Source organism: Pyrus communis, chromosome 8 (genome assembly GCF_041283825.1).
Source record: "Pyrus communis isolate YQ-2024b chromosome 8, ASM4128382v1, whole genome shotgun sequence".
In the NCBI taxonomy this organism is placed as follows: domain Eukaryota; kingdom Viridiplantae; phylum Streptophyta; class Magnoliopsida; order Rosales; family Rosaceae; genus Pyrus; species Pyrus communis.
The window spans coordinates 11030163-11102251 of NC_142572.1; the positions used below are offsets into that span (position 1 = coordinate 11030163).

Sequence of the window (72089 nt, forward strand, 5' to 3'; positions counted from 1 at the left end):
GGGTTCGAAGGTTGATGTGCTTCTGTTGCTCTGCTGCTGCCTTTAAATGTGATTAATAGATGCTTTGTGTCCCTCTCTTTGCCTCGTTGTTGTGCCGTGGGACTTGGACTGCATCCTTGTCCTCCTCGACGCTATGCACTACCTCGAGCTCGTCACTCTGCGACACCGTTTTCTCCGTCATCCTCAAACAACCATAACCTAGCCTCCCGCTACTCCAGTTTCTGTGCATCCTTCCTCCTCTGCAAGACCTCTCCTTCTGCCCATTAGCTTCGGCAGCACTTACTACCACTCCTCTTCACCCAAGTTTCCTTGGCACTCCTCCTCGCCCAAGATGCCATGCCTTCTGCAAGCTTCTGATGTGAAAATTAACTTGACACACAAATTAAACCCTATTTGTGACAATTCTAGTAGATATGTAAGTAGGGATCGTTCTAGACCGGGGATTAACTAGGGATGCTAATCTATGTAAATAAGACTCAAAAACACTAAATTAGACTCTATGGACTCAAAACTAACTTTAGACACTTAAAACAACAATCAATACTCAAAAAGACTCACTTTTAGACTCAATAAAGGTTTTGGACGAAAATAGGACTTAACTAGACTCAAAAGACTCAAGGAAAACAAGTTTTGACTCAAATACGAAGACTAAATAACATGGGGATTGTTTTTGACGAAAATAAAACTTAAAACAAAACTTTTGTAGAAAACACTTTATAAAAACGAATTTAGATAAAACAAATGGGTAAAAGGCTAGTTAGAGGGTCCTTCTCCACACATGATATATGCATACGAACCAATGTCCAGTTATTACTCCTTTAGACTATGAATGACAATGCCCCAAATTAGTTGCATCGCACAACTAACTCTCAAGTTTTCCTTATGTCATTGAATTGAATGAAAACGCATTACAACCAAATTATCTTTTTCAAGTTCTTTATATGAGATGCATAACAAAGATACATATCAAAAGTCATTAAGCTTTGTGAAAACTATAAGCGTTGACAAGGCACTCATCACTATGAAATGCATGAGACTTATGCCAAGGAATTACTTAACGCGATTGTGACTAGCAACCTCCACTACTTGTGAATATAAGTGAATAACAATTACGTGAAACCCTCCTATATTCTAGCATCAAGTTTATGCATGCAAATTAAGTGTTAACCCCCAACCCACATACATAAACCAGTTTTAATAACTTAGATAAGCAAATCACATTCATGCCTTAAGTAATAATAACCGAACGTAATTAATTCATATAAAACATATAATCATGGCTTCAAGTTCTCCTCTAACTAAAGAGAAGTTAGTTCTTCATGTTCACAAAACAAAGATAATTAAATTTAAACATTGAACTAAGACTAAGGATAGAAAGAACCAAGAAAAATGCTCCACACTCCAATGGCATGCACGACACTCCCTTGGATGGCAGATTGCACAAGTCCTCCTCTCCTTGCTTCCTTGCTTGCGGCACTAAGGGGTTGTAGAATGGATTGTGGTGTTTGATGGATGAAAGTATGAATGAATGAATGTGTGAGTGGATGAATGAATGGTGCGGCATAGGGCTGTTTATATAGGCTTAATTAGGCACACTTAGTGAAGGAAAAGGATTGCACAATCCCATTGAAAAAGGGTTAATTCAAGGCAGAAATCAAATGGGAATTGGAATAGGGAGTTCGGCTAGGATTTAGGGATTCTAGAAGGTTTTGGTGCGGCATGTGTATAGGGCTGAGATAAGGTTTCTAGAAGGGATGGTTTAGGGCAGATTCCTAAACCTAAAGGGTCAAGGATACATGATATTTGTGTAGGTGAAGGATTGCAATTCCTAAACCTACAAGGAATGGAGTTCTTGCAGCAATTGAGTGGATAAGGCTTCTAGAAACTGACTTAGGTGTTTAAATGTATAATTAGTTCCCTCTAATTAGCTAGGTTTAAGTCCTAACCTGATTTGGATAGGATAGAATAGGATAATGTTAGAGATAGGATAGGATAAGGTTTCTAGGATAGGATAAGATAAGGTTGGATAAGATTGGATAAGATTCCTTGTTTCTTGCTTCTTCCTTATCCTCTTTGCATTTGGACTTCCTCCACCAGATTTCTAGCCTTTCCTAGCCCTTCTTGTCTTCAATTTCGTCCATCCTCTTTGCTCCATGGTTAAGCTATCCAATCCATGCCCAAAAATGCTCCAAATAGCCTCAAAATGCACTTTCTTGCTCCTTTTGTCATTAGGACCTAAAAACACACGAAAATAACTTAAAAGACTGAAATAAATAGTAATTAACTCACTAAATGCAAGGAAACAACATAACTAAGTAGCATAAATATGCTCCTATCAAATTCCCCCACACTTAGCTTTTGCTAGTCCTCGAGCAAAACGAAATAAACAAAACAAACAAAACACATTCTAGACCTTCCAACATGTACCTCAAGGATTTCCAATGAACGTGACACATTTAAAGAATACCACATTCATAGATTTTAGTTATCCCTACCCTCGAGCATATACTTAACCATAGTTACCACACACTAGCTTGCATTTAATCAATTAAAACATGATTTTGAATGTAGTAACATGCCTTAGAGAATTCCCTCAATTCCTCATTGGATATACTCTCTATTTTCACACAGATTTTCTGACTACACTCCCTACACTAGGTATATGTGAGAAGATTGATTTAAATATGAAAACTAATACTCACATATGTCATAACAAAGAAGGCATTTTCCAAAATTATTAACATGTATATGATCTCATGAATGGAATGCTACTACTTAGATGCGAGAACCAGGGATACCATATGCTCAAACCAATTTTAAACTCCACATATTGAAACACATAACAACCAAGATTGAAGTCAAAGGGTTTGTAACGGGGCTAAGGTATTTGGCTAGCAAAGAAAGGTAAGGATAACCAAAAGTTCTTAAAGCAATAGTAAGCAAAGTAATAAACACTTTAGAATTCACTTTTGAATGCAAAAACCAACTTTGAACACCAAGGGAAGAATCACACAAAACTTAGGGTCAAATTCAAACTTTTGGACCCTTTCTTCAACAATCAACACTTGTGAGTTCATTCTCACTTATTTTCAACTCTTTTTCTTTCTTTTTTCTTTCTTTTTCTTCTTTTTCACTTTTTTTTTTTTTTTTTAGGTGCCCTATTCGTTCTTTGGCACACAAACATACTACTCCATGAATTCCTACGAAAATCCCTTCCCCCACACTTGTTTTTCTGCAACTTTTAGATCGAAAGGAATTCCCTCTACGTCATGCTTTACTATCCTTTAAGAATAAGGGTTTGGATAATCCTAATCTAGGCTAGGTAAGGATTATGTGGTTAACAAAGAAAATAGGCTAAATAATGCTCAAAGGGGTTTAAACCTACAATATATATGTAAAGGGGTAAGGCTTTTTGGCTCTGGGTTTAAACTAACCAACTTCATCTTATTATTTGTTATGCTAATCAATTTTATGCTTTGAATGAAATGGGCATGAGTTCTAGTATTTGGAACTATGGTGATGAAACGCATTCTAAGTAGCAACCAAGCAAAGAATGATGAGATCATGCAACGACTTTAGAAAACAAGGTATCAAGATTAATAACTCTCCAAAGAATGTTTAGGCTCAAATCTCTCAGGGTTGTAGCGTTAGTTTGAGTTTCTTCCTTCAAGCATGTTACAAAAACTGATTTTTTTATTTGTGATTCCATGTGAATTCGTGCATGTCAACTATAACCAAGCATAAACCAAAAAGCATATCAAACTTCCATCCATGTTTGTAACTTTCTTTAATAATCATGCAATTAAAAACCAAATCCTCATCATTGTGTTGGAAGGTACCCTAAGACACAAACACAAAAACGACTCGAAAAACAACTCTTTTTGGGTTTTTTTAAAACACTATTTTTCGATTTTTTTTCAAATTTTCGGCTTTTCTGTTTAAGACACATAAAAACACTTCAAAACACATTAAAAACACTTAAAAACAGTGAAAAACAACTTTAGAAATGATGGGTGATAAAATCCCACGAATTTGCATGAAAAACACTTTGTTTACCCCCCCCCCCCCACACTTAAACCAAACATTGTCCTCAATGTTTTAAGTATAGACTCACAAACAAACAAACAATTACCACAACTAACAAACACGACAAACATGGCAAAATAAAAAGCAATAAAGAGTAGGGTTTAGGAACGCAAATCTGGTTATGGAGTGCTGGAGCTTCCTCGTTCTTTTTTATTTGCATGGGTTGCCTCCCAAGAAGCGCTTGCTTTAACGTCTTCCAGCCGGACGATCCTTCCTCTTAAGCTTCAATTGGGCCCACGGCATGGAAGCTTTCTCCATCCATGACATGCTCTTCAAAGTTCTCATAGTATGACTTCAAACAATGTCCGTTGACTTTGAACTCTTGGCCGGTCTTTAAGCTTTGAATTTGGACTGCACCATAAGGAAATACATTAATAACAACAAACGGGCCAATCCACTTAGAACGTAACTTACCTGGAAACAAGCGAAGGCGGGAATTGAAGAGTAGCACTTTCTGCCCTAGAACAAATGTCTTGCTACGAATCATCTTGTCATGGAATGCTTTTGACTTCTCCTTGTAAATCAATGCGTTCTCGTATGCTTCATGCCTTATCTCCTCAAGCTCGTTTAGTTGAAGCTTCCTATGGATTCCAGCAGCATCAATGTCCATGTTGAATGTTCTGACGGCCCAATGTGCTTTGTGCTCCAACTCAACGGGAAGATGACATGGTTTCCCATAGATGAGTCGAAATGGGGACATTCCAATTGGTGTTTTGTAGGCCGTACGATATGCCCACAATGCATCATTCAAACGCAAGCTCCAATCCTTCCGGTTTGGCCCAACGGTCTTCTCCAAAATTTGCTTGATTTCCCGATTAGAAACCTCGGCTTGCCCACTTGTTTGAGGATGGTAAGGTGTTGCCACCTTATGTGTGACGTTATATCTCTTGAGCAAGGCTTCAATGGTTCGATTGCAAAAATGTGATCCTCCATCACTTATAAGAACTCTTGGCATTCCAAATCTAGCAAATATGTTAGTTTTGACAAAATCTGCAACCACTTTCGAATCATTAGTACGGGTGGCTTTTGCTTCCACCCATTTCGACACATAATCAACCGCGAGTAAAATATAAAGGAAACCATGAGATGAAGGAAAAGGACCCATAAAATCAATACCCCAAACATCAAAAATTTCGACCCCATGGATAGGTGTCTGCGGCATTTGGTCATTTGGACCTATATTTCCGGTTCTTTGGCATCGATCACATGTTATGCAAAAAGTTCTTGCATCTTTAAATATAGTAGGCCAATAAAAACCACATTCAAGTACTTTACGTGCCGTCCTCTGAGTGCCAAAGTGACCTCCACATGCATAAGTGTGACAAAACGTTAAAATTGAATTAAACTCCGATTCATGCACACACCTACGAATGATTTGATCTGCACAATATTTCCACAAATAAGGATCATCCCACACATAAAATCGAGCCTCCCTTTTAAGTTTATCACGTTGGTGTTTATTTAGGTCGCTTGGAATTTGTTTAGACACCAAATAATTCACTAAATCGGCATACCATGGCTCACTTACCTCGACGGACATCAATTGCTCATTTGGGAATGTCTCTGGGATAGGTACGGCTTCTTCTTCATGTACCATGCGGCTCAAGTGGTCAGCCACCACATTTTCACTTCCTTTCTTGTCCCGGATTTCGATATCGAACTCTTGAAGTAGAAGCATCCAAGTGTCACGGGATGACTCTTTAAGCCTTCCGCCCGTGTGGCACTTAGACTTGAATACCTCGATGAACAAGCTAAGTAAGCCTTCGAAGCCTTGCTTCCCCGGATTGAATCACAAAGAAAGCTAAGATAGCTTGGAGAATGCTAAAATCTCTTAGAAGATGGGAGAAAGGAAGCTTTGTATTGAAACTTAGGAGAACTTTACAATTGCTTACAATTCTTGGATGCTTTGGCCAAATGGCCTTGCCTCCTATTTATAGGCCTAAGTAACCTCCTCAATGGAGGGTTCTAGATTTCCCTACTTACATCCAAAAATATCTAGAATAGTTCTAGATACAACTTGCCTAATCTAGATTGTTCTAGGTGAGGCTTGAATTTGTACACTTGTGTGGATTGTTCCGGAATGCCCTAGATTATCTTGAACGCTCCGCCATGTTCTTGATTTTTCCGGGATGTTCCGGAAGCTTCCATGAAGACAAGGCTTTATGGGCTTAGATATATGATGTCTTGGGCGTTTTCTTTGTTTGTAACATATAGCCCGTGACATCCTCCCCCACTTAAGCCGTCGACGTCCTCGTCGACTCTTGCCTCTCGAATGTATTAATCAGGTCCTTATATTGCCATAAGGACGTCTCCTTCTCCCATGTTGCTTCGGAGTATGGTAGCCCTTTCCATTTGACAAAGTACTCCACATGCTTTGGTTGTCTTGGTCGCACTACGACACGTTTGGCTTCGATGCTCTCCACTTCTTTGTCAAATGCCTCCGTCATCAAAGGGGGTGCTCGATGAGACTCACCTCGGCTTGGTTCCTCATTGTCTGCATGATAAGGCTTCAAGTTGCTCACATGGAACACCGGGTGAAACTTGAGACGGGGTGGGAGTTCCACGACATAAGCGGCTTTGCCAACCTTCTTGATGATAGGGAATGGTCCCTCATATTTCCGCAACAAGCTCTTGTGCAAGCCCCGAGTACTCTTGTGCTGAGACGCATTAAGCTTCACAAAGACTTGGTCGCCGGTTTGGAACTCCACATTCCTTCGCTTACGATCCGCCCATTTCTTCATCTTCTTTGAAGCCTTCTCCAAATGACCTCGAGCAAGTTCGTGGGCTAATTGCCACTCCTTAGCAGTTTTGAAAGCGGCTGGACTATTCCCCGTGTAGCCAGTCACGACCGTGTTCGGGGTCAAGGGTTGTTGCCCTATAGCCAACTCGAACGGACTTTTCCCCGTCGACTCCGAACGTTACAAGTTATAAGAGAATTGGGCAACATCAAGTAACTTAGCCCAATCTCGTTGATTGGCACTAACATAGTGCCGCAAATAAGTCTCTTACAATGCATTAACCCGCTCCGTTTGTCCATCAGTTTGGGGATGAAAAGCGGTGGAAAAGTCTAATTTTGAGCCAAGTAGCTTGAAGAGCTCCTTCCAAAATCTACCCGTGAAGCGAGCATCTCGATCACTGACTATGCTCCTCGGAATACCCCAATACTTCACCACATGCTTTAGAAACAAGCGTGCAGCTACTTCGGCTGTGCACTCCACCGGTGCGGGTATGAAAGTGGCATACTTGGTTAATCTATCGACCACGACGAATATAGATCCACATCCATCAGACTTGGGCAGATGTGTGATGAAATCCATGGTTAAACACTCCCATGGTCTTGATGGGGTGGGAAGCGGTTCCAACAGTCCTCCTGGTTGCCTTTGTTCCACTTTGTCTTGTTGGCACACAAGACAAGTCTTCACGTAGGAATCTACATCATCCCGCATTTGTGGCCAATAATAAGCATTGCTCACCAAAGCCAACGTGCGGTGAGTGCCAGGATGTCCTGCCCACATTGAGTCATGGCACTCATTCAGGATTTCTTTCCTTAAGCTTCCCCACTTTGGGACGTAGATCCGCTTGCCCTTGGTGTATAGCAAGCCGTCTTCAAGCCAAAACCTTCTTGTCTTCCCCTCCTTGACAAACTCCACAATGTTCTTGGCTTGGACGTCATGTGATAAACCTTCTCGGACACGGCCCAAGAGATGGCTTTGCGGCTTGAGTACCGTAGCCATTAACTCTACTCGTCTACTTAGAGCATCGGCCACCACGTTCTCCTTCCCTTGCTTATACTCTAGCTTGTAATCAAACTCCGCTAAGAACTCTTGCCACCTTGCTTGCTTAGGTGTGAGCTTTTGTTGGGTTTGAAAGTAGCTAGTGGCAACGTTGTCCGTCTTGATGATGAAGGGAGTACCAAGCAAGTAATGCCTCGAAACTCTAAGGCAATGGACGATGGCGGTCATCTCCTTTTCATGGGTCGTGTACCTCTTCTCGGCATTGTTTAGCTTGCGACTTTCATAGGCTATCGGATGTCCCTCTTGCATCAACACTCCTCCTATGGCAAAGTCGGAAGCATCAGTGTGCAACTCGAATGGCTTACTAAGGTCGGGCAACCTTAGTACAGGCTCCTCCATTAGGGCCTTCTTCAACCTCTCAAAGGCCTCTTGACACCGGTCCGTCCATTCTCATGCCTTGTTCTTCTTAAGAAGGTCTGTTAAGGGTGCCGCTATGGCTGAATACCCTTTAATGAATCTCCGATAGTAGTTGGCTAGCCCCAGAAAGGATCGTAGTGTTGGTACCTTGGTCGGCGGTTCCCACTCTTGAATGGCCTTGATCTTGCCCTTTTCCATCATAAGTTTCCCCTCCTTTATCTTGTGGCCAAGAAATTCTACTTCTTTTGTGGCAAAGGAGCATTTCTCCTTCTTGACATAGAGTTCATGCTCCCGAAGGGTCTTGAACACTATGCGCAAGTGCTTGACGTGCTCCTCCAATGTCTTGCTATAGATAACGATATCATCAATGTAAACCACGACAAACTTGTCAAGATAAGGATGGAATACCTTGTTCATCAATGTGCAGAATGTTGCAGGGGCATTGGTCAGACCAAATGGCATGACTTTATACTCGAACGATCCATATCTGGTCATCATCGCCGTCTTCGATTCGTCTCCAGGGGCTATCCTCACTTGGTAGTATCCCGATCGAAGATCTAACTTTGTGAAGTACCTTGCTTCACCAAGTTGATCGAATAAGTCGGCGATCAACGGAAGTGGGTACTTGTTCTTGATGGTAATCTTGTTCAATGCTCTATAGTCGATGCACAACCTTAGGCTACCTTCTTTCTTGCGTTGGAACAAGACGGGTGCACCATATGGAGGGTTGGATGTAGCCAGCATCAAGTAGCTCGTTGAGTTGCGTCCTCAATTCCTCCAACTCGGGTGGCGACATCCTATAAGGTGATTTGGAGGGAGGCTTAGCACCAGGCTCTAACTCAATCGCATGGTCGACCTCTCTCCTTGGTGGCAACTTCTTTGGCAGTTCCTTAGGCATCACGTCCGCAAACTCCATAAGGACGGCTTCCACTTGTTTCGGCAAAGGCCCATACTTCTCCTCCCCTTTATTCAACATTAGGGTTGCAAGAAATGTGACCTCGCCTTTCTTCCAGGACTTGGCAAATTGAATTGCCGACAAGTGTTGGGTACACTTCTTGGCTTGCCTCTCCAATGGCACCAGGCAAGGTTGTCTTCCGTCGTCCAAGATACAGAAAATATTGTAGAAGGGAATGGGAAAGGCTCGTACCTTGTCCATGAACTCTAACCCAATGACTACGCCATAGTCGTCCATCTTGACTATGGTGAAGTCGATCTTTCCCTTCCATGCGCCAATGTCTACTTGTACATTGCGCACAATTCCGACAATGGGGGTGGCAGCGGAATTTACCGTCTTCACGCTACCGGGCTCCTTCGTGACCCGGAGGCCAAGCCTTGTGGCTTCCTCCGACGTCATGAAGTTGTGGGTTGCTCCCGTGTCCACCAACACACGCGTTGTCTTGTCACCAGTCTTGACGTCGACGAACAATGATCCTCCCTCAACTTGAGCCTTAGGTTGTGGGAGGGTTGTTTGGATGGCATTCAGTAGACGGATGCATCCCATCCTTGCATCGTTACTCTCCTCGGCCTTGTCCTCCTTGAAAGCCATGGCCTTAAGGGCCTTCTTTTGTGGGCAATCTCGCATCATGTGAGGGCCGTCGCATAAGTAACAAGTGGGTTGCCAAGACTTACCCTTGCTTTTGTCATGCTTATCGGCTTTCTTCTCCTTCGGTTTGCTTGTCTCAGCCTTATCCTTCGACTTATGTTCTCCCCCACTTTTCTCATGGTTACCCCTCTTCCCCGTGGACTTGGAATCACCTTGGTGGCTTGATTTAAACTCAATCAAGGATTCGGCGGCGGCAATGGCATCAGACAATGTTTGCACGTGTCTCCTTTGTAGTTCGAGTTTTGCCCAATTTTGCAGTCCACTCATGAAGTACATGAGCTTGTCTTCCTCTAACATGTTGGGCACCTCGAATAACAAACTCACGAAGGTGTTGACATAGTCTTTGACGCTCCCCGTTTGCTTGAGCCATCTTAGTTTCTCCTTGGCTTCGTACTTGGCATTTTGGGGATAGAAGTGCAACATAAGATCTTTCTTAAATTCATCCCAAGTGGTGAGGGAGAACGTACCTTGCTCAATCTCCATGCTCCGACGACGCCACCACATAAGGGCATTGTCAGCTAAGAACATCGTTGCCGTTGAGATTTTGGACTCGTCATCTTCAAGCTTCAGGTACTTGAAGTATCGCTCCACGTTCCACACGAATATGTCGAGCTCCTTTGCTTCCCTTTTCCCATTATAGGATTTGGGTTTAAAGGAGTCGATTACCTTGGAGTCCAACGCCTTGATTTCCCTCGGCCTTTGCACGAATTGCTTCACGACTGCTTCTTTACAAAACGCCACATCTCCCTTAAGTTCCCTTGTGTCTTTTATCTCTTCTTGAAGCGCCACAAACCTTGCCTCTATGTTGTCAAGGTGAACCTGGACTTCCCTCCGCATCTTGTCTGCCATGGTGTTGAGGGCGCCAAGGAGCTCATCTCGTAGCCCTTCCACCATGCCACGCAGTTCATCCTTACCATTGTCCACCATGGTTTGGATTTCCTCCTTGTCGACAACGTCCTCATCAAGTCGAGTATCGAACTCGAGTATGGTTCGTTCCACCTTCTCGAGTCGCTCCTCCATGGTCTCCATCGATGCTTGCAAAACCTTTAACTTTGGCTTGCTTTTGGCAACGTCTTGGACCTCGGCAGTACGCTCCCTTGGATTGGAGACTCCAGACACCATCTCTCCACTTGCCATATCCTACTTTCCTTCAAGTGATTCACGAACTAGGCTCTGATACCAGCTGTCACGGGATGACTCTTTAAGCCTTCCGCCCATGCGGCACTTAGACTTGAATACCTCGATGAACAAGCTAAGTAAGCCTTCGAAGCCTTGCTTCCCCGGATTGAATCACAAAGAAAGCTAAGATAGCTTGGAGAAAGCTAAGATAGCTTGGAGAATGCTAAAATCTCTTAGAAGATGGGAGAAAGGAAGCTTTGTATTGAAACTTAGGAGAACTTTACAATTGCTTACAATTCTTGGATGCTTTGGCCAAATGGCCTTGCCTCCTATTTATAGGCCTAAGTAACCTCCTCAATGGAGGGTTCTAGATTTCCCTACTTACATCCAAAAATATCTAGAATAGTTCTAGATACAACTTGCCTAATCTAGATTGTTCTAGGTGAGGCTTGAATTTGTACACTTATGTGGATTGTTCCGGAATGCCCTAGATTATCTTGAACGCTCCGCCATGTTCTTGATTTTTCCGGGATGTTCCGGAAGCTTCCATGAAGACAAGGCTTTATGGGCTTAGATATATGATGTCTTGGGCGTTTTCTTTGTTTGTAACATATAGCCCGTGACACAAGGAATAAGCCTTGGTTTAGTCTCCTTTTTGGTGAGTAAGTACTTCAACGCTGCATGATCAGTGTAAATGATAACTTTAGTACCTAGTAAATAAGAACGAAATTTATCTAAAGCAAAAACGACAACAAGAAGTTCTTTTTTCCGTTGTGGAGTAGTTCAATTGGGCATCATTCAAGGTCCGGGATGCATAATAGATGACATGTGACTGCTTGTTCTTCCTTTGGCCTAAAACAGCTCCTAATGCATAATCCGAGGCATCGCACATAAGCTCAAAAGGAAGGCTCCAATCTGGTGGAATAATGATGGGGGCCGAAGTGAGCATTTCCTTGAGGTGTTTGAAGGCTTTCTCACACTCCTCATCGAACTTGAATGGCACATCCTTTTGGAGAAGTCGGCAAAGGGGGTTGGAGATTTTTGAAAAGTCCTTGATGAATCGCCTATAGAATCCTGCATGTCCAAGAAAAGAACGAACCTCTCTAACTGAAGTAGGAAAGGGTAAGTAGCGTACAAGATCTATTTTTGATTTGTCAACTTCAATCCCTTTGGCCGAAATTATATGCCCTAAAACTATGCCTTGTTTTACCATGAAATGACATTTTTCCCAATTTAAAACAAGGTTAGTTTCAATGCATCATTCTAGGATTAAAGTGAGATTATGTAAGCAATCGTCAAACGAATCTCCAAATACACTAAAATCATCCATAAAAACTTCAATTATTTTCTCCACAAAATCTGAAAATATACTTACCATGCATCTTTGAAAGGTGGCCGGTGCATTGCATAAACCGAATGGCATGCGACGATAAGCAAAAGTACCAAAAGGGCACGTGAAAGTCGTCTTTTCTTGGTCATCCGGAGCTATGACAATTTGATTGTATCCCGAATATCCATCAAGAAAACAATAAAAAGAATGATCGGCTAACCTTTCAAGCATTTGATCAATGAACGGCAAAGGGAAGTGGTCCTTCCTTGTGGTGGCGTTGAGCTTCCTATAATCGATGCAAACTCTCCAACCCGTTTGAATGCGTGTTAGCACAAGCTCATTCTCAGCATTCTTCACCACCGTCACTCCGGATTTCTTTGGCACTACTTGAATTGGTGAGACCCAACGGCTATCCGAGATAGGATAAATCACTCCGCAATCAAGTAATTTGATAACCTCCTTCTTCACAACTTCCATCATTGGAGGGTTGAGCCGACGTTGAGCCTCTCGAGTTGGTTTAGCCCCCTCCTCTAGAAGTATTGATAGGAGCATATTCATGCGACTTAAATGGCTTGTTCTCGTGCATTTACGTTATGTTTCTCTAGTTATTTTAGTCCTTTATGCTTCTTTTGTGTGTTTTCAGGTTCTAAGGGCAAGGTATGCAAAAGGATGCCTTTTGGAGCCTTTTGGAGCAAATTAGAGATTGGAATGGATATCATATGCTTGGAGCCAAGAGGATGGACGAAATTAAAGACTTGAAGTAGGAAAGTTAAATCCTAAAAGACCTCATGTTTAAGCATCATTGAAGACTCCTACGCATTTTAGAACACAAAAACAACATTCCTTGCAACCTTAGGACATTGTCGTGTGTTTCCTTGTGTCTCCCTTCCTTGCCATGCAAGGAAGGGCTTTGTTCCCTATTTTAAACACTTAAAGCATTCACTTATCATATCATTCACTTATTATAAGCATTCACTTATCATATCATTCACTTATCAAACCATTCACTTATCACTTCCATTCACTTATCACTTATCACTTCCATTCACTTATCACTCACCACATATCATTCATTTATCACTTAACATATCATTCATTTGTCACTTAATACATCATTCACTTATCACTTATCATACTCATAATCATCTACACATTTCAACCATTTAAACATATGCATTTCAACTCACATGCATCATCATCATGCAACCAACCTTGCCACATGCTTTCCAAGCTTTCCCCCTTCATCATTAAGCCACATTCACTCCCATTTCTCTCCCCTTAACAGCCCTAAACCGTGCATAATTAAAGGACACCATTCAACACACACATGCACCAAAAGACAACATTGGCATGCATCACATGCATTTCCAACACTTCCCCCTTTGTGCCGTGCCTTCCCTTCCACTTTCCAACCACATTCTTTCAATTCCCACTTCATCATTACACCACCTAAGCCACATGCACTCCCATTCTTTAATTCAGCCACTTAATCATTCAACCACAAAACAATCACACAACACACCAACACACATGCATCCTGAAATTCTTTGCCGTGCAATCACATGCATTTCCCTTGACATTTTCAGCCATCACACTTCATCATTACACCACCATTCACTCTTTAACCCACACACACTTCACACAAACAACATTCACATGCATTCACATGCATTTCCAACACAAAACACACTCAAAACCGTGGCCACCTTTGCATTTCAGCATTCCCATTTGCATTTTCAGATTTCCAGCTTTCCAACCTAGCCACATTCACATGCATTCACTCATAATCATTCACCAAACTTGCAGCCACATTTCCACCCACCTCCTAGCTGTCATGTTCCCTCCATTACTCCTATAAATACCCTTGCATTCATTCATTCAATATCATCTCATTTCATACACAACACATTACAAACACATTCTCCCTTCCCTAGCCGTGAGCTTCCCATCTCTCCCCTTATAATCCAAACACCATCCTTCCATTTCCATCATTCTCCACTTCATTCCACATACACCTAAAGCCCTAAACATCTCCTTAGACCTTGTGCCACAACGAAGAGGAAGAGAAGAGTGCCTAAACGTTCATACAATTCAAGTTTGAGTTGTTGGAATGTTTGGGTGTTTCTTTGATTTCAATGTTTAAATTCAATTCTCTTTGTTTTGTACGTATGAGGAATGGAAGAGAAGAGTGCCTAAACGTTCATACAATTCAAGTTTGAGTTGTTGGAATGTTTAGGTGTTTCTTTGATTTCAAAGTTATGAGGAACTAAACCCCCTTTAGCTAGGGGGTGATTCGAAACTATGTTTATACTTGCAATATGAATTGATTAACTTTCGTTGGAATTTCATAAGTTGTGGATTCAATTTGTTTAACCGTTTGATTGATAACTTATTTATGAATGTTTATTAAGAATGCGCACTTAATTTTCATGCATAAATATGACGCTAGAATATAAGTGAATTTCACCTAATCGTTATGAACTTATATTCACAAGTAGTGGAGGTTGCTTATAAACAATCGCGTTAAATGAATTCTTGGCACTAGTTTCATGCTCATCATAGTAACGAATGCCTCGTCAACACTTATAGTTTTCATAATGCTTAATGATCTTTGATTGTATCTTTATTGTGCTTTTCACGTAAAGGACTTTTGGAGAATGTGGTGAATTGCGTTGCGCTAACCCATCCAATTCATTAACTTAAGGAGAACTTGACGGTTAATTTAAGCGGACCTAATTAACCCGGGGTGTTGAGTTTCATAATTTATCGAAAGACCAACTGAGAATCAATCTTGTATGCAAGCATAACATGTGTGGAGAAGAACCCCTTAGCTAGCCTTCATTTCATTCATTCTATCACATATTCATATTTACATTCTGCTTAGTTTATTAACTTGTTTTGTTATTTCAATTTTCGTCAAATCAAAACTCTTCCCCCCTTTTTACTTTCTTGTTCTTTAGTGCTTAGAATCTGTTTAGTTTATGTTTTAATCAAGCCATAATCTTAAATTCGTCCAAAATTAGTTTTGAGTCTTTTGAACTTGTTTTGAGTCTTTTGGTTTGTCTTAATGTTTTAAAGTTTAGTTTTGCATTCTTTGAGTCTAGTATAGTGTTTTAAACTTTATTTTACGTTTTTTAGTCAGTTTCCAAGTGATTAACAATCCCTCCTAATCCCCGGTCCAGAACGATCCCTACTTATACTTATACTACAACTTGACAAAAAGAGGGTTTAATTTGTGCGCGTATAATTCTCGCATCAAGTATGCGATGCATGCATGTTGTAGGGCTAATTCCCTTAATATCGGCCAAGGTCCATCCTATGGCTGTTTTGTGCTCTTTCAACACGCGAACCAATTTCTCCTCCTCCATTGCCGTGAGTGATGAAGAAACAATGACGGGCAACGTTTCTTTGTCTCCCAAATAGACATACTTCAAGTGACTTGGCAATGGTTTAAGTTCAAGAACGGGTGCCTGAATCACTGAAGGTAATAACTTGTTAGTAGAAACGGGAATTGAAATTGGGTTTGGGGGCTTACCTTGATATTATGGCGATGATTCAAGTGAAGCCACCATTTCGGCAATGCTATCATCATGCACGGCCAGATTTGGTGCTCTTCCTATTCCTTCGGCAATTGTGGTTTCAAGTGGGTCTTTGTCCAATGAATCAAGAAAATCCTGCGCCAATGACTCAAGTATATCAATAGAGAAACAAGAATGATCGTCATTAGGATATTTAATAGTTTCAGAAAGATTGAAATCAATAACTTCCTCATCAAATTCCATCGTTAAAGTTCCTTTGAACACGTCGATCTTAGTGCGGGCTGTTTTCATGAAAGGTCTCCCAATTAGGATCGGCAATGGTGTAGAATGGGGTGAATCCTCTATGTCAAGCACGTAAAAGTCCGCCGGAAAGATCAAATTGTTAACCTGCACCAACACATCTTCCAAAACTCCTTTTGGATAGGCATTAGAACGATCGGCCAATTGAATAATCACACCATCGTTTTTAAGTTCTCCCAAGTTCATAGATGCATAAATTGAGTAAGGCATGACATTAATTGAAGCTCCTAAATCTAGCATAGCATGTTCAAATTTAGTATTTCCAATAACACAAGGAATTGTAAAACTACGTAGATCTTTGCATTTAGGTGGTAGTTTTCTTTGTAACACTGCCGAAACATTCTCACTTACCTGGACCACCTCTTTGTTTGAAATCCTCTTCCTTGTGGTGCAAAGCTCTTTCAAAAATTTCGCATACTTAGGAACTTGCTTAATTGCATCAAGGAGCGGAATATTGACTTGAACTTTCCTAAAGGTTTCCAGAATGTCCTTCTCATTCTCTTCTTTCTTTGATTGCCTAAATCTGCTAGGGAAGGGCACATTTAGTGGAATAGAACTTGACAAAGTCGAATTTGGACTTACCTTAGGGGTGTTGGACGGTTTTGGTGTGGTAGATGGCTGCGGCAAGGTTGGTTCCACCCTTGCCGTGGCCTTTGTGCCTTGTTGATTCTCTTCTTGCAGCAACATGTCTTCTTCTTGACTTGTTTTGGATGGATTTGGGGTGGTTCCAACTTCCTTACCACTTCTCAACGTGATTGCCTTGGCAAATTCGAACCCTCCCTTTGGATTGACAATGGTTGAGCTAGGGAGCTTGCCTTGGTCTCGGAATTGTCCTACAAACTCCGCAATCTGTCCAATTTGTTTCTCTAAGTGGTCCACCCTTTTGTCTTGGTTTAGCATCGCTTTGGTTTGATTTTCTTGCCCCTGAGACAAATTGGTAAGTAACTTAAGAAGTGTAGCATTATCTAAAGACGTACCTTGATTGTTTTGGGCGGATTAGGGTGGTATTGGATCATTGCCGTAGGTTTTAGTGTAAAACCCCGGGGGTTGTTGCCTAAAGCCTCCTTGTTGTTGAGGTTGTTGAGGCTCCCTCCACTTGAAGTTTGGATGGTCTCTCCAACCCGGATTGTATGTGTTGGAATATGGATCATTCCTTGGCTGATTTTGGCTTGGAAATCCAATGGCATTTGCATTTTCCCATCCCCCATTCTCAATCAATTGAGGGCATTTGTCCGAAGGATGTCCTTGGATAGAACATACACCACATACACATGGACCTTGAATCCTCATTCCTTCGGCCATCTGAGACACAATAGAAGTAAGATTAGCTAATTAAGATTGAATGTCGGATTGGGAACTTACCTCATTCACTTGCTGCCGTGGGGTGTCTCTTTGACCAACACCTTCATATTGTTGTGCATTCAACGCTCTATTTGCAATTAAAACCTTGGCATCCACGGGTGTTTTGTTTACCAAAGCACCTCCTGCCGAGGCATCTAGCATTTGTCTCTCTATTGGAAGAAGCCCCTCGTAGAAATATTGAATTAAAAGTTCTTCCTTCATTTGATGTTGAGGGCATGATGCAACTAGAGTCTTGAAACGTTCATAATATGCCGGAAAGGACTCCCCTTGGTTTTGTTGAATGCCACTTATTTTCTTCCTCAAAAGAATCACTCTTGAAGTTGGGAAGAATTTCTCTAAGAATGCCCGCTTCATGCTTTCCCAAGAAGTGACGGTTCCGGGTGCCAATTCGTATAGCCAATCTTTAGCCTTTTCTAGAAGAGAGAATGGAAAGGCCTTCATCTTCAAAATGTTCCCATCGACATTGATAGGTGTCATACTCGAACATACCACTTCAAACTCCTTAAGATGCTTGTTTGGATCTTCCATGGACAACCCATGGTATTTGGGAATGTGATGCAACAAGCTAGACTTCAATTCGAACTCATCGGTCTTGCCTTGGGCAGCCATAGGATATTGGATGCACAAAGGTATGGCATTGTCTAGTCCCGAGGCCGAAAGTTCCTTGATTGTTCTATTGTCCGCCGCCATGCTTTCCTCTTCTTCAAATTCAGATTCGGAATCTGAACTTGAACTTGGTGGATAAGGTTCCGGTTGCTTCCTCTTTCTCCTCAAAGTTCGTTCAAAATCGTCGTCAAAATCCAATATGTTTGCACGAATAGGTTGAGAACGACGAGTCATAAACTAGTACCTGAAAATAAAGAACACAACCAAATCAGCAATCTATAGGCACGACACACTAAAAAAAAAAAAAAAAAAAAAAAAAAAAACAACACGAAGACAACAAAAAGACACTAAAAAGACACGACACAAACAAAAAGGGATTAGCAAATTTGCTAATCCCCGGCAACGGCGCCAAAATTTGATGTGAAAATTAACTTGACACACAAATTAAACCCTATTTGTGACAATTGTAGTAGATATGTAAGTAGGGATCGTTCTAGACCGGGGATTAACTAGGGATGCTAATCTATGTAAATAAGACTCAAAAACACTAAATTAGACTCTATGGACTCAAAACTAACTTTAGACACTTAAAACAACAATCAATACTCAAAAAGACTCACTTTTAGACTCAATAAAGGTTTTGGACGAAAATAGGACTTAACTAGGCTCAAAAGACTCAAGGAAAACAAGTTTTGACTCAAATATGAAGGCTAAATACATGGGGATTGTTTTTGACGAAAATAAAACTTAAAACAAAACTTTTGTAGAAAACACTTTATAAAAACGAATTTAGATAAAACAAATGGGTAAAAGGCTAGTTAGAGGGTCCTTCTCCACACATGATATATGCATACGAACCAATGTCCAGTTATTACTCCTTTAGACTATGAATGACAACGCCCCAAATTAGTTGCATCGCACAACTAACTCTCAAGTTTTCCTTATGTCATTGAATTGAATGAAAACGCATTACAACCAAATTATCTTTTTCAAGTTCTTTATATGAGATGCATAACAAAGATACATATCAAAAGTCATTAAGCTTTGTGAAAACTGTAAGCGTTGACAAGGCACTCATCACTATGAAACGCATGAGACTTATGCCAAGGAATTACTTAACGCGATTGTGACTAGCAACCTCCACTACTTGTGAATATAAGTGAATAACAACTACGTGAAACCCTCCTATATTCTAGCATCAAGTTTATGCATGCAAATTAAGTGTTAACCCCCAACCCACATACATAAACCAGTTTTAATAACTTAGATAAGCAAATCACATTCATGCCTTAAGTAATAATAACCGAACGTAATTAATTCATATAAAACATATAATCATGGCTTCAAATTCTCCTCTAACTAAAGAGAAGTTAGTTCCTCATGTTCGCAAAACAAAGATAATTAAATTTAAACATTGAACTAAGACTAAGGATAGAAAGAACCAAGAAAAATGCTCCACACTCCAATGGCATGCACGGCACTCCCTTGGATGGCAGATTGCACAAGTCCTCCTCTCCTTGCTTCCTTGCTTGCGGCACTAAGGGGTTGTAGAATGGATTGTGGTGTTTGATGGATGAAAGTATGAATGAATGAATGTGTGAGTGGTTGAATGAATGGTGCGGCATAGGGCTGTTTATATAGGCTTAATTAGGCACACTTAGTGAAGGAAAAGGATTGCACAATCCCATTGAAAAAGGGTTAATTCAAGGCAGAAATCAAATGGGAATTGGAATAGGGAGTTCGGCTAGGATTTAGGGATTCTAGAAGGTTTTGGTGCGGCATGTGTATAGGGCTGAGATAAGGTTTCTAGAAGGGATGGTTTAGGGCAGATTCCTAAACCTAAAGGGCCAAGGATACATGATATTTGTGTAGGAGAAGGATTGCAATTCCTAAACCTACAAGGAATGGAGTTCTTGCGGCAATTGAGTGGATAAGGCTTCTAGAAACTGACTTAGGTGTTTAAATGTATAAATAGTTCCCTCTGATTAGCTAGGTTTAAGTCCTAACCTGATTTGGATAGGATAGAATAGGATAATGTTAGAGATAGGATAGGATAAGGTTTCTAGGATAGGATAAGATAAGGTTGGATAAGATTGGATAAGGTTCCTTGTTTCTTGCTTCTTCCTTATCCTCTTTGCATTTGGACTTCCTCCACCAGATTTCTAGCCTTTCCTATCCCTTCTTGTCTTCAATTTCGTCCATCCTCTTTGCTCCATGGTTAAGTTATCCAATCCATGCCCAAAAATGCTCCAAATAGCCTCAAAATGCACTTTCTTGCTCCTTTTGTCATTAGGACCTAAAAACACACGAAAATAACTTAAAAGACTGAAATAAATAGTAATTAACTCACTAAATGCAAGGAAACAACATAACTAAGTACCATAAATATGCTCCTATCAGCTTCTCCTCTCCAACTGTAGGTGGCTGCCTTTCATCCCATGCAGCACATGCATATATATATATATATATATATATATATATATATATATATGTATATATAAATCATTAAAAAAAAATATGAAAATGGTATTGGTGCTGTGACTGTGCAAATAATGGTCTCTAGAGAAACAAATGAACATGGTCCGTATGTGGAGAATGCAATACAGCGAGGAAGCCCACTGAGGAACAGTCGTGCCATCTTCAAGCCACTCACAATTGCATGCTACTATTGGAGAGTCAAAAAGATAAAAAAAATAAAAAATAAAAATAAAAAAAGAGGATGGTACTGACAAAATCATTGAAAGATAGAAACAAAAAAATGGGGAGGATGGTGAATCAAGCACCATCTAAAAAAGAAAAAAAAAAGGTTATGGGATGGTGCACGGCATCATTTTGAAAATATAATTAGGAAAAGAAAAAAAAAAGGAAAGTACCACATGTTAGTTAAATATATGCTCTATTGTATTTGGCACAATACACTGAATAAAATAAAGCATGTCTATTGATGTATCTGAGAAATTACAAAAAAAAAAAAAAAAAAAAAAAAAAAAAAAGTTAGCTTTCACAAAGGTTGCTCATGTGACGCCCCCAGTACTTGGCGGAACTTCAGGGAGAAGAGGCACAAGAGGTTAATTATTCGGAGCCTCAATACTTGGTTGAGCTCTAGATGACGAAGGCAAAAAGTGCCTCTGGAGTCCAGCCACAAACCTTGAAGGTCACTTTGAATCCGACCTTCGGAGTCCTGCAGTTGATCAAGCTTCCTCTTTATGCCCATAGAATAATTTTTTGCAAGCAGGTGCCAATCTCTATTCTCGCACTTGAGCTGTTTGATCTCTTGTTTAAGATTTGCCACCTCGGCCGTCAATGATTCAACTTGGCGAGTTCGAGCAAGTAGACGTTGGCCCATAATAGACACATAGCCCGCGCATTGAACATTGAAAGCCAAGGAGTCTTAGACAGCCAACTGAACACTATAGCCGTTGTTGCATCCCTCACCACGGAGTCTTCAACTGTAAGAGGGAAATTCGAAGAAAAGAAAGATAGGCGCCATATATTACCTTGATGCGGCACGCCTGTATCGCTCCCGAGGCTTAAATCTAAGCAAATATTAGATGGGTAGGCCATTTTCAAAAACAAAAATGGTAAAAGAAAAGGGTTGGATGGAGTAAAATCTCATAAATACACTAGAGACAATTTTCATAAAAGGGCAATCTTCAAAGTGTGCATGTTGGATATGATCGATACATCTATAAAAGGAAAGGCAACGCAGCCACCAATTCAAAAATCGAAGAGACACCACTCTCCGAATTTCAAAAGCCGTATTTTCCTGCATAAAATCCGTCAACACTTTTCAGACACAACCTCAGCTTGTCAGATAACACGTGTAACTTTGTTAAGGATCTCTGACAAAGTTGAAAACACATGAAGTTCACTATTCCAACTACCACACTTTTGCTGACAAGCGTGGGTGACAAGGTCACACCCGCCACTACCTGGTATTGGAAGATCCCTATATATGTCGAGCTTTATCCTCCATGACAAGACACACTTCCAAAACGCCTGACTCTTCTTCCTTGCCAAGAATGCATCTGTAACCAAACTTCTCAACATACTCAGTTTTCTTCCCCCCTGAAAACACTTCTTCAACCAGGTCACACCAGAGCAAATGTATCTTATATCATCAGGGTCGAAAGCAAGAGTATCTCATAGCATGCCTTCTCCCTGTCCTTTTAATTGTTCTTGTTCTTCCCTACAGGATAAGGAGAAAGAGAACGATCAGTCGACACTTGGAATCAAGCTTCCCATCAAGAACCAACTGCCTGGAACCCCTTCCCTGATTGCTTACCTAGCATCGCTCTCGAGTACTCCTCTTCAACTGCTTATGTACTTCCAAAGAAGATACCAGATGCCTAGAGAAAAGATAAGGCAAGCAAAAAATGATACATCGAAGCATGTGGAGACAAGCACAACAAATACATATGTTGATTCATTCGCTACTTCTTCAAAAGCAAACATATCTCATATCATCAGGGTCGAAAGAAAAGGTATCTTAAATCATGTTTTTTCCCTGTCTTTTGCTTTGTCCTTGCTCTTGCCTACAAGGCAAGGAGAAAGAAAACAATCAGCCGGAACCTGAAATGAAACTTACGATCAGGAACTGATTGCCTGGAATCTTTGCTTGGTTGCTTACCTAACATTGCTTTCAAGTGTTCGTCTTCAGCTGTTGATAGGTCTCGAATTTCCTCAATGAATACTCCAAGAACATTTGATATGATGTTGGCTCTTTACACTGAAGCTACCAAGCATGGATGAGTCACTGAGAAGTGATGCTCTAAATGACCATTTAAATGCAAAAGGTTGCGCACGACTTCTGCTATGCAAAAGAAACAAGCAGACAAGAATGCAGCATGATGAGCTATAATAAATCACTATAGCACGATGCCCTTCTCTGTAGAACCACATAATCCAAACGGAGGAGTCTAAGTCAAATCCAAGATCACATCGTTGCTCTAATCCAAGAGCTTGAGAAGCCTCGGTGGAGCTTGAAGAAATCATAAGTTCGATTTAAGATCAAGTGTCCACCACCCTTGAAGATCATATCGTTAACCAAACTGCTCGAGTATGAATTGGAAAGATTGAACAAAGAAACAGACCATCACCCTCACCTCGTGCCTACTTGCCATGTGTTCGAATCCTAAACCGCTCGTGGTCCTATTTAAATTCAAGATCAAGCCCCAACAGCCCTTGAAGAAATCACAAGTCCGATTCAAAATCAAGTGTCCACAACCCCTGAATCAAATTCAACTCCACATAAAAGGAGTAAATTCTGACATTTGGTGCAAGTCTAACAGAAGAAACGCCCCAGCCAATGGAAAGTCAACAATTGGAGGAAACCAAATGATAGGAGCATATTTATGCGACTTAGTTAGCTTGTTTTCTTGCATTTACATAGTTAGTTTCCATTTATTATAGTGTTTGAAGTTATTTTCGTGTGTTTGTAGGTTTAAATGGCAAAAGAAGCAATAAAGTGCATTCTGGAGCTATTTAGAGCAATTTTGGGCTTATTATGGATAACTTGCATATGGAGGAAGGTAGATGGATGAATTTGAAGTCAAAAGAGGCTAAGAACATGCAACAAATCTAGAGAAACAAGTTTGAGACAAAGAAGATAAGGAAAGAGCAAGAAATATGGAACATTATCCAAACAACCTTATCTTATCCAAACCTTAACCTATCTTATCCTAGCCTGATCTTCTTCTACCTTACTTTTAGCTGCAAGAGGACCTAAATACCTGATTTCTAGAAGACCCTATCTGTTCCTAAAAGGGTGCCACACCCTTCCCCTTATTCTTTCTAGAAATCCCAATTTATGCCACAAAATACATAGTTTCTAAAAACCCTAATTTCTGGCGAATTTCCCTAACCTTTTTCCTCTTGGATTCTGACTTGAATTGGCCCTTTTCCTTATGGATTTGGATTGTGCAAGTCCATATCGGAAATTAATTGGGCTATGACTCCTTTCCCAAGCCTTGTGCCACACCTTAAGAACCCTAATCCTTTATTTCTGCTAAGTTCTAACCCTAATCTCTAGGGTTTGGCATGCCACACATATATATTCATGCTTATGCCATAGAAAACCCTACACACGCACAACCATTAATCTTTCCATTCACTCATTCATTCCTTCAACCACACCACACACCACACACCACATATTCAGAAAAACATCTTGTGCCGCAACCTTGGGAAAAGAAGGAGTTTACCATGGCTTCCATTAGAGAAGGAGAAATTGTGCCGCAAGCAATCTACATCCATTGGAGATTTTCAGAGTTCTTTCTTCTCTCGTTTCGTTTCCATGTTTATTTTAATTTGGTTTTCAATTGTTATGAACATGTGTAACTAAGTTTTTCTTAGTTGAAGGTGAATTCAAAGCCATAGACATATGTTTTATATGAATTGATTTTCTCCAGTTTTTGTTCCTTGAATTGTAAATGCAATTTACTTAACTAATTTATTGAAAACTTGTTCTTATGTGTTGATTAAGGATGCATACTTAGTTTTCATGCATGAATTTGATGCTATAATATAAGGGAACTTCACCTAATCGTTATGAACTTATATTCACAAGTAGTAAAAGTCACTAGTCATGATTGTGTTAAGTAAATTCTGGGCAAAAGTATTTATGTTGTTCATGCAGTTCACAGTTACGAATGCCTTGTCAATGCTTATGATTTTCACAAAGCTTAATGATCTTTGATTGCCTTGTCAATGCTTATGATTCTGGGCAAAAGTAAATTCTAGGCAAAAGTCACTACTCATGCAGTTCATAGTTACGAATGTCTTGTCAATGCTTATGATTTTCACAAAGCTTAATGATCTTTGATTGTATCTTTATTATGTTGTTCATGTAGGGAACTTGATAAGAATAATTTGGTTGTTGATGCATATTCCATCCAATTCAGTGAAACTAGGAAATCTGAAAGTTAATTTGTGCTTCTCACGATTAATTTGGGGCATTGTCATTCATGGTTTAAAGGGATAATAACTGGAAATCAATTTGTGTTGCTTATGTGCATGTGTGGAGAAGGACCCTCTAGCTAGCCTTTACCCATTCAATTCAACCAATTTAGTGTCTAATCTGTTTAGTTTTGCAATCTGCTTAGTTTAGTTAATTTCGTCAAAACCAATTCCCCTTTAATATTTAGTGTTTTAACTTAGTTAGAATCTATTTAAGTTTAGTTATATTAGTGTTTTGAGTCAAGTAAAGGTCAAAATTCGTCCAAATAACCCATTAGTTCTTATTTGTGTTAGTTTTGTTTCAATTTGTCAGAATCTGTCCATATTGAGTCTTTTGAGTCTTTTTAGTTCAATTTTCATCCAACTCACTTTCTAGGACCTATTTTGAGTCAATTTAACTTAGTTTGTGTGTTTTGAGTTTATTTAGCTTGTTTTGAGTCATTAGAGTCTAGTTTTCTGTTTTTAAGCCTAGTTTTATGTTTTTGAGTCAGTTTGAGTAGATTAGCATCCCTAGTTAATCCCTAGTCTAGAACGATCCCTTCTTGCATATATACTACAATTGTCAACATTAGGGTTTAAATATGTGTCAAGTTAATTTTCACATCAAATTTTGTCACCGTTGCCGGGGATTAGCAAACTTGCTAATCCCTTTTGTTTGTGTCGTGTCAAAGTGTGTCTTAAGGTTAGTGCCGTGTGTGCTTCTTTTGTTTCTGTTTTGTTTTGTTTTGATTTTTTATTTTATTTTGTTTTGTTTGCTTTGTTTTAGGTACTAGTTTATGACTCGCAGTTCTCAACCTATTCGTGAGAGTATATTGGAGTTTGACAACGATTTTGAACGAACGTTGAGAAGAAAAATGAGGTATCCAAAACCTATCCATCTAGTTCTGAGGCTGAATTTGAAGAAGAAGAAGTGGAAGAAAAAGAACAAGCCATGGCTGCAGATAATCGAACAATCAAGGAACTTTCAGCCTCGGGGTTAGACAATGTCGTGCCTTTATGCATTCAAGACCCTAGGGCGGCTAAAGGCAAGACCAATGAGTTAGAATTGAAGTCAAGCTTGTTCCATCACATTCCCAAATACCATGGGCTGTCCATGTAAAATCCAAACAAGCATCTTAAGGAGTTTGAAGTGGTATGTTTAAGCATGACACCCATCAATGTTGATGGGAACATTTTGAAGATGAAAGCCTTTCCATTCTCTCTTTTGGAAAAGGCTAAAGACTGGCTATACGAATTGGCACCTGAAACCGTCACTTCTTGGGAAAGCATGAAGCGAGCATTCTTAGAGAAGTTTTTCCCAACTTCGAGAGTCATTCTCTTGAGGAAGAGAATTAGTGCCATTCAACAAAACCAAGGGGAGTATTTTCCAATGTATTATGAACAACTCTAGTTGCATCATGCCCTCAACATCAAATGAAGGAAGAACTTTTAATTCAATATTTCTATGAATGACTCCTTCCAATTGAGAGACAAATGCTAGATGCTTCAGTGGGAGGTGCTTTGGTTAACAAAACACCGGTGGCTGCCAAGATCTTAATTGCAAACCGAGCTTTAAATGCATAATAATATAAAGGTGTTGGACAAAGAGACTCTCCATGTCAACAACAACAAGTGAATGAGGTAAGTGCAATTTCTGAAATTCAAGCTCAATTGGCTAATCTCACTGTTCTTGTGTCATAGGTTGTCGATGGATCCAAAGTGCAAGGTGCGGCCATATGTGGAGTGTGCTCCATGCAAGGACATCTTAATGATCAATGTCTTCAATTAATGGAGAATGGAGCATGGGAAAGCGCCAATGCCATAAGTTATCAAGGCCAAAATCAGCAAAGGAATGATCCATACTCAAATACATAAAATCCGGGTTGGAAAGATCATCCAAACTTCAAGTGGAGGGAGCCTCAACAATCTCAACAACAAGGAGGATATAGACAGCCACCTCATGGGCTTTATCAAAGGCCATACATACCACCGTAACTTCCACCACAATCTGCCCAACCAAATTCAAGTTTGTCTTTGGACAATGATAAAATGCTTCAAATACTAACTTCTTTGACTCAGGGATTACAAAATCAAGCCAAAGAGATGGGGGAAGTGAAGAAGCAAATTGGGCAGATGGCGGAGTTCATGGGGCAGTTTCGAGAAGAAGGCAAACTACCTAACTCAACCATTGTCAATCCAAAAGGAAGATTTGAAACTGCCAAGGGTATCACTTTGAGAAGTGGTAAAGAGGTTGGAACCAAGCCAAATACGTCCACATCAAGTCAAAAAGAGGACGAAAAGCTACTGCTCGAAGAGGATGAAGTGGACAAAGCCACGGCAAGGGTGGAACAAACCTTGCCGCAACCTCCTAAGGCCCCAAAACCATCCCACACCACCAAGGTAAGTCCAAATTCAAATTTTTCTAGTTCTATTCCACTAAATGTGCCCTTTCCTAGCAGGTTTATGCAATCAAAGAAAGAAGAGAATGAGAAAGACATTTTAGAAACCTTTAGGAAATTTCAAGTCAATATCCCGCTCCTTGATGCAATCAAGTAAGTTCCTAAGTATGCCAAATTCTTGAAAGAGCTTTGCACAACAAGGAAAAGGATTTCGAACAAGGAAGTGGTCCAGGTAAGTGAGAATGTTTTTGTGGTGTTACAAAGGAAACTACCACCTAAATGCAAAGATCCGGGTAGTTTTACAATTCCTTGTGTTATTGGCAATACTAAGTTTGAACATGCTATGTTAGATTTAGGAGCTTCAATTAATGTCATGACTTACTCAATTTATGCATCTATGAACTTAGGAGAGCTTTAAAACGATGGTGTGATTATTCAATTGGCCGATCGTTCTAATGCATATCCAAAAGGAGTTTTGGAAGATGTTTTGGTGCAGGTTAACAATTTGATCTTTCTAGCGGACTTTTATGTGCTTGACATGGAAGATTCAGCCCATTCTACCCCATTGCTGATCCTCCTTAGGAGACCTTTCATGAAAATAGCCATAGGATGAACCTTGGCCGACATTAAGGGTATTAGTCCTACAACCTGCATGCGTCGCATACTTCTAGAGGAGGGGACTAAACCAACTCGAGAGGCTTAATGCCAGCTCAACCCTGCAATGATCGAAGTTATGAAAAAAGAGATTATCAAGCTTCTTGATTGTGGAGTGATTTATCCTATATCGAATAGTCGTTAGGTCTTACCGGTCCAAGTTGTCCCAAAGAAATCTGGAGTCACTGTGGTGAAGAATGCAGAGAATGAACTTGTGCCCACTCGTATCCAAATAGGTTGGAGAGTGTGCATTGACTATAGGAAGTTCAACGCCACCACAAGGAAAGATCACTTCCCTTTGCCGTTCATTAATCAAATGCTTGAAAGGTTAGCCGATCATTCCTTTTATTGTTTTCTTGATGGTTATTCGAGATATAATCAAATTGTTATAGCTCCAGATGATCAAGAAAAGACTACTTTTACTTGTCCATTTGATACTTTTTCTTACTGTTGAATGTCATTTGGTTTATGTAATGCACCAGCCACCTTTCAAAGATGCATGGTAAGTATCTTTTCAGATTTTGTAAAGAAGATTATTGAAGTTTTCATGGATGATTTTAGCGTATTTGGTGATTCATTTGATGATTGTTTAGATAATCTCACATTAATCTTGAAACGATGCATTGAAACTAACCTTGTTTTAAATTGGGAAAAATGTCACTTTATGGTAAGACAAGGCATAGTTTTAGGTCACATTGTTTCGGCCAAAGGTATTGAGGTTGATAAATCGAAAATAGATCTTGTACACTACTTACCCTCTCCTACTTCAGTCAAAGAGGTTCGTTCTTTTTTTGGACATGCAGGATTCTATAGGCGATTCATCAAGGACTTTTCTAAGATTTCCCAACCCCTATGCCGACTTCTCCAAAAGGATGTACCTTTCAAGTTCGATGAAGCATGTGAGAAGGCCTTCAACCACCTCAAGGAGATGCTCACTTCGCCCCCCATCATAGTTCCATCAGATTGGAGTCTTCCTTTTGAGCTTATGTGTGATGCCTCGGATTATGCATTAGGAGTTGTTTTAGGCCAAAGGAAGAACAAGAAGCCACATGTTATATATTATGCATCCCGGACCCTGAATGATGCTCAATTGAACTACTCCACAATGGAAAAAGAACTTCTTGCTGTTGTTTTTGCTTTAGATAATTTTCGTTCTTATTTACTTAGTACTAAAGTTATAATCTACTTTGATCATGCAGCGTTGAAGTACTTACTTATGAAGAAGGAGGCCAAACCAAGGCTTATTCGTTGGATGCTTCTTCTCCAAGAGCTCGATATCGAAATCCAGGACAAAAGTGAAAATGTGGTGGCTGACCATTTGAGCCATATGGTGCATGAATAGGATGCCGTGCCTATCCTAGAGACATTTCCATATGAGCAGCTATTGTCCATCGAGGTAAGTATGCCATGGTATGCTGATTTAGTGAACTATTTAGTGTCTAAACAAGTTCCAAGCAACCATAACAAGCACCAACGTGACAAACTTAAAAAGGTTGCATGTTTTTATGTGTAGGATGATCCTTATTTGTGGAAATATTGCCCTGATCAGATTCTACGTAGGTGTGTGCATGCATCGGAGTTTAATTCAATTTTAACTTTCTGTCACATTTATGCATGTAGGGGTCATTTTGGCACTCAAAGAACAGCACATAAAGTTTTAGAATGTGGATTTTATTGGTCTACTATATTTAAGGATGCTAGAACTTTTTGTGTGACTTGTGATCGTTGTCAAAGAACGGGCAATATAGGTGCAAAATACCAAATGCTGCAACATCCCATCTTTTCTGTTGAAATTTTTTATGTTTGGGTATTGATTTTATGGGTCCTTTTCCTTTATCTCATGGTTTTAATTACATTTTACTTGCGGTTGATTATATGTCGAAATGGGTGGAAGCAAAAGCCACCTGTACTAATGATTCCAAAGTGGTTGTAAATTTTGTCAAAACTAACATTATTTCCAGATTTGGGATACCAAGAGTACTAATAAGTGATGGAGGTTCTCACTTTTGTAATCGGACCATTGAGGTGTTGCTCAAGAAGTATAATGTCATGCATAAGGTTTCAACACCTTATCATCCTTAAACAAGTGGGCAAGCCGAGGTTTCTAATCGAGAAATAAAATAGATTTTGGAGAAGACCGTTGGGCTAACTCGGAAGGATTGGAGCTTGTGTTTGAATGATGCATTGTGGGCATATCGTACCTCCTACAAAACACCAATTGGAATGTCCCCATTTCGGCTCATCTATGGGAAACCATGCCATCTTCCCGTTGAATGGAGCACAAAGTACATTGGGTTGTCAAGACGTGTGTGTTGACTTAAAAATCCGAAAAACCCATAAAAATTTGAAAAATTGTTTTGAAAAACCCAAAAAGAGTTGTTTTTGTGTGTTTGATTGTGTCGTAGGGTACCTTCCAACGCAATGATGAGGATTTGGTTTTTAATTGCATGATGGTTAAAGAAAGTTACAAACATGGATGGATGTTTGATATACTCTTTGGTTTATGCTTGTTTGTAGTTATAGTTTACGAATTCACATGTAATCACAAAGGAAAATTAGTTTTTGTAACATGCTTGAAGGAATGAACTCAAACTAACGCTACAACCTTGTGAGACTTGAGCCTAAACGTTATTTGGAGAGTAACAATCTGTGCATCATTGTTTTCTAAAGTCGTTGCATGATCTCTTTATTCTTTGCTTGGTTACTACTTAGAAGGCGTTTCATCACTTAGTTCCAAATGCTAGAACTCATGCCCATTTCATTCAAAGCATGTTATTGATTTGCATAACACATATTCAAGATGAAGTTGTGTAGTGACCACCATAAAAACCAAATAGCCGTGTGCCCTTCACTCATTTTGTGTTTAAGTTTAACCCCATTGAGCCGTGTTAGCCATGTTCTTTGTTAACCCATATCATCCTCACCTAGCCTGGATTAGGACCATCCGTACCCTTGTTCTTGAAGCATAGTAAGCATGAATGAATTCCTTTTGATTAATTTGTTGTAGAAAATAAGTGTGGGGGAAGGATTATTGATGTGAGTTATGTGCCATAGGCACGGCTGGAAAAAAAAAGAAAAAAAAAAAAGAAAAGAAAAGAAAAAGAAGTGAAAAAGAGTTGAAAAGAGGTAAAAAAGAGTTCCAAAGTATTGGTTGTTGAAGTAAGGGTCCAAAACAATGAATTAGGCCCTAAGAGTTGTTTGAATCTCCCCTATTTTTTCTAAAAGTTGATTTCTGCATTCTAAGTGAATTCTAAGTCTCAATTTCATTACTTTGCTTGCTATTGCTTAAGGAACTTTTGTTTATCCCTATCTTTCCTTGTTAGCCAATACCCCAAGCCCCGTTACAACCCTTGACTTCTATCTTGAGTGTTGTGCATTTCAATTTGTGGAGTTTGAAGTTGGTATGTGATGCGAGTTTTATACGCGCACAAATTAAACCCTCTTTTTGTCAAATTGTAGTATAGGTGCAAGTAGGGATCGTTCTGGACCGGGGATTAGGAGGGATTGTTAATCTCTTGGAAACTGACTTAAAAACGTAAAAACAATATAAAACACTAAACTAGACTCAAAGAATTCAAAAATACTTTAAAACATAAACTAAACAGATTCTAACAAGTTCAAAAGACTCAAAACTCTTAAAAACACAAACTAAATTGATTTCTAACTAATTTGACATTAAAGTAAAGGGGGATTTAGGTTTTGACAAAATTAAACTAAATGAACAAATTGCAATTAAAACAGAATGTAAATATGAATGTGAATAAAATATGGATGATGGAATAGCCAAGGGGTTCTTCTCCACACATGTTACACTTGCATACAAGATTGATTCTCAGTTGGTCTTTCGATAAATTATGAAACTCAACGCCCCGGGTTAATTAGGTCCGCTTAAATTAACCGTCAAGTTTTCCTTAAGTTAATGAATTGGATGGGTTAGCGCAACGCAATTCACCACATTCTCCAAAAGTCCTTTACGTGAACAGCACAATAAAGATACAATCAAAGATCATTAAGTATTATGAAAACTATAAGTGTTGACGAGGCATTCGTTACTATGATGAGCATGAAACTCGTGCCAAGAATTCATTTAACGCGATTGTTTATAAGCAACCTCCACTACTTGTGAATATAAGTTCATAACGATTAGGTGAAACTCACTTATACTCTAGCGTCATATTCATGCATGAAAATTAAGCGCGCATTCTTAATAAACATTCATAAATAAATTATCAATCAAACGGTTAAACAAATTGAAATCAAAACTTATGAAATTCCAACGAAAGGTAATCAATTCATATTGCAAATATAAACATAGTTTCGAATCACCCCCTAGCTAAAGGGGGTTTAGTTCCTCATAACTTTGAAATCAAAGAAACACCTAAACATTCCAACAACTCAAACTTGAATTGTATGAACGTTTAGGCACTCTTCTCTTTCATTCCTCATACGTACAAAACAAAGAGAATTAAATTTAAACTTTGAAATCAAAGAAACACCTAAACATTCCAACAACTCACACTTGAATTGTATGAACGTTTAGGCCCTCTTATCTTCCTCGTTGTTGTAGCACAAGGTCTAAGGTGAGGTTTGGGGGATTATGGAAATGGATGAGGAGTGGTGTTTTGTGTATGAAATGAGATGTTTATGAATGAATGAATGCAAGGGTATTTATAGGAGTAGTGGAGGGAACATATGGCTATGTCATTTGTAGGTGAAGTAGGTGGATGTTGTAGGTGAAGTAGGTGGATGTTGTAGGTGAATTAGGTGGATGTTGTAGGTGAATTAGGTGGAGGTGAATTAGGTGGATGTTGTAGGTGAATTAGGTGGATGTTGTAGGTGAAGTAGGTGGATGTTGTAGGTGATTATGAGTGATAAGTGATAAGTGTATGATATGTTAAGTGATAAGTGAATGATTATGATAAGTGATAAATGAATGTATGATATGATAAGTGGTGAATGATAAGTGATAAGTGGTGATGATATGTGATAAGTAATGAGTGGTGATGATAAGTATGGAGCATGTGAATTAACTAATGAAGGAAATGCATGTGCAATGACAATGTGTTAGAATAGATGTGTGTTATGCATGGCATGATTGGGATTAGGAAAGGTTTTAAATGTCCTAAAACTAAAGAGAACAAGGTTCCAACACTTTGGTCTTCAATTAGGTCTTCAATTTCGTCCAACACTTTGGCTCCAAGCATAAGCTATCCATCCTTAGCCCAAAAGTGCTCCAAAAGTCTCCAAAATGCATATTTTTGCTCCTTTAGCCCTTTGGACCTATAAACACACGAAAATAGCTTAAAGTACTAAAATAACTAAAGAAACATAACGTAAATGCACGAGAACAAGCCATTTAAGTCGCATGAATATGCTCCTATCAAATACCCCCACACTTAGCTTTTGCTAGTCCTCGAGCAAAACAAAACAAAAGAAACCAAAAACAAAACAAAACGAACAAAACACAACCTACACCTTCCAACAATCGTCTCAGATTTCCAATGCACATGACAAGTTAAAAATCATTAGTCCCATAGATTTTTAGCCATCTTTACAGTTAAGTACATTCTTAATCATAGTCACCACATACTAGTTCACAATTAAGCATTTAAAACACATTTCGAAAGTAGTAACATGCCTTTAGAGAATTTCCTCAATTCCTTACTAGAATGCACTCTATTTTCACACAGATTTTCTGACTACACACCCTACACTAGTTATATGTGAGAGATTGATGTAAACATGTAGACGAACACTCACATATGTTATAATAAGGAAAGCATTTTCTGGAGTTAATAAGCATGTTTAGATATGATCTCATGAATGGAATGCTACTACTTAGACGCGAGAACCAGTGACACCATAAGCTCATACCAAGTTCAAACTCCACAATTGAAATACATAACACTCAAGATAGAAGTCAAGGGTTGTAACGGGGCTAAAGGTGTTTGGCTAACAAAGAAAGGTGAAGGATAAACAAACATTCTTAAAGCAATAGTAAGCAAAGTATTTGAATTAGGCACTTAGAATTCCCTTTAGAACGCAAAAATCAACTTTGAACACCCAAGGGAAAGTCACACAAAACTTAGGGCCATATTCAACTTTTTGGACCCTTTCTTCAACCATCAACGCTCGTGAGTTCATTCTTACTTATTTTCACTCCTTTTTTTTTTTTTTTTTTTTTTTTTTTTTTTTTTTTTTCTTTTTCTTTTCTTCTTCTTTTTCTTTTGAATCTCGAAACATACATATAAACGTAAGAACAAACTTTTACTCCCCCACACTCATTTTCTTGCATAATGTAACTCAAAAGGAATTCATTTAAGTCATGCTCACTATACTTTAAGAACAAGGGTATAGGAAAGTCCTACACTAAGCTAGGTAAGGGAAATGTGGGAAAACAAAGAATAAAAGCTAAACAAGGCTCAACGGGGTTAAAACTTACAACAAATACGAAGTATGGGAAGTAAGTTTATTTGGCTATGGTGGTGGTCACTACACAACTTCTTCTTGAATATGTGTTATGCAAATCAATAACATGCTTTGAATGAAAAGGGCATGAGTTCTAGCATTTGGAACTATATGATGAAACGCCTTCTAAGTAGTAACCAAGCAAAGAATAATGAGATCATGCAACGACTTTAGAAAACAAGAAATCACAGATTATACTCTCCAAAGAACGTTATAGGTTCAAGTCTCTCAGGGTTGTAGCGTTTGTTTGAGTTCCTTCCTTCAAGCATGTTACAAAAACGAATTTTTTTCTTTTATGATTGCATGTGAAGTCATACATTATAACCATAACCAAGCATATACCAAGAGTAAATCAAACTTTTCTCTATGTTTATAACTCTTTTTAACAGTCATGCAATTACAAACCAAATCCTTATCATTGTGTTGGAAGGTATCCTAAGACACAAACACACAAAAACGACTCAAAACACTCTTTTTAGGCTTTTTAAAACACGTTTTTCAAATTTTTATGTGATTTTCGGAGTTATAAAAACAAAACATACTAAAACACTCTAAAACAACTTAAAAACACCTTAAAACAGCAAGGAACAACATTTGAAGTTATAAAAACAAAACATACTAAAACACTCTAAAACAACTTAAAAACACCTTAAAACAGCAAGGAACAACATTTGAAGTTATGGGTGATAAAATCCCACGAATTTGCATTAAATATACTTAGTTACCCCCCCCACACTTAAATCAAACATTGTCCTCAATGTTTTAAGCATAGATTCACACAAAACATAAGTAAACACACAAAAAACATTTAAACATACTAAACATGGCAGAATGTAATTAACAAAGAGAAGAGTTTAGGGACGCAAATCTGGTTATGGAGTGTAAATTCCGTCTTCTCTTTGTTGATTGCATTGAGGCTTGATCTGGATGATTCCATAGGCTTAGTCTCGAACTGGTTGCCGCCCATCGTTGATTTTCCTTTGTGCTACTCTTGATCTGGGCAGCAGGATTCTTTTGGTCTTCCCCGAAGGTCTGAGCTTACTCCTTTGGTCTGTTTCTTTGTTCAATCTTTCCAATTCGTATTGAAAAGGGTTGGAGGATAACTCAGCCTAAGTTTGTCTCCACATGCTTCAATGTATCATTTTCACTTGCCTTACTCGCTCCCTTTTGCAGAAGTGGTCCCTTCTCTGGAAGTGTATCAACCGTTGAAGATGACTACTCGAGAGCAACGCTAGGTAAGCAATCAGGAACAGATTCCAGGCAGTTGGCTCCAGATCGGAAGACTGACTCCAAGTGCCGGCTGATTGCTTCTTTCACTTTGCCATGCGAGTAAGAACAAGGACAAAGAAAAGGACAGGAAAAGAGCATGATATGAGATACTTTTGCTTTAGACCTTTTTGATATGAGATACCTTTGCTTTTGAAGAAACGGCGAATGAAGCAGCATATGTATTTGTTGTGGTTGTCTCCACATGCTTCGATCGACCGTTTCCTTCTGCCTCATTTGTACTCCAGGTTTCTGGTATCTTCTTTGGGGGAGAAAAAATTGAGTATTTCAAGAGGCTTTGCTGGGAGTGCGCCCTCAGAGGTGAGAGAGAGTTGGACATTTTCTTCAGGTTTTCCTTGCCATAAAAACGAAGGTCGACATATATAGAGATAATAGCAAGTGGTGGTACTGTTCTTTTACCCTTGTCGACAGACGTTTTGATCCCGCAAATCCGGCTTTTTGAAATAGTGACGCCTCTTCGATTTCTGAGCAGGCGCCCCTTCGATTTCTGAACGACGCCCCTTCTTTTTGAACGACACGTGGTAGTGCAGATGCGGCTCCTTTTGACAAAGCTGCATGCGTTTTCTGAAAAGCAGAGAAAGCGTCGCCGAACTTTGCGCTTGTCGGCTAAAGATGTGTAGTTGTGATGATGGCCTCCACGTGTTGTCTGAAAAGAAGAAATCTTTTGACAAAGTTGGAACGCGCCTTCTGAAAAGCCGAGAAAGCGTCGCCTAAATTACGCCGAAAATTCCGGCTTTTTGAATTGGTGGACGCGTCGCCTTGGCTTTTTTTATTGAGCTATCGATCACCACAACAAACACACTCTGAAGATTTCCCATTCTTGAAAATCGACTCCGGCCCTTTGAAATTTAACTCCATCCCTTCTCTTTGAACACTTTTGAAAAAATGGCAAACTCATCGAACCTTAGCTTGGAATTGAGCCTTAGCAGTGATACATTTTCACTCAAGGACTCCCTTGGGATAAACATTAGAACGATCGGCCAATTGAATTACAACGCCATCTTGTTTCAACTCACCAAGGTTCATAGATGCATAAATGGAATATGGCATGACATTAATAGACGCACCTAAATCTAACATGCATTGTTCAAATTTAGTTTTTCCAATTATGCATGGGATAGTAAAACTCCCTGGATCCTTACATTTTGGAGGTAACTTCCGTTGCAAAACCGCAGATACATTTTCACTTACTTTCACAACTTCTTTGTTTGAAATTCTTTTCCTAGTTGTGCATAACTCTTTTAAGAACTTGGCGTACCTCGGGACTTGCTTAATGGCATCAAGTAAAGGAATGTTTACTTGGACTTTCCGAAACGTCTCCAGAATGTCTTTTTCCTGCTCCTCCTTCTTTGTTTGCATAAACCTGCTAGGAAAAGGAACATCGGGTGGAACAAAGTTATAATTAATCAATTTTGAACCCAACTTACCTTTGGTGGCCGAATGGGATGAGTTGGGTGCATTAATGTCCCTAGGTAGTTGCGGCAAGGGTGTTTGTACCCTTGCCGTGGGCTTGCTTGCCTCCTCCTCTTCATGTTGCAGCTTTTCATCCTCTTCTTCGCTTGATTTTGGTGGTTGTGGGGTGGTTCCAACTTCCTTGCCATTTCTCAAGGTAATTGCGTTGGCGGTTTCAAAGCCTCCCTTCGGGTTTGGAATGGTTGAGCTCGGGAGCTTGCCTTGGTCTCGGAATTGCCCTACAAACTCCGCAATCTGCCCAATTTGCTTCTCCAATTGATCCACCCTCTTATCTTGGTTTTGCATGGCTTTGGCTTGGTTTTCTTGCCCCTGAGACAAATTAGTTAGTAACTTAAGAAGTGTATCATTATCTAAGGTGTTACCTGAACTTGTTTGGGCAGATTGTGGAGGTGCTTGTGTGGGTGCGAATGGCTTGGTGAAGAAGCCCGGGGGTTGTTGCCTAAAGCCTCCTTGTTGTGGTGGTTGTTGGGGCTCCCTCCATTTGAAGTTCGGGTGGTCTCTCCAACCTGGATTATAAGTGTTCGAGTACGGATCGTTCCTTGGTTGGTTTTGGCCCTGAAATCCAATTGCATTGGCGCTTTCCCATCCACCATTTCCTATGAGTTGTGGGCACTTCTCAGAAGCATGTCCTTGGATCGAACACACCCCGCATACAATCGGTCCTTGCACCCTCATTCCTTCGGCCATCCGAGACACAATGGAAGTAAGATTAGCTAACTGTGAATGAATATCGGGTGTGGAACTTACCTCATGCACTTGCTGCCGTGGGGGTCCTCTTTGGCCTACTCCTTCGTATTGTTGAGCGTTCAACGCTCGGTTAGCGATCAAGACCTTGGCATCCATGGGCGTCTTGTCCACCAATGCTCCACCCGCCGAGGCATCGAGCATTTGACGTTCGATAGGTAGGAGCCCCTCGTAGAAGTATTGCAGAAGCAACTCCTCCTTCATCTGATGCTGTGGACAAGAAGCAACAAGAGATTTAAAACGTTCGTAATACGTAGGAAACGACTCACCATCTTCTTGCTGTATACCACTTATCCTTTTACGTAAAAGGATGATTCGAGAAGTTGGGAAGAACTTCTCAAGAAATGCCCTCTTCATGCTCTCCCATGATGTGACGGTTCCGGGAGCTAAATCGTACAACCAATCCTTGGCTTTGTCCATTAAAGAGAATGGAAAAGCCTTCATCTTCAAAATGCTTCCGTCGACGTTGACGGGAGTCATGCTTGAACACACCACCTCGAATTCCTTCAGGTGCTTGTTCGGATCCTCCATGGCCAACCCATGGTATTTCGGAATATGGTGGAGCAAGCTTGACTTCAACTCGAACTCCTCTGTCTTCCCTTCGGCAGGTGGGGGATATTGGATACACAAAGGTGCTGCATTACCCAATCCCGAAGCCGCAAGCTGCTTGAGTGTCCGGGTGTCCACGGCCATGACTTGTGGTTCCTCAAAAATCCCTGCCGTGGGTTCCTCCTCCTCCTCTAGGACTTGTTCCTCGAGGTCAGATTCCGGGCTTGGTGGATTTGGTTCGTGTTGCTTCCTCGTCCGTCTCAAAGTCCTCTCAAAATCGTTGTCAAAGTCCGAAATATGCTCACGAATCGGTTGAGAACTCCGAGTCATACACTAGTACCTAAAACAAGGAAAACAAAACAAGGTCAGAATCTTTAATAAAAACTAAATTAAACAAAAAAAATAACAATCCAAGGGATTAGCAAAGTTGCTAATCCCCGGCAACGGCGCCAAAAATTTGATGCGAACTAATTAAGCACACAAATTAAAACCCTCTTTTGACAATTGTAGTAAAGATGCAAGTAGGGATCGTTCTAGACCGGGGATTAGGAGGGATTACTAAATCACTTGGAAACTGACTCAAAAACGTAAAACAAACGTTAAAAACACTAAACTAGACTCAAAGAATGCAAAACTAAACAAATAAACACTAAAACAAATCAAAAGACTCAAAGAATACAAAACAATTATAAACACAAACTAAGACACTTCCTAACTAAATTAGACACTAAAGTAAAGGGGATTGAGGTTTTGACGAAATTAACTAAATGCAAAGATTGTAATTAAAAGGCAGAATATAAATATGAATGTGATGAAAATATGGATGAATGCTAGCTAGAAGGTTCTTCTCCACACATGTCACACTTGCATACAATTTGATTTTCAGTTGGTCTTTCGATAAATTATGAAACTCAACACCCCGGGTTAATTAGGTCCACTTAAATTAACCGTCAAGTTTTCCTTAAGTTAATGAATTGGATGGGTTAGCGCAACGCAATTCAAAACATTCTCCAAAAGTCCTTTACGTGAATTGCACAATAAAGATACAATCAAAGATCATTAAGCATCATGAAAACTATAAGTGTTGACGAGGCATTCGTTACTATGATGAGCATGAAACTAGTACCAAGAATTCATTTAACGCGATTGTTTATAAGCAACCTCCACTACTTGTGAATATAAGTTCATAACTATTAGGTGAAACTCACTTATATTCTAGCGTCATATTCATGCATGAAAATTAAGCGTGCACTCTCAATAAACATACATAAATAAGTTATCGATCAAGCAGTTAAACAAATTGAATTCACCATTCATGAAATTCCAACCAAAAGTAATCAATTCATATTGCAAGCATAAACATGGTTTCGAATCACCCCCTAGCTAAATAGGGGTTTAGCCTCTCATGTTCACAACAAGAAAAATAAAATTGAATTTAAACATAAAGAACAAAGGATGGATTACACCTAGAACGCCCAACGATTCCACTTGAATTTCTGCGCGTCTAAGTCCTCTTTCCTCTTCTCCTTGCTGCGGCAGTGAGGTTACATGGATGATTTGGATGTTATTTTGGGTTGGGGATGGATTTAGGGAGGTTTGGTGGTGCGGCAAGGTTATGGGGTGGTGTAGGAAGGTTTGGGAGGCTGCTGGAATGGAGGGGGGACTGCACGGCAAAGGTTTTGGGTGATGGTGGCTGCACGGTTTTGGGAGGAAAATGGGAGAGAATCTGTGATGGTGGCTGCGGCAGGATGGGAAAAAACTGGAATTATGGAATGGTCGGATGCGGCTGTTTAAGGGAAAAATTAATTAGGTTTTTAGGTGGCTCCCCCCAATATCAAATGGAGAATGGAGAAAATAATAATATATTGGCTGCGGCTTATGGGAGTATTAGGTTTAATAATAGAATAATAAGGAATGGGAAGTCACGGCTTTGGTTTTAGGTTGAAAAATGGCTAATTAAAATATCAATGAAATGGCTTATTAAAATATCAAATAAATGGCTTAAGGTGCTACGGCAAGAGTCAATATTTTGTTTTTTTTTTTAGGGTGAATGATCAATGTGGCAGGTTGAGAAGTGAATGAATAATCCCCCCAAGGTTAGGAAAAAGGTGCGGCTGCTATGATTTAGAAGACTTAGGGTGAAACATGGATGGGAGGCCACGGCTTAGTAAAGGAATTAGGTTTTTGTGGCTGTTTTGTTTTATTTATTTTTTTGCTGAAAAATATGAAAAGAAAAATAATAAGAGGTCCCTAAGGTGCGGCTAAATGGTGGAAACCCTAGGGTTTAGAAATTCAAACCCACTTTTATTTTGGTGAATTAGAATTAAGTTAAAAGCTTCTAGAATTAGGAAATAAAATCAGAAATTAAAAGGGATGGCTGCAAGGTGCGGCTAGGGTTAGGTTAGGAGAGGGAAATAGGGTTTAAGTGAATGACAATGGACTTAAATACCCCCCTTGCACGGCAAGGGAAGGAAAAGAAAGTGCAAGGGCACGGCTTGGGCTTTAAAGTGGGCTAGGGCCATGGTTTTGTGTCCTAAAATGCATACAAGGCCGTCAAAGTGGCTAGAAAATACGGACGTTTAAGTTTAGGAAAGGTTACCAAAATGGGAAACTTAGGATTAACTTTCCTAAAATAGGAAACCTTGTTTGAGTAGGATTCCTCGTTTTGGTAAGAATTCATCGTTGGAGTAGGAATTCGTCATTTCTTCAAATCTTCAACTCATTCATTCCTCTTTCGCTCCAAAAGACTCCAATTTGCATCTTCTTGCACACTTTGGCCTTATAATCTGAAAATACACAAAAGTAGCCTTAAACACTAAAATAGCTAAGTAAACACAACATAAATGCACGAGAACAAGCTAATTAAGTCGCATGAATATGCTCCTATCAAATTCCCCCACACTTAACTTTTGCTAGTCCTCGAGCAAAACAAAACAACTAAACTAAACAAAACAAAACAAAACAAACAAAACATAACCTAAACCTTCCAACGTTTGCCTCAGGGATTTCCAATGAAACATGACATGTCCAAGATCATTACTCACATAGATTTTAGTCTTCCTTCCCCTCGAGCACATACTTAATCATAGTCACCATTCACTAGGTCGCATTTAATCAATTAAAACACATTTTTAATGTAGTAACATGCCTTAGAGAATTCCCTCAATTCCTCACTAGTTATGCACTCAATTTTCACTCAGATTTTCTGACTACACACCCTACACTAGTTATATGTGAGAAGATTGATGTAAACATGAAAGACTAGTACTCACATATGTTATAACAAAGAACGCAATTTCTGGAGTAATTAATCATGTTTAGATATGATCTCATGAATGGAATGCTACTACTTAGATGCGAGAACCAGTGACACCATATGCTCATACCAAATTCAAACTCCACAATTGAAATGCACAACACTCAAGATAGAAGTCAAAGGTTATAACGGGGCTTAGGGTATTGGCTAACAATGAAAGGTAGGGATAAACAAAAGTTCTTTAAGCAATAGCAGCAAAGTATTGAAATTAAGTCCTAGAATTCCCTTAGAATGCAGAAATCAACTTTTAGACAAATAGGGAAGATTCAAACAACTCTGAGGGCCTAATACATTGTTTTGGGCCCTTACTTCAACAAACCATACTTTGGAACTCTTTTTCTTTTCACTTCTTTTTTTTTTTTTTTTTTTTTTTTTTTTCTTTCTTTCTCTAGCCATGCTTATTGCACATAACTCACATCAATAATCCTTCCCCCACACTTATTTCCTGCAACACATTAATCAAAAGGAATTCATTGCTTACTATGCTTCAAGAACAAAGGTAAGGATGATCCTAATCTAAGCTAGGTGAGGATAATGCGGGTTAACAAAGAATATGGGCTAACACAGCTCAATGGGGTTAAACTTAAACACAAAATGAGTGAAGGGCACATGGCTGTTTGGCTTTGATGGTGGTCACTACACAACTTCATCTTGAATACGTGTTAAGCAAATCAATGACATGCTTTGAATGAAATGGGCATGAGTTCTAGCATTTGGAACTAAGTGATGAAACGCCTTCTAAGTAGTAACCAAGCAATGAATAATGAGATCATGCAACGACTTTAGAAAACAATAATGCACAGATTTTAACTCTCCAAATAACGTTTAGGCTCAAGTCTCACCGGGATGTAGCGTTTGTTTGAGTTCATTCCTTCAAGCATGTTACAAAAACTGATTTTTATCATTTGTGATTACATGTGAATTCGTAAACTATAACTACAAACAAGCATAAACCAAAGAGTATATCAAACGTCCATCCATGTTTGTAACTTTCTTTAACCATCATGCAATTAAAAACCAAATCCTCATCATTGTGTTGGGAGGTGACCTACGACACAAACAAACACACAAAAACAACTCTTTTTGGGTTTTTCAAAACAATTTTTCAAATTTTTATGGTATTTTCGGATTTTTAAGTCAACACACTCTAAAACACTCTAAAATAGCTTAAAAACACTTAAAAACAGTGGGAAACAAGTTTAGACACGTTAGGTGGTAATACCCTATGAATTTCATGCAAAAATGTCTCAAAACAGAATGTTACCCCCCCACACTTAAACTAAACATTGTCCTCAATGTTTTAGACACAATTAAACACATTACACATAACATAAAGTAAGCAACAAAGGAAAGGGTTTAGGGACGCAAATCTGAGTGTGAAGCGATTCCCAAGTTCGTCCTTTGTTGATTGCATGGGTTGCCTCCCAAGTAGCGCTTGCTTTAACGTCTTCCAGCCGGACGAAACCTTCTTTTAATCTTCACTCTGGCTCACGGCATGGAGGGGTATGTCCTCCACGGTATACTTCTTGAAATTTCTCGTAGTATGGCTCACTGAATGGGCGGGGATAATGATCCTCCCTGATGGTGGTGTTTCGGTTCCGACAATCCATATAACTGCTCCCACCACCTTTATATCGATTGGGCTCCTGCACCAACGAAGGTAACAACCTATTAGTTGAAGTAGGAATTGAGATTGGAATTGAAGACTTACAAACATAGTGTGGTGAGGGCTCAAAAATGGCAGCCCTTTCAATAATGTTACTATGGCGACTTTCGGCCATATTGGGTGGTTGTAGACCAATCACTCCAAGTTCTTCTCCAATGGTGGTGCTTGATACATCCTTCGTGGTAAGTGTGGATCCTCTCGGCCCTTTGTCCTTATGCACATCTACGACAAAGCAAGAACGGCTATCGTTAGGATTCTTAATAGAGTCATAAACATTAAATTTAATTACATCACCACCAAACTCCATTGTTAGTGCTCCTTTGGCCACATCAATCTTTGTTTGGGCCGTTTTCATGAACGGACGGCCTAGCAAGAGTGGCAATGATGGAGCATCGCTCGAATCCTCCATTTCTAAGACATAGAAATCTGCAGGAAAGATGAGATGATTAACCTGCACTAAAACATCCTCAAGGACTCCCTTGGGATAAACATTAGAACGATCGGCCAATTGAATTACAACGCCATCTTGTTTCAACTCACCAAGGTTCATAGATGCATAAATGGAATATGGCATGACATTAATAGACGCACCTAAATCTAACATGCATTGTTCAAATTTAGTTTTTCCAATTATGCATGGGATAGTAAAACTCCCTGGATCCTTACATTTTGGAGGTAACTTCCGTTGCAAAACCGCAGATACATTTTCACTTACTTTCACAACTTCTTTGTTTGAAATTCTTTTCCTAGTTGTGCATAACTCTTTTAAGAACTTGGCGTACCTCGGGACTTGCTTAATGGCATCAAGTAAAGGAATGTTTACTTGGACTTTCCGAAACGTCTCCAGAATGTCTTTTTCCTGCTCCTCCTTCTTTGTTTGCATAAACCTGCTAGGAAAAGGAACATCGGGTGGAACAAAGTTATAATTAATCAATTTTGAACCCAACTTACCTTTGGTGGCCGAATGGGATGAGTTGGGTGCATTAATGTCCCTAGGTAGTTGCGGCAAGGGTGTTTGTACCCTTGCCGTGGGCTTGCTTGCCTCCTCCTCTTCATGTTGCAGCTTTTCATCCTCTTCTTCGCTTGATTTTGGTGGTTGTGGGGTGGTTCCAACTTCCTTGCCATTTCTCAAGGTAATTGCGTTGGCGGTTTCAAAGCCTCCCTTCGGGTTTGGAATGGTTGAGCTCGGGAGCTTGCCTTGGTCTCGGAATTGCCCTACAAACTCCGCAATCTGCCCAATTTGCTTCTCCAATTGATCCACCCTCTTATCTTGGTTTTGCATGGCTTTGGCTTGGTTTTCTTGCCCCTGAGACAAATTAGTTAGTAACTTAAGAAGTGTATCATTATCTAAGGTGTTACCTGAACTTGTTTGGGCAGATTGTGGAGGTGCTTGTGTGGGTGCGAATGGCTTGGTGAAGAAGCCCGGGGGTTGTTGCCTAAAGCCTCCTTGTTGTGGTGGTTGTTGGGGCTCCCTCCATTTGAAGTTCGGGTGGTCTCTCCAACCTGGATTATAAGTGTTCGAGTACGGATCGTTCCTTGGTTGGTTTTGGCCCTGAAATCCAATTGCATTGGCGCTTTCCCATCCACCATTTCCTATGAGTTGTGGGCACTTCTCAGAAGCATGTCCTTGGATCGAACACACCCCGCATACAATCGGTCCTTGCACCCTCATTCCTTCGGCCATCCGAGACACAATGGAAGTAAGATTAGCTAACTGTGAATGAATATCGGGTGTGGAACTTACCTCATGCACTTGCTGCCGTGGGGGTCCTCTTTGGCCTACTCCTTCGTATTGTTGAGCGTTCAACGCTCGGTTAGCGATCAAGACCTTGGCATCCATGGGCGTCTTGTCCACCAATGCTCCACCCGCCGAGGCATCGAGCATTTGACGTTCGATAGGTAGGAGCCCCTCGTAGAAGTATTGCAGAAGCAACTCCTCCTTCATCTGATGCTGTGGACAAGAAGCAACAAGAGATTTAAAACGTTCGTAATACGTAGGAAACGACTCACCATCTTCTTGCTGTATACCACTTATCCTTTTACGTAAAAGGATGATTCGAGAAGTTGGGAAGAACTTCTCAAGAAATGCCCTCTTCATGCTCTCCCATGATGTGACGGTTCCGGGAGCTAAATCGTACAACCAATCCTTGGCTTTGTCCATTAAAGAGAATGGAAAAGCCTTCATCTTCAAAATGCTTCCGTCGACGTTGACGGGAGTCATGCTTGAACACACCACCTCGAATTCCTTCAGGTGCTTGTTCGGATCCTCCATGGCCAACCCATGGTATTTCGGAATATGGTGGAGCAAGCTTGACTTCAACTCGAACTCCTCTGTCTTCCCTTCGGCAGGTGGGGGATATTGGATACACAAAGGTGCTGCATTACCCAATCCCGAAGCCGCAAGCTGCTTGAGTGTCCGGGTGTCCACGGCCATGACTTGTGGTTCCTCAAAAATCCCTGCCGTGGGTTCCTCCTCCTCCTCTAGGACTTGTTCCTCGAGGTCAGATTCCGGGCTTGGTGGATTTGGTTCGTGTTGCTTCCTCGTCCGTCTCAAAGTCCTCTCAAAATCGTTGTCAAAGTCCGAAATATGCTCACGAATCGGTTGAGAACTCCGAGTCATACACTAGTACCTAAAACAAGGAAAACAAAACAAGGTCAGAATCTTTAATAAAAACTAAATTAAACAAAAAAAATAACAATCCAAGGGATTAGCAAAGTTGCTAATCCCCGGCAACGGCGCCAAAAATTTGATGCTAACTAATTAAGCACACAAATTAAAACCCTCTTTTGACAATTGTAGTAAAGATGCAAGTAGGGATCGTTCTAGACCGGGGATTAGGAGGGATTACTAAATCACTTGGAAACTGACTCAAAAACGTAAAACAAACGTTAAAAACACTAAACTAGACTCAAAGAATGCAAAACTAAACAAATAAACACTAAAACAAATCAAAAGACTCAAAGAATACAAAACAATTATAAACACAAACTAAGACACTTCCTAACTAAATTAGACACTAAAGTAAAGGGGATTGAGGTTTTGACGAAATTAACTAAATGCAAAGATTGTAATTAAAAGGCAGAATATAAATATGAATGTGATGAAAATATGGATGAATGCTAGCTAGAAGGTTCTTCTCCACACATGTCACACTTGCATACAATTTGATTTTCAGTTGGTCTTTCGATAAATTATGAAACTCAACACCCCGGGTTAATTAGGTCCACTTAAATTAACCGTCAAGTTTTCCTTAAGTTAATGAATTGGATGGGTTAGCGCAACGCAATTCAAAACATTCTCCAAAAGTCCTTTACGTGAATTGCACAATAAAGATACAATCAAAGATCATTAAGCATCATGAAAACTATAAGTGTTGACGAGGCATTCGTTACTATGATGAGCATGAAACTAGTACCAAGAATTCATTTAACGCGATTGTTTATAAGCAACCTCCACTACTTGTGAATATAAGTTCATAACTATTAGGTGAAACTCACTTATATTCTAGCGTCATATTCATGCATGAAAATTAAGCGTGCACTCTCAATAAACATACATAAATAAGTTATCGATCAAGCAGTTAAACAAATTGAATTCACCATTCATGAAATTCCAACCAAAAGTAATCAATTCATATTGCAAGCATAAACATGGTTTCGAATCACCCCCTAGCTAAATAGGGGTTTAGCCTCTCATGTTCACAACAAGAAAAATAAAATTGAATTTAAACATAAAGAACAAAGGATGGATTACACCTAGAACGCCCAACGATTCCACTTGAATTTCTGCGCGTCTAAGTCCTCTTTCCTCTTCTCCTTGCTGCGGCAGTGAGGTTACATGGATGATTTGGATGTTATTTTGGGTTGGGGATGGATTTAGGGAGGTTTGGTGGTGCGGCAAGGTTATGGGGTGGTGTAGGAAGGTTTGGGAGGCTGCTGGAATGGAGGGGGGACTGCACGGCAAAGGTTTTGGGTGATGGTGGCTGCACGGTTTTGGGAGGAAAATGGGAGAGAATCTGTGATGGTGGCTGCGGCAGGATGGGAAAAAACTGGAATTATGGAATGGTCGGATGCGGCTGTTTAAGGGAAAAATTAATTAGGTTTTTAGGTGGCTCCCCCCAATATCAAATGGAGAATGGAGAAAATAATAATATATTGGCTGCGGCTTATGGGAGTATTAGGTTTAATAATAGAATAATAAGGAATGGGAAGTCACGGCTTTGGTTTTAGGTTGAAAAATGGCTAATTAAAATATCAATGAAATGGCTTATTAAAATATCAAATAAATGGCTTAAGGTGCTACGGCAAGAGTCAATATTTTGTTTTTTTTTTTAGGGTGAATGATCAATGTGGCAGGTTGAGAAGTGAATGAATAATCCCCCCAAGGTTAGGAAAAAGGTGCGGCTGCTATGATTTAGAAGACTTAGGGTGAAACATGGATGGGAGGCCACGGCTTAGTAAAGGAATTAGGTTTTTGTGGCTGTTTTGTTTTATTTATTTTTTTGCTGAAAAATATGAAAAGAAAAATAATAAGAGGTCCCTAAGGTGCGGCTAAATGGTGGAAACCCTAGGGTTTAGAAATTCAAACCCACTTTTATTTTGGTGAATTAGAATTAAGTTAAAAGCTTCTAGAATTAGGAAATAAAATCAGAAATTAAAAGGGATGGCTGCAAGGTGCGGCTAGGGTTAGGTTAGGAGAGGGAAATAGGGTTTAAGTGAATGACAATGGACTTAAATACCCCCCTTGCACGGCAAGGGAAGGAAAAGAAAGTGCAAGGGCACGGCTTGGGCTTTAAAGTGGGCTAGGGCCATGGTTTTGTGTCCTAAAATGCATACAAGGCCGTCAAAGTGGCTAGAAAATACGGACGTTTAAGTTTAGGAAAGGTTACCAAAATGGGAAACTTAGGATTAACTTTCCTAAAATAGGAAACCTTGTTTGAGTAGGATTCCTCGTTTTGGTAAGAATTCATCGTTGGAGTAGGAATTCGTCATTTCTTCAAATCTTCAACTCATTCATTCCTCTTTCGCTCCAAAAGACTCCAATTTGCATCTTCTTGCACACTTTGGCCTTATAATCTGAAAATACACAAAAGTAGCCTTAAACACTAAAATAGCTAAGTAAACACAACATAAATGCACGAGAACAAGCTAATTAAGTCGCATGAATATGCTCCTATCACCGCGTCAAGGTAACGTATGGCGCCCTTCTTTCTTTTCTTCTAACGGTCCTCTCACAGGTGAAGACTCCGTGCTGCAGGACGCCACAACAGCTACAATAGTAGCTAGGAACCTCCTCACTCCAAAAGATAGTAGGCTGCTGTCAGGACGGTCCGATGAGTTGGCCGTTCAAGAGTCCCTCGCACTTAGTGTTCAGTGTGCGAGTTCAGTGTCCAACATGGGCCAACGCCTGCTTGCCCGCTCCCGTCAGGTGGAATCATTGATGGCAGAGGTGGAAAGTCTCAAGCAGGAGATCCAACAGCTTAAGTATGAGAATAGAAGTTTGCATGTGCTTGCAAATAACTATTCGTCGGGCATGAAGAGGAAGCTTGATGAGCTGCAAGAATCTGAGGGTTGAATTCACAATGACCGTCAAAGGCTTGCGTCTTATCTCCAGAGGCACCTTTTTCCTGGGTCATCCAGCGCTTGGCCAAGTATTGAGGCCTGAAATGCTCTAGCTCCGATGCCTCCCGCTCCGATGGCTTCCGCTCCGATGCCTCCCGCTTCTATGCCTCCCGCTTCTGCGCCTTCCGCTTCTGCGCCTCGTAGTGGGGCTTCACGTAAACAACCTTTGTGAAGCTCCACCTTTCTCCATGTTTAGTATCTTTTTTTTTTTTTTTTTTTTATTTTTTTTTATTTTTTTTTACATAAATAAAATCAAACGGCATGGAATTTATCTTTGAATGGGCGGTGATACTTGAAATGATCCGGTAATAGTTTAAATTCCAGATTGGGTGCCTGAATCATTAACCACATGTTAGTATAAAAGAAAATTGAAATTCGGGGAGGCGGCTTACCTGTGTGCTCCAAAATGAACTCCAGAATAAACACCCCTTCGAAAGTTATGACTTGTCCCGTGTCATAAAATCCAACTTCCTTGGGAATTGTGGTTTCAAATATGTCCTCTTTGATGCCTTCTACATCTTCTCCAGCCACTACCTTCTCTTGAATCATTCTTCTTGGTGTACAAAGTCCTTTGAAGAATTCAACACCATCTAAAACTTGCTGTGTTGCACCAAGAATTGGAATAGCATTTTGCTCCTTTGGGAAGGCTTCCACGATGTCCTTTTTACTCTCTTCTTGGTTGGGAATCAAAAACCTGCTAGGAAAATGGACATTGGGTGGAATAACATCAGAATAACATGGAATTGGGACGTCCTTACTGGTGGTGGGTGGTTTAGAGGGCTTAGGGGGCTGCGGCAAGGGTTGTTCTACCCTTGTCGTGTGCATGTCTTCTTCCTCCTCCTCAATTAGCAGCTCTTCATCCACTTCTAGGCTATGTTTGGACATTTTTAGGTCAGCTCCAACCTCCATAGCACTTCCCAAAGTGATAGCATTATGGATTTCAAAATCTTCCTTCGAGTTTTCAATAGTTGAGTTGGAAAGTTCACTTTGCTCTTGAATTTGTTTCATGAACTCCATAATCTGCCCAAATTGCTCGTCCAATTTACCCAACTTCTTGTCTTGATTTTGTTCGTCCTGCGTCAAAGAGGTTAGTAATTGAAAATTTTTATCATTATCCATGGACATACTTGAACTTGATTGGAATTGTTGTGGGGGAGGTTGTGGTGGCTGCATAGGTGTTGTATTGAACTCCTCATATGGTTGCCAATATGCTTCTTGTTGAGCCTCCCTGGCTTGATTTTGTGACCCCTGCGCCAAAGAATTTATTTCATTAAGAATTTGAATATAATCTATTGGCGAACTTGAATTTAATTGAGCATATTGCATATGAAGTTGTGGTGGCTGCATAGGTCTTGAATAGAACTCCTCATATGGTTGCCAATATGCTTCACGTTGAACTTGTTGATCTTCCCACCATATAGAGTTTGAATGATCCCTCCAATCTCTTTGTGGACATTGATTGGCTTGAAATCCTTGCCTATATGAAGCACCAAATGTAGGGACACTCTGCATTGTGGTCCTTTCGGCATACGGCAACAATTTAGAAGTAAGATTTGCCAATTGAGCTTGAATGCTAGCAAAATCCATATCTTACTTCTCTAGTACCTAAAATCAAAGAAAGAGAACTAAATCAAATATCAAAAGTAACAACAAACAAAGAAAACAACACTAAGTTAGAAACTAAAACGAAAACAACTAAACCAAAAAAAAGAAAAGAACCAAGGGATTAGCAAAGTTGCTAATCCCCGGCAACGGCGCCAAAATTTGATGCGAGTTTTATACGCGCACAAATTAAACCCTCTTTTTGTCAAATTGTAGTATAGGTGCAAGTAGGGATCGTTCTGGACCGGGGATTAGGAGGGATTGTTAATCTCTTGGAAACTGACTTAAAAACGTAAAAACAATATAAAACACTAAACTAGACTCAAAGAATTCAAAAATACTTTAAAACATAAACTAAACAGATTCTAACAAGTTCAAAAGACTCAAAACTCTTAAAAACACAAACTAAATTGATTTCTAACTAATTTGACATTAAAGTAAAGGGGGATTTAGGTTTTGACAAAATTAAACTAAATGAACAAATTGCAATTAAAACAGAATGTAAATATGAATGTGAATAAAATATGGATGATGGAATAGCCAAGGGGTTCTTCTCCACACATGTTACACTTGCATACAAGATTGATTCTCAGTTGGTCTTTCGATAAATTATGAAACTCAACGCCCCGGGTTAATTAGGTCCGCTTAAATTAACCGTCAAGTTTTCCTTAAGTTAATGAATTGGATGGGTTAGCGCAACGCAATTCACCACATTCTCCAAAAGTCCTTTACGTGAACAGCACAATAAAGATACAATCAAAGATCATTAAGTATTATGAAAACTATAAGTGTTGACGAGGCATTCGTTACTATGATGAGCATGAAACTCGTGCCAAGAATTCATTTAACGCGATTGTTTATAAGCAACCTCCACTACTTGTGAATATAAGTTCATAACGATTAGGTGAAACTCACTTATACTCTAGCGTCATATTCATGCATGAAAATTAAGCGCGCATTCTTAATAAACATTCATAAATAAATTATCAATCAAACGGTTAAACAAATTGAAATCAAAACTTATGAAATTCCAACGAAAGGTAATCAATTCATATTGCAAATATAAACATAGTTTCGAATCACCCCCTAGCTAAAGGGGGTTTAGTTCCTCATAACTTTGAAATCAAAGAAACACCTAAACATTCCAACAACTCAAACTTGAATTGTATGAACGTTTAGGCACTCTTCTCTTTCATTCCTCATACGTACAAAACAAAGAGAATTAAATTTAAACTTTGAAATCAAAGAAACACCTAAACATTCCAACAACTCACACTTGAATTGTATGAACGTTTAGGCCCTCTTATCTTCCTCGTTGTTGTAGCACAAGGTCTAAGGTGAGGTTTGGGGGATTATGGAAATGGATGAGGAGTGGTGTTTTGTGTATGAAATGAGATGTTTATGAATGAATGAATGCAAGGGTATTTATAGGAGTAGTGGAGGGAACATATGGCTATGTCATTTGTAGGTGAAGTAGGTGGATGTTGTAGGTGAAGTAGGTGGATGTTGTAGGTGAATTAGGTGGATGTTGTAGGTGAATTAGGTGGATGTTGTAGGTGAATTAGGTGGATGTTGTAGGTGAAGTAGGTGGATGTTGTAGGTGATTATGAGTGATAAGTGATAAGTGTATGATATGTTAAGTGATAAGTGAATGATTATGATAAGTGATAAATGAATGTATGATATGATAAGTGGTGAATGATAAGTGATAAGTGGTGATGATATGTGATAAGTAATGAGTGGTGATGATAAGTATGGAGCATGTGAATTAACTAATGAAGGAAATGCATGTGCAATGACAATGTGTTAGAATGGATGTGTGTTATGCATGGCATGATTGGGATTAGGAAAGGTTTTAAATGTCCTAAAACTAAAGAGAACAAGGTTCCAACACTTTGGTCTTCAATTAGGTCTTCAATTTCGTCCAACACTTTGGCTCCAAGCATAAGCTATCCATCCTTAGCCCAAAAGTGCTCCAAAAGTCTCCAAAATGCATATTTTTGCTCCTTTAGCCCTTTGGACCTATAAACACACGAAAATAGCTTAAAGTACTAAAATAACTAAAGAAACATAACGTAAATGCACGAGAACAAGCCATTTAAGTCGCATGAATATGCTCCTATCAGTATGAGCATATGGTGTCACTGGTTCTCGCATCTAAGTAGTAGCATTCCATTCATGAGATCATATCTTAACATGTTTAATTACTCCAGAAATTGCGTTCTTTGTTATAACATATGTGAGTACTAGTCTTTCATGTTTACATCAATCTTCTCACATATAACTATTGTAGGGTGTGTAGTCAGAAAATCTGAGTGAAAATTGAGTGCATAACTAGTGAGGAATTGAGGGAATTCTCTAAGGCATGTTACTACATTCAAAATGTGTTTTAATTGATTAAATGCGAACTAGTGAGTGGTGACTATGATTAAGTATGTGCTCGAGGGGAAGGAAGACTAAAAGCTATGTGAGTGATGATCTTTGACATGTCATGTTTCATTGGAAATCCCTGAGGCAAACGTTGGAAGGTTTAGGTTATGTTTTGTTTGATTTGTTTCGTCTTGTTTTCTTTAGTTGTTTTGTTTTGCTCGAGGACTGATAGGAGCATATTTAGGCGACTTACTTAGCTTGTTTTCGTGCATCTTTGTTGTTAATTCATGGTTGTTTTAGTAGATTAAGCCATTTTCGTGTGTTTTTAGGTTCATATGGCTAAGGGAGCAAAAAGATGCATTTTGGAGCATTTTGGAGCAAAATTGGGCTTGGAATGGATAGCATATGATTGGAGCCAAAGTGTTGGACGAATTTGAAGACCTTGTATTCACTTTGGACATAAAACAAAGGGCCTAGCCCATTCTCTCTTAAACCAACCCCAAGGCCATGCATTTCCTTCCAATTCCAAAACCCACAATCACTTCAAAAGCCATGCAAATCCATATTCAACACCCTAAACTACAACCATGCATCATTACACCACCTTCTCCATCTTCATTCCACATGCATTTCAACTCACATGCACTCATCATCATTCAACCTAGTGTCACTCCCATACTTTTCCATTGTATAATTCATCCACATGCATCTTTAATCATTCACTCACAAGCTTTAACCAACAAACAAATCATCCAACACATGCACCCATCTTCATTGCCGTGGCTTTCCCCATTCAATTCATATCTCATATTTCCATTCACAACACTTCACACAACACAAATACACATCCATTGCCGTGAGTCCCACTTCATTTTCTGCATATTTTCTCTTCATTCTTCCATCTCCAACCACTCCCTACTCCATTCCACATACACCTAAAGCCCTTAAGCTCACCTTAGACCTTGTGCTACAACAACGAGGAAGAAAAGAGTGCTTAAACGTTCATACAATTCAAGTTTGAGTTGTTGGAATGTTTAGGTGTTTCTTTGATTTCAAAGTTTAAATTTAATTCTCTTTGTTTTGTACGTATGAGAAGGGAAGAGAAGAGTGCCTAAACGTTCATACAATTCACGTTTGAGTTGTTGGAATGTTTAGGTGTTTCTTTGATTTCAAAGTTATGAGGAACTAAACCCCCCTTTAGCTAGGGGGTGATTCGAAACTATGTTTATATTTGCATTTTGAATTGATTACGTTTGGTTGGAATTTCATAAGTTGTGGATTCAATTCGTTTAACTGTTTGATTGATAACTTATTTATGTATGTTCATTGAGATTGCAAGCTTAATTTTCATGCATAAATATGACGCTAGAATATAAGTGCGTTAAACGAATTCTTGGCATAAGTTTCATGCGTATTCCATAGTAACGAATGCCTCGTCGATGTTTATGATTTCCGTTGAACTTAATGATCTTTGTTGAATGTCTCTATCATGCGTATTCCATAGTTAGGGACTTTGATTAAGAATAATTTGGTTGTAATGCGTATTCCATTCAATCCAACGAATTTAGGGAAATCTGAAAGTTAATCTAAGCGGATCTAATTAACTTGGAGCATTGAGTTTCACAACTTATCGAAAGACCAACTGAGAATCAATTTTGTTTGCAAGTGTAACATGTGTGGAGAAGAACCCCTTGGCTATTCCATCATCCATATTTTTATCACATTCATATTTACATTTTGCCTTTAATTATATTCTGTCTTTTTAATTTAATATCGTCCAAACACAATTCCCCCCCCCCCTATTTTGTTAAGTCTTAATCATTCGTATTTGTTTTATTTTTGTATCTTTAAGCTTTTGGAGTCATAAACAATTGCAAATTCGTTTAAATCAAGTTCTAGCTTCTATTTGAGTCAATTTGATTGTTTTAGACAATTTGAGTTTTTCAAAGCCATTCTAAGTCATAGTAGTCTTGTTAAGAGTATTTTAATTTAGTTTTTATGTTTTTAAGTCAATTTAGAAGGTTTTAGCAAGCCCTCCTAATCCCCGGTCTAGAACGATCCCTCACTTATCCATTCTACTACAATTGTCAAAGAGGGTTTAATTTGAGTGTCAAGTAAATCTCGCATCAAATTTTGGCGCCGTTGCCGGGGATTAGCAACTTTGCTAATCCTTTGTCTTTATTTTTATATTTTTTTTTTTTTTGTTTTTCGTGCATTCTTATTTTAGATTCTTAGTTTGTTTGTTTCCTTGTTTTTTTTAGGTACTGTGTATGACTCGTCGCTCTCGGCCTATTATAGAGAACATCTCCGACTTTGACGGTGATTTTGAACGTACTTTGAGGAGAACGAGGAGTCAACAAGAGCCACCACAACCTCCACCACAACCTGGGCTTGAAGAAGACGAAGTAGGTGTAGAAGAAAAGCCCACGGATCAGATTTTTGAAGAAGAACAAGCCATGGCAGCAGATAATAGAACCATCAAGGAGCTTTCGGCCTCAGGTTTGGATAATGCATTGCCTCTTTGTATCCAATACCCCACGGCTGCAGAGGGGAAGACTGAGGAATTTGAACTCAAATCCAGTTTGTTACACCATATTCCGAAGTTCCATGGCTTGTCTATGGAAGACCCCAACAAACACTTGAAGGAGTTCGAGGTGGTTTGTTCGAGCATGACCCCCGTCAATGTGGATGGGAGTATATTGAAGATGAAGGCCTTTCCATTTTCACTTATGGACAAGGCCAAAGATTGGCTCTACGAACTAGCCCCGGGAACTGTGACTTCGTGGGAGAGTATGAAGCGTGCTTTCTTGGAGAAATTCTTCCCTACTTCGAGAGTGATTCTCCTACGGAAGAAAATTAGTGGTATTCAACAGAATCATGGTGAGACATTCCCGGCTTATTATGAGCGCTTCAAGGGCCTTGTAGCTTCATGTCCTCAACATCAAATGAAGGAGGAACTTCTCCTTCAATATTTCTATGAGGGCCTCCTTCCTATCGAACGTCAAATGGTTGATGCGTCAGCGGGAGGAGCATTGGTGGACAAAACACCAAGGGATGCCAAGATTCTCATAGCCAACCGAGCGCTCAACGCTCAACAATATGAAGGAGTGGGCCAAAGGGAAGCCCCACGGCAACAAAGTGTAAATGAGGTGAGTGCTATTTCTGAAATTCAATCACAACTTGCTAATCTTACTTCTCTTGTTTCTCAGGTTGTGATTGGTCCAAAAGCACAAGAACACCAAGTCTGTGGCGTGTGCTCAATTCAAGGGCATCCATCCGACAAGTGCCCTCAACTAATCGAGAATGGTGGGTGGGAATCTGCCAATGCAATTGGTTTCCAAGGACAAAATCAAAACAACCCATACTCGAACACTTACAATGCCGCATGGAGGGACCATCCAAACTTCAAATGGAGGGAGCCACAACAAGCTGCCCAACAAGGAGGATTTAGGCCAAACCCCCCTGGTTTTTATTCCAAGCCGTATGCACCCCAACAATCCCAACAACCTTCGGCATCATCTCATTCAGGTACGTCTTTGGAAAGTAATCAAGCTATGCAATTACTAACCTCTATTTCGCAGGGGTTGCAAAATCAAAACAACCGGATAGAAAATAACGAGAAGGAGATGATGGATATGAAGAAACAAATAGGGCAGATTTCTGAGTTCCTTGGACAGATTAGAGAGCAAGGAAAGCTTCCTAGCTCAACCACAGTCAATCCAAATGGAGGATTCGAATCCGCCAAGGCCATCACCCTAAGGGGTGGAAAAGAAGTTGGGACCGAGCCAAACAATCCCAAATCTGCCCAGAAAGTAGATGAAGAGACAACACAACCTGAGGCAGATCACCCTAACTCGGCCAAATCAGGTAATTTAAGTTCAAATTCATGTACTTCACGTCCTAATCTGCCCAATGTACCTTTTCCTCGCAGGTTCATGCAAGAAAAAAAGGAAGAAAGCGAGAAGGACATTCTTGAAACGTTCCGGAAGGTGCAAGTGAACATACCGCTTCTCGATGCAATCAAACAGGTTCCAAAGTATGCTAAATTCCTCAAGGACCTATGCAATACAAAGAGAAGAAGGGCAAACAAAGAGGTAGTGAAGGTAAGGGAGAATGTGTCCGCTGTTTTGCAACGTAAACTGCCTACCAAGTGCAAAGACCCCGGTAGTTTCACGATTCCTTGTGTGATTGGACATAATCATTTTGAACATGCCATGCTTGATTTAGGTGCATCCATAAATGTCATGCCTTATTCTATTTATGCATCTATGAATTTGGGTGAATTAAAACAAGATGGTGTAATTATACAATTGGCCGATCGTTCTAACGCGTATCCAAAAGGAGTTTTGGAAGATGTGCTTGTGCAGGTGAACCATTTAATTTTTCCGGCTGATTTCTACGTCCTAGACATGGAGGATTCAGCCCATTCTACATCTTTGCCGATTCTCCTTGGTAGGCCATTCATGAAGACGGCCCGAACGAAGATTGATGTATACAAAGGCACCTTGACAATGGAATTCGATGGGGAAGTGATTGATTTTAATATTTCTGAAACTATGAGATATCCCGTTGATGACCATTCTTGTTTTTCCATTGATGTTATCGATTCTTTGGCGCAGGTATACCTTGAAGAATTGAACGAGGACGCCCTGGAAACAACCATCACTAAGGCCATAGAGCGCAAAAATGAAGGATTTGGGCCAATGCAAGGTCATGGCAATGAGGAGGAATTCTTTGCAATGGGTTCTAGTGAAGAAATAATTGAGGTTGTGGTAGCCCTTGAGTCATTGCCACAACAATATGGTAAGGTTCCAATCTCACTTTCAAATTCAGTTTCCACTAAGATGCTACCTTCTGTTGTTCAGGCACCATCGCTTGAACTTAAGCCGTTGCCGGACCATTTGAAGTATGTGTTTTTGGGAGAAGGCGAAACATTGCCCGTCATCATTTCATCAAGTCTCACGGCAATGGAGGAGGAGAAGCTTGTGAGGGTGCTGCGAGAGCACAAAACGGCCATAGGGTGGACTTTGGCCGACATTAAAGGAATAAGCCCTACCACATGCATGCACCGTATACTTCTTGAGGAGGGGGCTAAACCAACTCGAGAGGCTCAACGCCGTCTCAACCCTCCGATGATGGAAGTGGTGAAGAAGGAAATAATCAAGCTTTTGGATTGCGGAGTGATCTACCCTATCTCCGATAGCCGTTGGGTCTCTCCAGTTCAAGTCGTTCCCAAGAAGTCCGGAGTAACTGTTATCAAGAATGATGAGAATGAGCTCGTGCCTACACGCATTCAGACTGGATGGCGCGTATGTATCGATTACCGGAAGCTAAATGCCATGACTAGGAAAGATCACTTTCCTTTGCCATTCATCGACCAGATGCTCGAAAGGTTAGCCGGTCATGCTTTTTACTGTTTTCTTGATGGATACTCTGGATATAACCAAATTGTGATAGCCCCGGATGATCAAGAGAAGACCACATTCACATGTCCCTTTGGAACATTTGCTTATCGTCGCATGCCATTTGGCTTATGCAACGCACCGGCCACTTTCCAAAGGTGTATGGTAAGTATATTTTCCGATTTTGTTGAAAAGATCATTGAGGTTTTCATGGATGATTTCAGTGTATTTGGGAGTTCATTTGATAATTGCTTGGATAATCTGACCTTAATTTTGAAACGATGTGTTGAAACTAACCTTGTCTTGAATTGGGAGAAATGTCACTTTATGGTGAAACAAGGTATAGTTTTAGGACATATTATTTCAGAAAAAGGAATTGAAGTAGATAAATCGAAAATAGACCTTGTACGTCACTTACCCTCTCCTACTTCGGTTAGAGAGGTACGTTCGTTTCTTGGCCATGCAGGGTTCTATAGGCGTTTTATCAAGGACTTCTCCAAGATGTCCAACCCTCTTTGCCGATTGCTTCAAAAAGATGTGCCATTCAAGTTTGATGAAGAGTGTAATTCGGCATTTAACCAACTCAAGGAGAAGCTAGTCTCGGCCCCCATTATTGTACCTCCAGATTGGAGCCTTCCGTTCGAGCTCATGTGCGATGCATCCGACTATGCATTAGGAGCTGTTCTAGGACAAAGAAGAGACAAGCGGCCGCATGTCATATACTATGCCTCTCGGACTCTCAATGATGCCCAATTGAACTACTCCACGACGGAAAAAGAACTTCTAGCTGTGGTTTTTGCTTTAGATAAATTCCGTTCATATTTAATTGGTACTAAAGTAATCGTTTATTCTGATCATGCAGCTTTGAGGTACTTGCTCACGAAAAAGGAAGCAAAGCCGAGGCTTATCCGTTGGATTCTTCTTCTTCAAGAATTTGATATTGAAATCCGGGATAAGAAAGGAAGCGAGAATGTAGTGGCTGACCATTTAAGCCGAATGATCCACGAGGAGCATGAACATGCCGTACCTATCCCTGAAACTTTTCCCGATGAGCAGCTGCTATCCATTGAGGTAAGTGAACCATGGTATGCAGATTTAGTGAATTACTTGGTGGCTAAACAAATTCCAAATGAACTAAACAAGCACCAACGTGATAAGCTTAAAAATGATGCACGTTTCTATGTTTGGGATGACCCTTATTTGTGGAAGTATTGCTCAGATCAAATTGTACGTAGATGTGTGCATGATTCTGAATTTCACTCAATTCTAAGCTTTTGTCACACATATGCATGTGGGGGTCATTTTGGCACACAACGCACTGCCCTCAAGGTTCTAGAGTGTGGTTTTTATTGGCCGACTATATTTAGGGATGCTAGAACCTTTTGTATGTCTTGTGATCGTTGCCAACGAATGGGTAACATAGGTACCAAGGACCAAATGCCGCAAACCCCTGTCTTTAATGTTGAAATTTTTGATGTTTGGGGCATTGATTTCATGGGCCCTTTTCCTCCATCTTATGGTTTCACTTATATCTTGCTAGCCGTTGATTATGTTTCTAAATGGGTGGAAGCAAAAGCCACCCGTACTAACGATTCTAAGGTGGTTGCAGATTTCGTGAAAACTAACATTTTTGCTAGGTTTGGAATGCCGAGAGTAATCATAAGTGATGGAGGGTCTCACTTTTGCAATCGGACCATTGAGGCGTTGCTAAGAAAGTACCATGTCAACCATAAGGTCTCCACACCTTACCATCCTCAAACAAATGGCCAAGCCGAGGTGTCTAACCGAGAAATCAAACAAATTTTGGAGAAGACCGTTGGACCAACAAGGAGGGATTGGAGCTTACGTTTAGATGATGCACTGTGGGCATATCGTACGGCATACAAAACACCCATTGGGATGTCACCTTTTCGGCTCATCTATGGTAAGCCATGTCATTTGCCCGTAGAGTTAGAGCACAAGGCACATTGGGCCGTGAAGATTTTCAACATGGACATAGATGCAGCGGGAGTTCATAGGAAGCTCCAATTGAATGAACTTGAGGAGATTCGGAATGAAGCCTATGAGAATGCCCGGATGTACAAAGCCAAGACCAAAGCATTCCATGATAAAATGATTCGAACCAAGACCTTCACAGTTGGGCAGAAAGTGTTACTTTTCAACTCTCGCCTACGTTTGTTTCCTGGTAAGTTGCGTTCTAAATGGATTGGCCCGTTTGTTGTTACTAATGTTTTCCCTCATGGTGCAGTGCAAATCAAAAGTTCAAAGACGCAGCAAGAATTCAAAGTGAATGGGCATCGATTGAAGCCCTATTACGAGATGTTTGAGGAGCATGTCGTGGAGGAGGTACCCCTCCATGCCGTGGAACCTAGTCAAGCTTAAACGGAGGTACCGTCCGGCTGCAAGACGTAAAAGAAAGCGCTTCGTGGGAGGCAACCCATGCATCCGAATAGAGAAGAACTTGGAAACCCCTTTAAGAGACTTATTTTTATTCCTTTCTTTTTCTTTACTGCCTTTACTTTGCTTTCTTTCTCGTATTTGTTTTATTTGCTTGCTCTGTTGTGACTTTCTGCTTAAAACATTGAGGACAAAGTTTGATTTAAGTGTGGGGGGGTAAACAATTTATATTTGCATGAAGTTCGTGGGATTTATTCACCTATCACTTAGAATGTTGTTTCTTGCTGTTTTAAGCATTTTTAGAGTGTTTTAGTGTGTTTTATAGTGTCTTGGTATAAAACTCCGAAAATTTGATAAAAATTTAAAAAAAAAATAAAAAAATAAATAAAATATAAAAAAAGAAAAAAATAAAAAAATAAATAAAATATAAAAAAAGAAAAAAAAAAAAAAATGGTTCGTTTCTGCCTTGTTAGGTTGTTTAGTTGTTATTGTTTGTTTGTTTATTAATTGTGTGAGTCTATGATTGTAACATTGAGAAAATGTTTGATTTATTGATAGGCACTGCTAAACAAAGAAAGATGGTGCTTCACAAAGGTTGTTTGCTTGAGGCCCCACTACGTGGCTTTACTCTTGAAGCGGAAGGCGTAGGAACAGAAGGCATCGGAGCAGAAGGCATCGGAGCGGAAGGCGTAGGAGCAGAAGGCATCGAAGATAGAGCACTCCAGGCCTCAATACTTGGCCAAGCGCTGGATGAGCCAGGAAAAAGGTGCCTCTGGAGGAAAGACGAAAACCTTTGACGGTCACTGTGAATCCGACCTTCAGACTCTTGCAGCTCATCAAGCTTCCTCTTCATGCCCGTCGAATAGTTGTTTGCAAGCACGTGCAAACTTCTATTCTCATACTTCAGCTGCTGGATCTCCTGCTTGAGACTTTCCACCTCTGCCATCAATGATTCCACCTGACGGGAGCGGGCAAGCAGGCGTTGGCCCATGTTGGACACAGAACTCGCACACTGAACACTAAGTGCGAGGGACTCTTGAACGGCCAACTCATCGGACCGTCCTGACAGCAGCCTACTATCTTTTGGAGTGAGGAGGTTCCTAGCTACTATTGTAGCTGTTGTGGCGTCCTGCATCACGGAGTCTTCACCTGTGAGAGGACCGTTAGAAGAAAAGAAAGAAGGGCGCCATACGTTACCTTGACGTGGCACGCCCGTATCACTGCTAAGGCTCAATTCCAAGCTAAGGTTCGATGAGTTTGCCATTTTTCAAAAGTGTTCAGAAAGAAGGGGTGGATGGAGTTAATTCTCAAAGGGCCGGAGTCGATTTTTCAAGAATGGGATTTCTTCAGAGTGTATTTGTTGGGGTGATCGATAGCTCCATAAAAAGCCATGGCGACGCGTCCACCGATTCAGAGATCCGGATTTTCCTCCGCAAATTTCGACGACGCATTCGCGGCTTTTCAGAAAACGCGTTCAGCTTTGTCAAAAGATATCTGACAAAGCTGATAACACGTGGAGGCCATCATCTCATTTACACGTCTTTAGCCGACAAGCGCAAAGTTCGGAGACGCTTTCTCTGTTTTTCAGAAAACGCGTGCAGCTTTGTCAAAAGAGCCGCACCCGTGACTACTTTTGCCATGCAGAAATCGAAGAGCCGTTCGTTCAGAAATCGAAGAGACGTTTGTCGACAAAGGGTAAAAGAATAGTATCACCACTTGCTATTCAGAAAATCCCTATATTTGTCGACCTTCATCTCTTATGGCAAGGCAGACTTGAAGAAAATGCCCACCAACTCTCTCTCACCTCTGAGGGCGCACTCCCAGAAAAGCCTTTTGAAATACTCAAAATTTTCTTCTTCCCCAAAGATGATACCAGATACCTGGAGTACAGATGACCCAGGAGGAAGCAGCACAACAAATACATGTGCTGATTCATTCACCGCTTCTTCAAAAGCAAAGGTATCTCATATCATCAAGGTCAAAAGCAAAAGTATCTCATATCATGCTCTTTCCCTGTCTTTTTCTTTGTCCTTGTTCTTACTCGCATGGCAAAGTAAAAGAAGCAATCAGCCGGCACTTGGAGTCAGTCTTCCGATCTGGAGCCAACTGCCTGGAATCTATTCCTGATTGCTTACCTAGCGTTGCTCTCGAGTAGTCATCTTCAACGGTTGATACACTTCCGGAGAAGGGACCACTTCTGCAAAGGGGAGCGAGTAAGGCAAGTGAAAATGATACATTGAAGCATGTGGAGACAAACATAGGCTGAGTTATCCTCCAACCCTTTTCAATACGAATTGGAAAGATTGAACAAAGAAACAGACCAAAGGGGTAAGCTCAGACCTTCAGGGGAGACCAAAAGAACCATCCTGCTGCCCAGTTCAAGAAGTAGCACAAAGGAAAATCAACGATGGGCAGAAACCAGTTCAAGAGTAAGCCTGTGGAATCACAATGATCAAAAGCCTCAATGCAATTACCAAGGAGAAGATGGAATTTACACTCTATAACCAGATTTGCGTCTCTAAACTCTTCTCTTTGTTAATTACATTATGCCATGTTTAGTATGTTTAAGTGCTTTTTGTGTATTTACTTATGCTTTGTGTGAATCTATGCTTAAAACATTGAGGACAATGTTTGATTTAAGTGTGGGGGGGTAACTAAGTATATTTGATGCAAATTCGTGGGATTTATTCACCTATCACTTCACATGTTGTTTCTCACTGTTTTAAAACTGTTTTAGTGTATTAAAAATTCGAAAATCCCATAAAAATTTGAAAAATTGTTTTGAAAAACCCAAAAAGAGTTGTTTTAAAGTTGTTTTTGTGTGTGTGTTTTAGGATACCTTCCAACACAATGATAAGGATTTGGTTTGTAATTGCATGACGGTTAAAAAGAGTTATTAACATAGAGAAAAGTTTGATTTACTCTTGGTATATGCTTGGTTATGGTTATAATGTATGACTTCACATGCAATCATAAAAGAAAAATTCGTTTTTGTAACATGCTTGAAGGAAGGAATTCAAACAAACGCTACAACCCTGTGAGACTCGAGCCATTACCTTCTTTGGAGAGTTATTTTCTATGATTCTGTGTTTTCTAAAGTTGTTGCATGATCTCATTATTCCTTGCTTGGTTGCTACTTAGGATGCAATTGTATCATGATAGAACTAAATGCCAGAACTTATATCCGTTTCATTCAAAGCATAACATTGAATTGCATAACATATATCAAGATGAAGTTGTGTAGTTGCCACCATAACCAAATAGCCTTACTTCCCATATTTCGTATTTGTTGTAAATTTTAACCCCGTTGAGCCTCGTTTAGCCTATTTTCTTTGCTAACCACATCACACCTTACCTAGCCTAGAGTAGGACCATCCGTACCCTTTGTTCTTGAAAGATAGTGAGCATGACTTAATTGAATTCCTTTTTATTAATATGTTGCAGAAAATAAGTGTGGGGGAAGGGATTTTTGTGTGTATGTATGTGCCTAAGTCTTAAAGGAGGCACGGAAAAAAGAAAGATGAATTTCAAAAAATAAAAAATAAAAAATAAAAAATAAAAAATAAAAAATAAAAAAAAAAAAAGAAAAAGAGTGAAAATAAGTGAGAATGGACTCATAAGTGTGATTGTTGATGAAAGGGCCCAAAAAGTTTGAATATGGCCCTAAGTTTTGTGACTTCCCCTTGGGTGTTCAAAGTTAACTTCTGCGTTCTAAAGGGAATTCTAAGTGCCTAATTCAATACTTTGCTCACTATTACTTTAAGAACGTTTGTGTACTCTACCTTTCTTTGTTAAACCATTACCCTTAGCCCCGTTACATCCCTCAACTTCTATCTTGAGTGTTATGTGTTTCAATTTGCGGAGTTTGAAATTGATATGAGCTTATGGAATCACTGGTTCTCATTCTAAGTAGTAGCATTCCATTCATGAGATCATATTCATGTCATTATCGTAAATCCAGAAAATGCTTTCTTTGTTATAACATATGTGAGATACTAATCTTTCATGTTTACATCAACCTTCTCACATATACCTAGTGTAGGGAGTGTAGTCAGAAAATCTGTGTGAAAAACGAGTGCATATCTTGTAAGGATTTGAGCAAATTCTCTAAGGCATGTTACTACATTCAAAACATGGTTTTAAATGCTTAATTGTGAAATAGTATGTGGTAACTATGATTAAGAATGTACTTAAGTATGAAGATGACTAAAATCTGTGAGAATGATGATTTTTAACATGTCATGTGCATTGGAAATCCCTAAGACAATTATTGGAAGGTTTAGGTTTTGTTTTGTTTTTCTGTTTTGCTAGAGGACTAGCAAGGACTAGCAAAAGCTAAGTGTGGGGGAATTTGATAGGAGCATAATCATGCGACTTAATTAGCTTGTTCTCGTGCATTTATGTTGTGTTTCCTTAGTTATTTTAGTGTTTAAAGTCACTTTTGTGTATTTTCAGATTATAAGGCCAAAGTGTGAAGATGCAAATTGGAGTCTTTTGGAGCAAAAGAGGAATGAATGAGTTGAAGACTTGAAGAAACGATGAATTCCTACTCAAACGAGGAATCCTACTTCAACAAGGATTCCTACTTGAAGTAGGAAAGTTAACCCTAGGTTTCCCGTTTTGGTAACCTTTCCTAATCTTAAACGTCCGTATTTTCTAGCCACTTTGAAGGCCTTGTAGGCACTTTAGGACACAAAACAAAGGCCCTAGCCCCCTTAAACCTCTTTGCCGTGCCTTTCCCCTAATTCCCTTCCCTTGCCGTGCAAGGGGGGGTAGTTTTGTCCTAGGTTGTGCAAATAAACACATGCTCCTCTCCTAATTTAAAACCCTAGCCACACCTTGCAGCCATTCCCTCTTTAATTTTTGATTTTATTTCCTAATTCTAAAAGCCTTTGATTTAATTTTAATTAACCAAAATAAGCTAGGGTTTTATTTCTGAAACCATATATATTTTAAACCCTAGCCGCACCCTACTCTCTTCTCTCATTCATTCATTCTTCCATAATTCAGCCACAAAACCTTGTTGCCGCAGCCACCATCCCTTCTCCCACCTTTAGTCCACAACAACCATCCATTGCAGCCACCTTCCACTCTCTGCCGCAGCACCACCATCCATTCCCCCCACCATCCACACCTCCATACATCATCCCACCACCTTGCCGCACCACCATCTCCCCATAAACCCATCCCTAAACCAGAAAATCATCCAAACTCACCATAAACCTTCTCTGCCGCAGCAAGAAGAAAGGAGAAAGAGGAATTTGAAACGTGCAGAAATTCAAGTGGACTCCTTGGGCGTTTTAGGTGTAATCAATCTTTTGTTCTTTATGTTTAATTTCAATTTTGTTTCTCTTTCTGTGAACATGAGAGGCTAAATCCCTAGTTAGCTAGGCGGTGATTCAAAACCATGTTTATGCTTGCAATATGAATTGATTACCTTTGGTTGGAATTTCATGAGTTGTGGATTCAATTTGTTTAACTGCTTGATTGATAACTTATTTGTGTATGTTTATTGAGAGTGCACGCTTAGTTTTCATGCATGAATATGATGCTAGAATATAAGTGAGTTTCACCTAATAGTTACAAACTTATATTCACAAGTAGTGGAGGTCGCTTATAAACGATCACGTTAAATGAATTCTTGGCACTAGTTTCATGCTCATCATAGTAACGAATGCCTCGTCAACACTTATAGTTTTCATATTGCTTAATGATCTTTGATTGTATCTTTATTGTGCTTTTCACGTAAAGGACTTTTAGAGAATGTTTTGAATTGTGTATGCGCTGTCCCATCCAATTCATTAACTTAAGGAGAACTTGAAGGTTAATTTAAGCGGACCTAATTAACCCGGGGTGTTGAGTTTCATAATTCATCGAAGGACCAACTGAAAATCATCTTGTATGCAAGTGTGACATGTGTGGAGAGGAACCTTCTAGCTAGCATTCCATCCATATTTTCATCAAATTCATCTTTACAATCTGTTTTAATTACAACCTGTGCATTTTATTTAATTTCGTCAAAAACTAAATCCCCCTTTACTTTAGTGTCCAATTTAGTTAGAAAGTGTCTTAGTTTGTGTTTCTAAGTGTTTTGATTCAAGTTATTACCCAAATTCGTCCAAAATAGTGTAAGTGCTCAAAACTGCCCAGATTGTGTTTTTAAGGCAGTCTTGAGTGTTTTGGGGCTGTTTTGGGTCTTTTGGTTTGTTTTAGTGTTTTATTGTTTAGTTTTGCATTCTTTGAGTCTAGTTTAGTGTTTTAACTTTTGTTTTACGTTTTTGAGTCAGTTTTCAAGTGATTTAGCAATCCCTCCTAATCCCCCGTCTAGAACGATCCCTACTTATTCATATACTACAATTGTCAAAAGAGGGTTTTAATTTGTGTGCTTATATATTCCGCATCAGTATCTCCGATAACCATATCAATTGACATGGTTTCTTTGTCTAAGCCCGTATCTCAAATAACCATATCAATTGACATGATTTCTTCATCTGAAGGCGTGTTTCGGTCTTTTTCGTTATTGGAACATTCCTCTGACAAATCACCTTTTGAACAATCGATCTTTATATTTAGCTCAGAAATTTTAACTTTTTTCTTCTAGGCCAACCAAATTTTTTGCCTAAGACGAAATAATAGGTGTCTTCTTCCGAAGCCATAACAATCTTTTCAGGCAAAGGGTTGATCAAGGCCAAAGTGAGAATTCGCTCCTCAGCCTTTTGTTCTAACCATACCTAAATGGAATTGATTTGTACCCAAGAACGAAAAGAAAGGTGGCCTATCTTCTTCCCAAGCCAAATTAACAATCTTCTCAGGCAAAGGCTTGATCAAGGCCGAAGTGAGAATTTGCTCCTCAACCTTTTGATCTAACCATACTTTAAATGGAATTTGCTCCTCAACCTATCTTCTTCTTGAGCCAAATTAACAATCTTCTCAGGCAAAGCCTTGATCAAGGCCGGATGGGAGTTTGTTCCTCAGCCTTATGTTCTAACCGTACTTTAGATGGAACTAATCTTTGTACCTAGAATAAAAGGAAAGTTTGTCTCATTGAGCCATTATTTAAATCGGCCAGTCTTCTTTTACCCATTGCTCTTGTGAAGTAACATGACTACATGAGCTTTCACTTTTAGCATTTAGGAGAAGGATTTTCTCATCTCTCATGTGCATCAAGAATATTCTTCACCTCCCATGCTCTTTGGTCCTTCTCACTCTTTTAAAGAGTTTCTCTAGCTGAGCTTCGATCTCGTCCCATTGGCTGAATTGAGTGATTGAAATATTGAAATACCATATAGACTTCTCAGGTTTGCACAAAGGTCTCACTAAAGGTGCCAAAATGTTGACCCTAAAAATTACACAGCTTACGTAGCTCGTATGCTAGAGTAACTAAAAGCTAACTACGTCATTTGGTGACTTGATTGCTATTGTTTGCATGGTAATTTTTTACCTAACTCAATTAGGCAATTATATTGGTTCGAGATTTACTTGACACTCAAATTAAACCCTCGTTTGACAATTGTAGTAGAATGGATAAGTGAGGGATCGTTCTAGACCGGGGATTAGGAGGGCTTGCTAAAACCTTCTAAATTGACTTAAAAACATAAAAACACAATATAAAACACTATTTAATGCTCGAAGAAAGCAAAACTAAAAATAAGAAAGATTAAGACTAAGACTTCAACGAAATAGGGGGGAATTGGATTTGGACGAATTTAAACTAAAATGGATAGATTGTAAAGAAAACAAATTGTAAATATGAAATTGACGGAAATGAATGGATGGTATGGCTAGCTAAGGGGTTCATCTCCATACATGTTACACTTGCATAATAAAATGATTTCCAATTGCATTTCAACAAACCATGAATTCTCAACACCCCGGGTTAATTAGGTCCGCTTAAATTAACCGTCAAGTTTTCCTTAAGTTAATGAATTGGATGATTGCATACGACAACCCAAAGCATTCCTCACAAGTTCCCTACATGAATTGCATAATAGAGATACAAGCAAGAATCATTAAGCATCATGAAAACTATAAGTGTTGACGAGGCATTCGTTACTATGATTGCATGAAACTTATGCCAAGAATTTGTTTAACGCGATTGTTTATAAGCAACCTCCACTACTTGTGAATATAAGTTCATAACTATTACGTGAAACTCACTTATATTCTAGCGTCAAATTCATGCATGAAAATTAAGCGTTCATTCTTAATAAACATACATAAATAGGTTATCAATCAAATAGTTAAACAAATTGAATTCACAATTTATGAAACGTAATTAAAAGTAATCAAATCATATTACAAACATAAACATAATTTCGAATCACCCCCTAGCTAAAGGGGGGTTTAGTTCCTCATACAAAACAAAGAGAATTGAAATTAAACATTGAAATCAAAGAAACGCCTAAACATTCCAACAACTCAAATTTGAATTGTATGAACGTTTAGGCCCTCTTCTCTTCCTCTTTATTGTAGCATAAGGTCTAGGGATAATTGGTTTGGGGGATGGAAGTGTGGAATGGAAAAGATGGTTTTGGATTCTAAGGGGACTCACGGCAAAGAGAAGGAATGGAAGTGTTTGTGGTGTGTTGTGTATGAAATGAGATGATATGAGGAGTGAATGAATGCAAGGGTATTTATAGGAGGAGTGGAGGTGTATATGGCTATTTGTTTAAGGTGTTTGTGTGGAGGAATGATGGAGAATGCATGTGGAATGGATATGAATGATAGCTAGGGTGTGTGATGATGAGTGTATGTGGAATAAAGAATGAATGCTTGTTTGGAAATGAATGTGAAGACATGTGAAAGCTGGAAATGCATGTGAAGATGTTGGAAATGGGAATGAAGGCCACGGCAAAGGTTGGAGAATTGATTATGGATGCATGAGTTGAATGATTCTTTAGTGAGGGATGTGGAGTGGTTGAATGTGGTGCAATGATAATGTTTTGTGGCTGAATTGGTGGTGGAATTATGATGGGAGTGCATATGATTAAAGAGTGGGAGTGCATGTGGGTGAATGTGAAGGGAAAGCATGTGTTGATGACTAGGTTAGTGGGTGGAAATCTGAAAATGGCATAAGGGAATGGGAGCTCACGGTTTTGAGTTGTTTGTTTGTGTGAAGTGTGTGTGAATGCATGTGAAGATGCTAATAAATAATGCATGTAGGGTTAGGAAATAAAATCATAACTTAAAGGGAAATGATTAAAGGATGTTGAAAGGTTTTGCATGGCTTTGAAGTGATTGTGGATTGGGCTAGGGTTTAAGTACATGAAATGGACCCAAATTGCTCCCCCTTGCATGGCAAGGAATGGTGTTTGTGTTAAGCCCAAGGCAAGGTGAATGTAATTGGGTTAGGGCCATTGTTTTGTGTCCTCAAGTGCATACAAGGCCTTCAATTTCATCCAACACTTGGGCTCCAAGCATAAGCTATCCATCCTTAGCCCAATTAGTGCTCCAAAACACTCCACAATGCATCCTTTCGTCAAACACGTCTTATTATCCTGAAAACACACAAAAGAAGCATAAAGGACTAAACTAACTAAAGAAACATGACATAAATGTACGAGAACAAGCCATTTAAGTCGCATAAATATGCTCCTATCAAATACCCCCACACTTATCTTTTGCTAGTCCTCAAGCAAAACAAAACAACAAAAGAACACGAAACTAGACAAAACGAACAAAACACAACCTACTCCTTCCAACAATCGTCTCACGGATTTCCAATGCACATGACAAGTTAAAAATCATTATTCCCACAGATTTTAGCCATCTTTACACTTAAGTACATTCTTAATCATAGTCACCACATACTAGTTCACAATTAAGCATTTAAAACACATTTCGAATGTAGTAACATGCCTTAGAGAATTTGCTCAAATCCTTACAAGATATACTCTCGTTTTTCACACAGATTTTCTGACTACACACCCTACACTAGGTATATGTGAGAGGATTGATGTAAACATAAAAATGAACACTCACATATATGTATTTCAAAGGAAGCAATTTCTGGAGTTAATAAGCATGTTTAGGTATGATCTCATGAATGGAATGCTACTACTTAGATGCAAGAACCAGTGACACCATATGCTCATATCAATTCCAAACTCCACATTATTAAACACATAACGATCAAGATAGAAGTCAAAGGGGTGTAACGGGGCTTAAAAAGTGTTTGGCTAACAAAGAAGGGATATGGAAAACAAAGGTTCTTAAAGAAATAGCGAGCAAAGAATTTGAATTAACTTAGAATTCACTTTTGAATGAAAACTCAACTTTTGAACAAAAAGGGAGAACAAGCTCTTTCTTTCTTTCTTTCTTTCTTTTCTTTTCTGTTTTTCTTTTTCATATGTTTTTCACAATTTTTTTCTTTTCTTTTGACTCTCAAAACATACATAAACGCTTAAGAACAAAACATTCTCCCCCACACTCATTTTCTTTCATAATGTACTCAAAAGGAATTCATTTAAGTCATGCTCACTATCATTTAAGAACAAGGGTGTGGACTGTCCTACACTAGGCTAGGTAAGGGGTGATGTGGTTAGCAAAGAAAATAGGCTAAACGAGGCTCAACGGGGTTAAAACTAATATATACAAAATATGGGAAGTAAGGCTATTTGGCTATGGTGGCAACTACACAACTTCATCTTGATATATGTTATGCAATTCAATGTCATGCTTTGAATGAAACGGATATAAGTTCTAGCATTTAGTTCTATCATGATACAATTGCATTCTAAGTAGCAACCAAGCAAGGAATAATGAGATCATGCAACAACTTTTAGAAAACAAAGAATCACAGAAAATAACTCTCCAAAGAAGGTAATGGCTCGAGTCTCACAGGGTTGTAGCGTTTGTTTGAGTTCCTTCCTTCAAGCATGTTACAAAAACGAATTTTTCTTTTATGATTGCATGTGAAGTCATACATTATAACCATAACCAAGCATATACCAAGAGTAAATCAAACTTTTCTCCATGTTAATAACTCTCTTTAACAGTCATGCAATTACAAACCAAATCCTTATCATTGTGTTGGAAGGTACTCTAAGACACAAAAACAACTCAAAACACTCTTTTTAGGCTTTTCAAAAAAATGTTTTTCAAATTTT

At 39.5% G+C, this 72089-nt stretch overlaps 2 protein-coding genes and 2 pseudogenes across 2 annotated transcripts; 1 reads left to right on the forward strand and 3 right to left on the reverse strand.

Annotated features, from left to right (window-relative positions):
• Positions 1-5925: 5925 nt before the first annotated feature.
• On the reverse strand, positions 5926-11049 carry LOC148695078 (uncharacterized). Its single transcript, XM_088698223.1, has 2 exons — positions 8971-11049; positions 5926-6920 (listed from the first exon to the last, which is right to left on the reverse strand). Exons 1-2 carry the CDS (start codon positions 10975-10977, stop codon positions 6321-6323), a joined length of 2607 nt encoding a protein of 868 aa, XP_088554349.1. The 5' UTR covers positions 10978-11049; the 3' UTR covers positions 5926-6320.
• A 402-nt stretch (positions 11050-11451) lies between these two features.
• Positions 11452-18330, reverse strand: LOC148695079 (uncharacterized; annotated as a pseudogene).
• Positions 18331-26520: 8190 nt separating this feature from the next.
• On the forward strand, positions 26521-28027 carry LOC148695080 (uncharacterized; annotated as a pseudogene).
• A 114-nt stretch (positions 28028-28141) lies between these two features.
• LOC148695081 (uncharacterized) lies at positions 28142-38936 on the reverse strand. Its single transcript, XM_088698303.1, has 2 exons — positions 37140-38936; positions 28142-28147 (listed from the first exon to the last, which is right to left on the reverse strand). The coding sequence occupies exons 1-2, from the start codon at positions 38934-38936 to the stop codon at positions 28142-28144; spliced, it is 1803 nt and encodes a 600-aa protein (XP_088554429.1).
• Positions 38937-72089: the final 33153 nt, after the last annotated feature.

Coding starts and splice junctions, on each gene's coding strand:
- LOC148695078 (XM_088698223.1), bottom strand. CDS start 10,977: ATGGCAAGTGGAGAGATGGTGTCTGGAGTCTCCAATCCAAGGGAGCGT. Junction 6,921..8,970: donor AGCTACTTGATGCTGGCTAC/ATCCAACCCTCC, acceptor GTGACTGGCTAC/ACGGGGAATAGTCCAGCCGC.
- LOC148695081 (XM_088698303.1), bottom strand. CDS start 38,936: ATGACTCGGAGTTCTCAACCGATTCGTGAGCATATTTCGGACTTTGAC.